The sequence below is a fragment of the Suncus etruscus genome, chromosome 8, assembly GCF_024139225.1.
Source record: "Suncus etruscus isolate mSunEtr1 chromosome 8, mSunEtr1.pri.cur, whole genome shotgun sequence".
NCBI classification, from domain to species: domain Eukaryota; kingdom Metazoa; phylum Chordata; class Mammalia; order Eulipotyphla; family Soricidae; genus Suncus; species Suncus etruscus.
In genome coordinates, this window is record NC_064855.1 from 7,410,078 (window position 1) to 7,482,166 (window position 72,089).

The following is a 72,089-nucleotide window of genomic DNA, read 5'->3' on the forward strand; positions in this document are numbered from 1 at the left end:
CAAATACCCTCCCCACTAATTTATCGACCGCTCCAGGTCTCAAATCTGTTTAAGAATAATAATGCTCTGGAGAAAAACTGCTTAACCTTATTTTCTTATTTAAGAAAATATTCTCAGGTAGTCTTATGCTAAGATGCAATGAGGGATATAAGTCAGAACTGAAGGAAACTGGGTGAGACATTATCTCTTAATTCCTCTCCTCTAGTCAAATGAAAGCAATAGGTCCAGACTTCGGTGTGTGTGTGTGTTTGTGTGTGTGTGTGTGTGTGTGTGTAGTGTTGCCTGTGTTTGTGTCCAAAATTCTTTGCCACATTGCAACAGGTAGGGCAGCATCCAAGTCACAAGTCTCTTATTCTTTTTTGTTGTGGAGAGGGGGGCGCACACTTAGCGGCACTTCAGGGGGTCACTTTACTCCTGACTGCGCTCAGAAATTACTCCTGGCAGGCTTTTGGGGAACCACATAGGATGCCTGAGTTTGAACCCGGGTCAACCAGGTACAAGGTAAACACCATCCCAGCTGCGCTATGGCTCGAGCCCCCACAAGTCTTCCTTTGGTGATAGGAGAACCCGGGGTATACTGAATCTAAAAGATGCTCTAACCAAGGGTCTCCTGGAGCGTTATATCTTGACAGTGCTGAAGTTCTGAAATGGCCAGAAACTTCTGCTCCTCACTGAGCCCACCCCAGCAAGCAGGAAAAACCATCCTTCATTCCTGAGCTCACCTGCTTCCTCCCAGCTAGAATTCAGCTCCCTGAGAGAGGGGTGTGTGTGTGTGTGTGTGTGTGTGTGTGTGTGTGTGTGTGTGTGTGTGTGTGTGTGTAGGGGTTGGGGGGGGTTGGGGGGTTGCAAAGTGCAAGAATCGCACCCCCATCCAAACCCCCAGAATGGGTCCCCGGGGCGTGGCCTGGGGCGGGGCTCTGGGGAGTCGAGTTGGGGGGGCCCTGCGGGCTTATCGCTCCGGGAGGGGAGAAGGAGAGAGGAGAGAGGGGAGGCTCTATAGTAGTATTTGCGTGGCTGTAGAATCCGGGGCGCGCGCGTTAGCAATCTCGGGGAGCGAGTTGGTCTGGGCACCGGCGCGGCAGCTGCGGCAATCAATGTCAGTCCCAGGCTCGGCCACCCAAGGGCCCATTAGCTCAAAGGTGCCCGGAGCTAGGGGTGGTGAGTGCAGTGCGGGGCAGCCTTGAGGACCCCCCAAATCTGGACGCGGAGAGAAAAGAAAGGTCGGTGGGCTACAGCGAGCGCTCCGCAGCGGACTCGTGAGTATCCATCCCTCCAACACTCGGACCCGGGACTGCAGCCAGCAAAGTGCAGCCACCGCCGCGGGGTGCCCACCTCGCCTCCCCTGGGACGGGCACCGCCTCCCGTCCGTCCCCGCCTGGAGGTGGAGACCGCGCTGCCCAGCCCCGGCCAGCCCAGCCTAGCTCTCTGCTGTCCGGCCAGCCCCGGCCAGCACCCGCCCTCCTCCCTCCCGTAGACCCAGGGGAGGAGAAAAAGGGGGAGTCGCGGCTGTCATGACCGAGCTCAAGGCCAAGGGGCCCCGCGCTGCCCACGTGGAGGGCGGCGCGCTGTCCCTGTCCTTGTCCCCAGCGGTCCCGGGGGTCCCTCCCGCCTTGGACCCAGGGCTGCTCTTTCCTCCCAAACCCACCGATCGCCCGGCAGGCGCTCCCCCAGACCTGGACGCCCCGAGACCCCCCGAGAAAGACAGCGGGCTGCTGGACAGCGTCCTGGACACGCTCTTGGCACCGTCGGGGCCCGCGCACGTTCCATCCCCGGCCGCCTCGGACCCTGCCACCGCCTCTCCTTGGTGCCTCTTTGGTCCGGAGCTGCCCGAAGACCCCCGGGGGTCCCCCACGCTCATGAACCGGCCGGATTTAAGCAAAGCGGGAGAGTGCCCCGGTCCTCCGGGCCAAGCGCACAAGGCGCGCCCGCTGGGGCAAGAACCGCAGCACTGGTCCAGATGCGCCCCGCAGCCTCCAGCTGTGTTGGTGACCGTGGACCACGATGAGGAGGACGTGGGAGACGACAACGACGACTCGGAGGCCGAGGAGGGTCCCCCGGGGCCGATGCGCAGTATAGAAGGCAGAGCCCGCGCGCTCGGGGACCCGCCCGGAGGAGGAGGAGGAGGAGGAGAAGGAGGAGCAGCGGCCACCCGGGAGGACCAGACGCGCTGCCCCGACGCGCCCGGGCGCTTCCCAAGGGACCTGGACTTCATCCATGTGCCGCTGCTGAAGCTACCCCAGGCCGTGTGGGCAGCCAGGACGCGGCAGCTGCTGGAAGGCGACGGGTTCGAGTCCAGGACCTCGCCGGGACCCTTCCCCGATTGCGCCTACCCGCCGGGCACCGCCGAACCCCGCGATCGGGACCGCGAGGATGCCTTTGCGCTCTACGGAGACCCGCAGCCTTCCTCGCTGAAGATCAAGGAGGAGGAAGAGGGGAGCGCCGAGGCGGCCAAGCGCTCCCCCAGGCCCTTCGTGCTGGCCGGACCCGCCGCCGTCTACGCGGCCGACTTCGCCTTGGCACCGCCGCGCGCGCCCGGGGAGGTGGCAGCCGCTATGCCCGGCACCCTGGCGGCCCCGTCGGGCTCGGCGCTCGAGTGTCTGCTGTACAAGGCCGAGGGCGCGCCTCCAGCGCCGGCGCCAGCACCTGCTCCAGCCGCAGTACCAATTCCAACTCCAGCTGCGGCTCCTCCCGGGCAGCTGCCCGCCTGCAAAGCCCCGGCTGGGGGTGCCTGCCTGGTGCCCACCGCCTCTGTGGCAGCCGCCGGCGCCCCGACCCCGGCGCTCTACCCGCCACTCGGCCTCAACGGGCTGCCGCCGCTCGGCTACCAGGCGGCTGTGCTCAAGGACGCGCTGCCGCCAACCGTCTACCCGCCCTATCTCAACTATATAAGGTAAATAAAGGAGGGCGCCTCTGCGAGGGGCACCCCGAGGGGTGCCCTGGACCCCCCTGGAGCGTTCCCTGGCTTGGGGTCTCCGGGAGGGAGCAAAGCGCAAAGGTCTCCAAAGTAACGGACTTGGGTGTGTGTGTGTGTGTGTGTGTGTGTGTGTGTGTGTGTGTGTGTGTGTGTGTGTGTGTCTTCCAGAGGTCCCCAATGGAGCGCATGGCTCCTGGGTCTCCGGAGTTCACTTTTTCCACAAGCCGGAATCGAACGCTCTTTCTTTTCTTGGGCGGGCTCCTAAGTGACTGATGCAGTTCATTTTAGAGGTCCCCAAGCCCCGCGTCCAGAGACAGCATCAAATATATATATATAAAATAAAAGGACATTTTTTAGGGGGAAGGTTTCTGCATTTGACCGTCAATTGCTCTCCGTTCTTCTTTGCGCCTTTGTAAGACCCCCCCCTCGAGCCCCGAGTGTACCCCGGTTAAGGTTCGCTGGTGTCCAGGATGCTTTGTTGTTCAGGTATCATCCACCCTCCATCCCGGGTGCTGCAGGGCTGAGAACCAGAAAAAATTAATGGCATCCTCTGCTTGGCTTTTCAGGTCGGATGCAGATGCCAGCCCGAGCCCCCAGTACAGCTTCGAGACATTGCCCCAGAAGATCTGTTTAATCTGCGGGGATGAAGCGTCCGGCTGTCATTATGGTGTCTTGACCTGTGGGAGCTGCAAGGTGTTTTTCAAGAGGGCCATGGAAGGTGGGTGCAGCTCCGGCCAGCTTGCTTTTCTTGGGGATCCTCATGTGCGTGTTTGGGGCATGGCCAGTTAGTTCCCTGCAACTTCAGGAGAGTGAATGTGGTTGGTCATGACATTGTTTGACCCAAACTTGACAGTTTAGATTCAAGTCTTGCTTGAAAGCGATGATACTAATTGGTTATTAATGATTTAAAAAAAAAAAAAAAAAGCATTGTTTCTAAGAACTATTTTATCGTTCTCTTACATAAAGTATTTGAAATGTCTGTCAAAAATATCCCCAGTGAAAATAATCAAAACCATACTGATTTACTTTCAGGTGATGCTTATATAGATAATACAGTTGCATGTTTTCAGCATGGCTTTGCCTTTTTCCTACAGGTGTGTTTATATAATGAATATTCCAAACAAAGTTTTTAAATTCCCCCTTTAATATGTTTTACTATGTGTGTAAGGAAGAACAGGAACAAATAACTTAAAACACATCACTGCCATATAATCAATTCCTAAGGAAATAGGTTGCTGTGAGGCTTTCATTTCTTAAATCAATTAAAATGCATATTTAATGATTCTTGGTTTGGCTGCATGATGTATTTCATAGAAAGATATTAAAATGTCTCTCCCTATCCCAAAGTCCAAGCCAAGCACCATTATATTTGAAGGAAAAACTGTATTTAAACATCATCTCGACATTTGAATTCTATTGTTTACTTTAGAATGAGCTGAAATGAGAGTTTATAGTTTTATTTGAGATACTGACAAAAAAAGTTTTATTTGGGATACTGCACTTCGGCAAGAAACCAAAAGCTCAGAGTTTGCTTTCCATTTTGAATTTTCTCATTTCAAGAGCCCTCCAGAAAAGGAGGAAGTAACAGGGAAATTTTACTTTAAGGAGACTATCAATGGAGTTTGACATATTGGCTATTTTGACTCAACTCCCCCTTTTTACAAATAAAATCTCAAAATATAAGTCAAAGTTTTTTCAGTGTACACTATTAGTTTATAGTTGAATTAGTCGATCTAGGTTAGAGAGTCTATAACTTAAGTACTTATTATCAGAAATGGTTTGTACTAGTAGACTTAGGATGATTCCTACTGAATTCTTGAGTTAAGATGAAGAATATGAGCTGAATATACCCTTGCTGTACCAAAATAGCTTTTACATCCTTTTTACTGGAAAACAATCTAAAACTATTTTTGAAATCTCCTAAATTTGCTTTTAGCAAGCATTTGTGGGAGGCTTCTAATTTATGTGTTCCTGGTAGTCTTAAGTAGAGCAATGAAGTGACTTTATTTGACATTTTTATCCTCAAAAATGTTAAGATAAATGTTGATATACCATTCATGAAATGAGCAAGATTTAAAAATTCAAAGCATTCATCTATCAATTATTATATACCTCATATATAGTCTTACATCAAAGATTTCTAAGCCTGACTTCAACTCTGCATTAGATATAAAATAAAGGGGGAAAGTAGCTACCTCTTGGGATTATTATAATCAGTGGATTGATGTGTGAATGGTATTTAATAAGAAAACCTATTTTGCCACCAGCTTCAGTTAGTGATGTTTTAATCTTTGAGAAACTTAAAACAGAATTGAAGAATTAATAGATATACATGAAAACATGGTGCCTGTAAAAAAGTCTTATTTAATTCCCCAATGAACAATTTTGTAAGTATATAAGATTTGTGTATTTGGTCAAGAGGCAGTAATATAAGGGGGATATGTGCATATGATACATGTATTCATAGAATAAATCAGCTACATATGATTACTCAAGAGCAGGCCAAATTAGAGATCTCTGGGTATTGAGGAAGGCTGTTAAGTTTATATATTCGAAAAAGAGTGAAGAGGTGGACCTTACATGGATAGATTAGAAGTTCAGATTGGAGAATTGGGAAGTTAAAAGTTGAGAAGATGGTATAACATTTAGATAAATTGGGAGAGAAACAATGATTTTTAAGATTAGAGAAGAAAAACATGATCCTGGAAGTTTTCAAGAGTGAGAAATATGAGTGGAAGGACTTTTGTTGGAAAGAGTAATAGTAAGTTTAAAGTCTGAGATAGAGTAGGGCTGTGGTTGCACTTATTTAAAGGTACATGTGGTTGCCCAAATGTCCAGAATTGAAGTAACTTTCTCTTAGTGAAGATCTCTGAGTGCTTTGGTAAGAGAATGTTCTATGCTGATGGATAAAGCTGTTTGTAGAGGTCAGTTATATCTGGGAAACTGGTGGTGCTACTGAGTTTGACCATGTCCATCCCCATTTTTTGCCTTCAAAAACTGCCCATTTCCAAGAGAATTGATGAGGCCTCCTCCAGAACCATCTATCTCTCTTTGCAGTTCTCTCATACACACAAATCACTGCTACACATATTCATTGACTATTGTTATGTCTTCTTGGACAACTGACTCTTGGATCTGGACTCATGGTCTCTTCTTATTCCTACTAACTGTTTTTTTTGCTTTGTATTCATCTCTTTGTACTGTACATTCAAATTTTCATTCAAACTTATGAATTATTTTTCTCTTTAGAGCCTTATTGATGGAGAAAACTTACCTAGTAATATTTTACACTATAATTTCTTTAATTAATATCTGAGCTCTTGAGAAGACACTTTAACAGTACCATCTGTTTTCCATGGAATCTATCTTAAGGCAGTCTTTGTGTGCACTTCACTGTATTTTACTTCTAAGGGCTAAAATGAATAATGTTATATTAAAAATAATAGATTAGATACTTTCTTTGCAGCCTGAAAGTTTTTATTTTATATTTAGTAAGGGTAGTCAGCTAGTTTTAAGCACAATTTTACATTACAACCCATTAAAAGAAACACTCAGTTTACTGGAAAAGAACTGGTTAGAAAGGGGGGGCTGGATGTCATCTGCTCATCATTTTGTTCTGTGGGTTCCTAAATTATTGATCTCCCTCTTGCACCTTCACCCCACTGTAAGTACCTGAGTATTCCACTATCCTGCAGAAACACTTAAGCCAGTGCTCACAGCCAGGGTTCCTGCTTCAGTACTCAAAGTGACATAGCAACACATGCTTCTTTTAGAAATTAAAACATTGGCAATAAGGCTTTAGATTCTTTTGTCATTACCTCTAATTTTTCAACTTTCACTGTCATTTTTCCAACTACCTCTTTCAGTTGTATGTGTGATGTGTTGTACTATTTGCTATTAGTTACTCTATAAATCCTGTCACATGGCATAATTTGTGTATCCTTCCCTATCTTAGTGTTGTACTCAACAATGACTTGAAATATTGTTTCTTTGTATGTATTTGCCTAGCTTGTTCTTTTTATTATTGCATATTTTTTAGTGAAAGAATTTTCTCAATAAGGTATTACTCTTGTACCATTACATGGGAAATTACTTTTTGCCCTTACCTCATTAGGTAATATATATGTATACATATACATACATACCTTTCTCCTTTTCTATAATATATTTAAGTGTTTGATACTATTGTTAATTACATTGATTTCTTTCCTCCATGCTGCTAATATAATTTGACACATTCATTTATTACTCTGGTCACTAGAACTGTATACAGCATACTTTTGGTGTGTGACTACAAAAATCAATATACTGTAAGCAGTTTCTGAAGTTGAGATACATAAAACCAAGAAGAAAAGAAAACAAGCAAAAAACAGTCATTCAAGTAGTGAACATAAAAATATAGTGATATGAGTTGTGCTAAGGCCATGGATGACACACTATGGAATTCATCTAGACAAAACCAGCAGCATTGACATTTGTTCTGCTAACATATCCTGAGGTTGTGTGAGCCTTATTCATTCTCCAAAACCAAGCACACCTGATTGTGGCCCAGGCATACTGCTAAGTGCTTTTTTAGTCACTGTAGGAAGCCTGAATAGGTGGAGGTGATATTTTCTGTGTTCTACAAATGTATATTTCAGAGAAATAAGAGACAGATAAAGAGGAGGGAAAGAGAAGAGAGAGGGGAGAAAGAGAAAATCTTCAAGAGTAGTCAAGATTTAAATCCAAGGCATTTGACACCGACTTGTGTATTTGGTGTGTTTCTGTGCTGTCTATCAGCTCACTTTGCATTTGAAAAAATAGCTCTATGAAATTTTTAGCAAAGAGTTGGTCTGTCCTATGGGAGCTACTTTTCCAGGTATGCTTCTCAGCTTTGCCCCATTTCTTCTTTAGCCTAGAACTCTGCTCTGCTGTTGTTTTATCTGGTTTATGCTTCCACCTAAGGTGTTATTTGAACAAAGAATGCAGCTCAAACTTAAAAAAAAAAAAAACTTCAAGCAGGCTTTCTTTCCTTTGCCAATGGTTTGGAAAAATGTCGCTGCTTTATGGCAAGAAACATTGAAGCCCCAGTGAAGTATTTAGGTTCTTCTTGGGTCAACTCAATAAAGTGTCTTTATTTACTGATACTTTTTAATGTATTTTTAGAGATAGGATGAACATCTGGTTAAGATTTTAAAGCCAACTGTTCAAGATTCTATTCTATTGTGAATTTCCCCCTTTACATTTTAATTCCTACTATATATTTCTATGTCTAATATTAAAAATTAACTTGGGTTTGCTGCTGTAGTTCTGATGTTATATCACATTTCATAACAAAGAGATGGTTTTTTTTTCTTGAAGTGTAGTAATCAACTATAATCATTATTTCTTCAGGAAAAATAATAGTTTCTGTTATTTACTCTCACACAAGCAAAGGAATTTGCATAATAGTTTGAATAAGCAAGTAGTGAGTATGGGACACAAACCCAAAAGAGTTCTGTGACTGTTTTTGCAGAGATAAAAATTAAAGTGTGGGAAGCAATAGGGATCAATGGTTAAGTGACTACTATATTCTTTGATCTTTAGGCTGCATTGACTCAGGTAACCTGCACAACAGTGCTCTGAGACATGAAAAGTTCTGCTTTTCTCTCTGCTCAGAGGAGGTTTTTTTCAGTTAGTGACAAGGAGAAGTCAGTTCTGCAGCTGGGGTCTCTTCTGTCACCTGGAGGAGGTCCTACAGCTGTGAGTGTAGCCCTTGATGGCACGGGGAGATGAGGAATGAACACACATGGCTTAGTATGTGAAGGGGGTGTGTGAGGAAAGCAAGAAGGGTCCCTGGAATCAAGCACCATATGCACTAGAGACTCTGCTATGTCTTATGTTCACAAGGAGATGAGGAAGGAAAATGCACTCATGGCTTAGTGCCCGATGAGAGTCTGTGAGCGGTCACCGAGCAGACCATAGAGTGGTCCCAGGAAGCCAGCACTGAGGACCTGTATGTACTAGAAAGCCTGCCAAAGGTTTATGTTCATGCCTTTGCTCATATGCCTAGAAACTAAGGAAATGAGCAGAGATCATCTCCTTAATGTCCTCAAAGCAACTAGAAGTGCTGAAAAAGATGATGCCCTTTGCCCTTTCGAGTTAGGAAAATTGGACTGAGAGATAGAGATTAAGTCCTTAAATGCCTTGCATGCAGCCCGGGGTTCAGTTCATGAACTCTACAAGGTCCTCCTAACACAGTCAGGAGTGTTCCCATGAACTGCATGCAGCTTGGAGTGACCCAATGACCACACAAAACGAGCTTGAAAATTTGACAAGTATGTATCATGCAAAATAATAATGATAATAATAATAATAATAATAGGCCTTACAGTTTTAAAAATTGCGGGGTGGAGGGAGTCTGGGGACACTGGTGGAGAGAAGCCAACTCTGGCAGTGGGGCTAGTGTTGGAACAGTGTTTGCCTGAAACTATTTGGAATGACTTTATTAATCACAACACCTTAATAAAAAATAGAAAAGAAAATGAAAGATAGGAGCACCTCTTTTTAGATAGATGAGTGATTGTGTGGTTTGGGGATAGCTGGGCTTATGTGAAAAAAAAGCTTCAGATGTTTAAATGCATTTGAGCAGTTTAAATGCTTCTGAATTTAAAAAATATCTCTTAAAATCTTGGAAAGAAAAGATGGATATTTATAACTAGGCAATGAATTATAAAACTTCCTAATTTTAACATGAAATCTAAAATTAAAAATCTCAGTTAGTAGTTGATACCAAATTTTTTCTCCTCTTTTTCTTAACCTTTTTATCTCCAACAGAATAGCATAATTTGAATCATTCAGCCTCATAAATTGAGGGGGGGGGAAAGAATGATACCAGGACCAGTCATATGAACATGTAGTGTAAATAAAAAATGACCAGACTGGAACACCAAACAGAATAGATACTCAACCTATAACAAGCTGTAAGGCAGAGACCATTTGCACTAGGATTCTGGGGGGTAAAGGAGGGAGATGTGGGAGACATGCTGGGAACAAGAGTGGAGGGAGGACAACATTGGTGGTGGGAATGCCCTTCATTCATTGTCACTATGTATTGTAAATAATTCTGTGTAATGAACTTCAGTCACAATAAAAAAATTAAAAAAAAATTACATACACTTCTAAAAAAATCTCAATTTGCTAGACATACATTTTAAATTTCGGACAAAAACCAAATAAATTAAATCATAGAAAGTCAAAAGCAGGATAGATTGGATACTATAATTTACATATAAGTTAAAGGAATATTATTAATATTCAAAATGTTATGAAACACCAAGAAAAAAGACGACCAATAAATGAAAACTGAGCAAAAATTATAAGGACAACTGAGAAAATCTGATTCATATAATTAGAACAAATTCTCCAAAAACCAATACTTAGCACTGATTAAAAATAGTGATAAGCATTCTAGTAATTAGCTTGATCTAAAAAAATAAATACCAAGAATAATGATCTTATAAGAATTGAAGACAGCTTGGTACTATCTGCTATAAGTATTTACATTGTACTTCTAGAAATTGGTTTCTAAAAAAATTTAGAAAAAGCCCAAACTATTTTAGATGAATATTTATTGTTACATTATTTGCAGTGTGGAGAAGTTGGATACAGTTCAAATATCTATTACTGAGAGACTGACAGGTTAAATTACCTATCTGTATGTTAAAATTATGTTACTTGAAAAACTGAGCTCTCTATATGTGTTATAAATTTAAGACAGTGTCTTAATTATGCAATTCTGTGACAAAATCAACTATCATTTTGAGCAAAAATACTGCCACCCTTTTGGTATTAGTATATATAGAAAACCATCTGCAAGAATCTGTATGCTGCCCTGCATCCTGCCAGGATGTGATACGGTGTCTTTGTTTCATGAGTTTGGAGTCCCTGAGCAGGCAGCTCTAACTCAGCAGCCTGGTCTATCATTTCCCTCCATCTGCTCAGTCAGGACTCACCACTACTCTCCTTGTACTGTGAAGTACTTACTGCATTTGACCCCCAGACAGCTTAGAAAGTTGAATAAGACCAACAAAGAATAACACTTGTGGCACCATCACCTCCTGAAAAAGGGGGAATAAAGTGATAATGTATGGTACCACTTTAGCAATAGTGCAAATCATAGTATCAAAAAACAAGAGAGCGAGAGCGAGAGCGAGAGCGAGAGAGAGAGAGAGAGAGAGAGAGAGAGAGAGAGAGAGAGAGAGAGTACAATGCCTGCCCTGAGGCAAGGCAGGAGAGGATGGTTGGGAGGGAAACTGGGGACACTTATGGCGAAATATGCACTGGTGAAAAGTGGTGTACATTCTATGACTGAAACTCAACCATGAACTATTTTGTAGCCAGGATACTTAAATAATTATATATATAATATATGTATATGTATGTAAAAGGCAGCAGAAAAAGCTGTATATAATATATATATAAAATATATATATAAAATATAAATTATATATATATATATATATATATATATATATATATATATATATATAAAAAAGGCAGCAGAAAAAGCTTGAGGTCTCTCTGCCTTGTGAAGTAATTGAGTTCAGCTTGACTAGATGGACCAAGAAAGAAGTGAGGTCTGGCTTCCTATTCACAGTTTCAGATGCAAAAAGACCTAAAACAAAAGTGCCCTATGGTCATTATGAACAATGCCCAGCCCTGCCTGACCTGACCTGGGCTTTCTGGTAGCCCAGCCTGACCTGAGCTCACAGTTTTTGGGCTTTGTGACTAGCCATACCCCTGACAGAACTATTCAATTCCTCATGATGAAGTTTTGCTCTAAAATCTAACCAGTTCCAAGTTCTGAAACTTAGCTGGCCAAAAGGGTTTTATCTAAGAATATCAGGCAGATGCTAAGAAGTTAATTTTAACCTGTGTTATAATGCAGCTTTCTAAAGACTGGCAAAGGAACAACAGTCCTGAAAAGTGTCAATAAGTATTTATACCTTTTTGATAGCTGTTCTTACTTTTCTCATTATCATGCTGAAGATGGTTTTAAGATAAGCCACAATACCTAATTTAACAGAGTTCTTAACAGAGTTTTCCATTTCTTCAGGGAGATAAGACAACTCCATAACTATTAACATAAGTGATAGAAACTGAATATTATTTGGCTTTTGAGGATTATGTTTAAATAGAAACACCAAAAGGTGTTTGTGAGAGAGGTAGAATTTTGATGAATTGCTGAGGAGAGATTCTTTATAAATGTATGATTTTCATAGAATGACTTGCAATAGTGAGTGTTGTAAAGGAGTAAGAAATGAGCAGAAATAGAGAGCAGGGTCAAGAATTCAAGAGTCCTTTGTAATTGCATATAATTATTTTTCCTTGAAACAATTGCCCGAAGGAAACATTCAAAAGTACCATGACACTGACCCTTGACTTCCAGAATTTACACACAAACAAAATGAGGTACCGCCACTCTAAATTAATACTAATCATGCTGAAATGGAAGGTGGGAATACTGTGTAGCATGTTTGGTAATTCTGCCACACTGGCATTCCACTGTGCTGCTTGACACTAAACTAAGAGGGAGGAGACAAGAAACCCTCAGCCCTTTGGGCACTGTGATGACATGCTCTAAGTTACCCCTGAACCAGGTCAGCAATGGAGAGTGATGGAGAGGTCTACTGTACCTGCTGAGGCAATGTCAGCCATGGAGAGCAATGTAAGCTCTACTGTACCTGCTGAGTAAGCCAATAGCTCAGCCATGTAGAGGCCAGAGGCAAGGAAGTGCTGGGAAGTCTGGGTATGGTCACTAATACTCAAGCCAGGATAGTTGCTGAGAAGCTCTGTGGGCAAATGCAAACTAGCTGGCTGGCAAGGAAAGTGCCACTCCAGAAATGGAGGGGTAGAGGTTGGAAGAGAAGGGGCTTATTGAGAACTCTCTGAGCCATAAATATGAGTGAATTATGACTTGACCAAGTTCTGGCCTGGAGAAGTCAGAAGCACTGAATTACTTGGCTGAGACAAGAAATTCTCCTAAGAGCACTATCCTCCATGCAAAATGCATTGGAAAGTGCCTAGGTGCCTTCAGAGAGAACATCTGTGAGGCTTAAGAGATATTAACACATTTCTAACTATAAATTTTACAGACTAGATATACTCAATGCAACAAAGGGATAATATTTTTTGTGCAAATTTGTGTTAAATTTGAGAACTGAGACTGTTCTGCCTTGCACTAGTTTGCTTATTCCTTCATAAACTCAAAGCCAAAATCAAGTATTTAGTATTTCTTGGCACCAGCATTCATATGAGACTCAGAAATGGGGCCAAAGTGATAGCACAACAGGTAGAAGGTTTGACTTGACGTGGCCAACCCAGGGCTTGATCCCTGGTGTCCCATATGGTCCCCTGAGCCTACTAGGATTAACTTCTGAGTGAAGAGCCAGGAGTAACCCCTGAGCACTTCTGGGTGTGGCCCCAAAACCAAAAAATTTTTTTTAAAAGGCCAGTCATGGGGCTGGAGCTGTGGCGCTAGAGGTAAGGCGTCTTCCTTGCAAGCCTAGCCTAGGATGGACTGTGGTTCCATCCCCCAGTGTCCCATATGGTCCTCCCAGCCAGGAGTGATTTCTGAGTGCATAGCCAGGAGTAACCCCTGAGCGTCAAACCATTGTGCCCCCCCCAAAAAACAAAAACAAAACAAAACAAAACAAAAGGCCAGTCATCAGTTTAAAGTAAAGAAGTATGAACACATTATTATAAGACAGAGTGATATTTATAGGAGCTGGAATTACAGACTTCCACCCACTTCCACCACCACAAGGATACAGAGACTGATGCAAGTAGGCTTCCCCTGAGCTTACACGAGGGTTGACAGCAGACTGCAGCTTCTATAGACCTGCAGACAAGCCCCAGATTAAGGATGATACCAATTAATGAAAGTACAAGTAATCACCAAAAAAATGGAAGAGCTGACATTTCTCTAGTCTCCAATCATAGCCTCTCAGCCTGATGTACAATTTTAGAAAGTGTGATCAGAGTTGTCAAGGAAATAAAGAAAAAGGGCAATTATCAAGACTTCTGAAATGTGAGATTTATGCACATTATCGCAAAAGATCGTTCTTAATCTAAAACTGTTTTGCAAGAGATAATTGGTTTATAACTAGATGAAGTCATTACTACCGATAAGACATTTCAAAACTAATTTTGGAAATGTGGCTCCTTCAGCATTTTCTCAATAATGTTAAAAGATCATGTGATACGCCCTTTGACCAATTTTTATTAATTAATTTATTAACAAATTTAGTGAATTTTATTTAATATGATGAAAAGATTATGAAGCTTTCCTCTAAGGATCTCCAACTTAAAAAATAGTAATAATAAACAACACATGTACACACATATTCTGTTGTTCTACCTTATCACAATAAATTACTGAAATAAAAACAACTTGGTAGCAAGATAAATGAACTAAGCAAACATCTTGCAATATACAGAGAAAACAATTGCTTAAAGTTAAAGATAGAAGTTTAGGATAAATGACAGCATGGAAAGTTTACTACACAGATGAAAGAACAGTTCCATGTGTGTTGGCTGTCCAAAGGTAATCACCCCCATATTTCAGTCCAGCAGGATATGGGTTTGCATTACCAGGAGACAGACCGGACTAGGGGGCAGGCCTGAAGGCCTGTGTGTAATCCAAGTTCATGTAACAACCCTAGCTGTGAGTTATCTACCAGACTTAAACCAGTAGAAATGTTTCTGTACCTGTCAGTCTAAACCAGGAAAAATTATTTTTTTACTAGTCTTGTCAGCTAGTGCAGTTTGCCTGCTTTTTCTCCATCCCAATGGACTTTTCACTTGATTTTTTTGAGAATAGAAGCTGGATGGAAAAAAGGAGCTTTTGAGAGGAAGATGTTCTGAGTTACTATTATCACTAGGTGCTCTAGAATGGGACTTCTGCTGGTTTCTAAACTGTGCTTTTGATGAATCAGTACAGTAAGCATATATAAAGAAAACAGTCTGAAGAGTAATGACCTTTCCCATAAATATAAAGAATATAGAAAAAAATGGAAAAAAATGCTGGTAGGATTATTACTCTTACAATATACAATTTCTCTTCAGGTTGGGCTAGAGAGAGCTCAGAAAGCTCAGTGCTTGCCTGGCATATATGACAATTGGGTTTGATCCCCAACACCACATGTTCACAGAGCACTGCCAGGAGGGCCCCAGGATCCCACCAGAAAGGCAAAATAAAGAACTAATTTTAGGTTAAGGTGACAGGTGCCATCTCATTGAAAATTTAGGCACTGCTTTTTATAGGCAAACTAGATAATGCAAATAGGTAAAAATCTTCAATGAGCCAAGATAGCCTCACTGTGATTGATTCCTAACAAAAAGCCTTTCAGAGTCAATATAATCTAGACGATGCTTTGAAAGAAGGTGAGGTGTGGCCACAAAACTTTGAAACCTCACAGTGATTTTCCCATGGTACATTGCTGAGAAGAGGTGTCCTCTTTAAAGCCAGACTGGCTCTCCTTTATTAAGGTAAAACCTGGCAACTTTCACTGCCATGTGTTCATTAGAAAATAGTTGGCAGAAGGGCACTTAATATATCCTTCAGGGTAGAGGCAATATTTCTGATATAAAAAAAAGGGAAGTAACTCACTTTTTTCAAAAATATCTGGAGAAAAATATTTGGAGAGCGTTTTGAGAAAGAGTTTTCTGCAGACAATTCCTTTGTTTTATTTTTCTATGTATGAGGACATTATTGATAAAGATGTACATACGGTCGTTGGAAAAAGATCTTACTAAAACTATTTACTGTCTGCTAGGGGTCACAGCGATAGCAAAGCATGTAGCACTTACCTGGTATGCAGTCAACCCAGATTTGATCCCCAGCATCTTATATGATCCCCTGAGCCTGCCAGGAGTGATTCCTGAGTGCAAAGCAGGAGAAAGCTCTGATCATCGCCAGGTGTGGTCCCCCCAAAATCCCAAAATAATAATTTTATTATTTTTTGTGCTAACTAAGCATCCCCTTCTCTACTAAAAGTCTTCCAAAGAGTTTTTTAGTTAGGTTTTGAATATAATAATAGTCACATTTATGGAAAATGTATTAGCAGAAACTTGGTTATAGGTCTTACATAAAGCTCAAAGAACTTAAACAGTTGCATAGGCCAATAAATAAATCTCTGGAGTGGAACTCAGACAACCTTTTTTCTTATTCATTATATTTTGTATATTATACAAATTAGATAATTTTATACACATTATTAATTATAAAGGATTTAGATTGGTTTCAGGAAGGGTAGAAATTTGCGAGGTCAGTTTCCAGGAAAGAGAAAGTTGGTGTAAGGGTCCCTGGGACTGAACCATGGAAGGTCACTTTAGGACTCTGCCCTAGGCACAGTCTGTGCCCTTTATAAAGGGGCTAATTCCTTCTCTCTCTCTCTCTCTCTCTCTCTCTCTCTCTCTCTCTCTCTCTCTCTATCTATCTATCTATCTATCTATCTTTCTCTCTCTGTCTCTCTCTGTCTCTCTCTCAGCTTCTCCCCAAGGCCCTGTGCTCTCTGGAACTAACAGCACTTGGATGCAGATGTTTTTCTCTTCCTTGGAACCACACTCCTATCTCCTTGTACACAGAGCCAGAGCAAAGTCCAGAAACTTTTCCCCTTCCCTTCTCAGTCATCTTTATTTGCCTCTGCTGCACCTCTCTCATCAGCATGAACTGTGCTATAATTTTTCCATCTTAAAATTAAATGATACCGGCCGGGTCTGGGGACCGGCCTAGGTTGGGCTTAAATCCCTGTCCTTTGGGCTTGGGAGGGTCTCTCTCCCTTCCTGGAGCTGGATTTTTAGCAGCACGGGCGGGCAGCTGGCAGACCTCCGTATGTGCCAGCGGCCTTTTGGCCTGGCCTAGGGTGGGGGGCCCGGACCTGGGTCACCCGAACCCCCTCTCCCCCTTTCCTCCGGATCTCCAGGTGGGTTCCTGGGAGGAGCTCATGGGGCACCCTGGGTTTTCCCCACTCCCAGGCCGGGTCTGGGGACCGGCCTAGGTTGGGCTTAAATCCCTGTCCTTCGGGCTTGGGAGGGTCTCTCTCCCTTCCTGGAGCTGGATTTTTAGCAGCACGGGCGGGCAGCTGGCAGACCTCCGTATGTGCCAGCGGCCTTTTGGCCTGGCCTAGGGTGGGGGGCCCGGACCTGGGTCACCCGAACCCCCTCTCCCCCTTTCCTCCGGATCTCCAGGTGGGTTTCTGGGAGGAGCTCATGGGGCACCCTGGGTTTTCCCCACTCCCAGGCCGGCTCCAGAGGTTGGATCAGGGGGTGGCGTTTGATCTGGGGGGTGGCAGATAATTTCTCAGCTATACTCAGGCTGTCACTGGCAATTTCATACCAGTCTACATTTTGAAACCGCGCGGGGGCTAGCCCCCCGCGCGATCATATGCTCCTCCCAACCATCAGTACCCCAGATTTACCCTTCTTAACTTCAGTAACACACAGCTTCAATCTCTGACCAAAGACATACAGTAGATCTTACAAATCCCAGAACTATTTAGAAGGACATAAATCGAACACATATTGAACACATATATCTTTTGAATATTTTATGATTATTTTCTTTAACTGCTGTAACTCTCTATATATTCTTCTACCATGATGTTTCTATCCACTTTTCATCTTGTCTTTTCTTTGTAAGCTGTTCAGTAAGGATTGTGGTGGAACTGTCCCTCAGTTTGATGCCTATGATTGAACTATGTCATGGAAATTGCTGGTCTTGTTCCTATTGCCTCCAGATGCACCAATAACGCTTCGTGGCATTGATCCTTGTTTGCATAGACACATTAAAATGGGAAAACACTATACATACAGATTAGTTATTATCTAATAAATCTCATTACAATGTACCTTACACCCTGAATATTGATATAATGACCTGGCATAGGCCCCAGTTGAATGGGCATTCTCCATTCACGCTGGAACCAGGCAAGCTATCTACGAAACATCCAAGGTCTTTTATAGCAACAGTTGGAAGCAGTCCTCTACCAGGAAAGACACTACCAAGGGTGTGACATCGACCTCCTAAAAAGACACTTCCGTTTACACTGAGAAGACGTGACAACAACAATGACCTGCGAGAAGACATGACAACAACGATGACCTGCTCTACAGGATATGGTTCTCTCTATTGCCCCTTAAGTGTGAGGTGAAACGAGAGGATGCTCTGCACCATCCTGACTGCAATATGGGATATGCAGACTCCAGGATCTTTAATACAGAAGAATGATACCAACAACAGAGACTATGTGAGGAATGGAGGTGTATTGCCACTACAGACTATGACTTGAATTGGACAAACTAGTTTGCCTGGAGCCTAGAGTCAGTCCTGTGCCAGGAAACTTCAGGGGTAGGGTCTCCATGTATTTAGACCATAATTTGTCTTTCCATGTCCCTTATGTTTTGGTGGGCCTATGCAAACAAATGCCACTTTAATACCGTTTTTTACTATGTTCTCTTGACTCCAATCCTTAAGAAAAACAACCCATTAAAACTTTTGAGGTTAACTTAAACTAGTAAGCATGTGCATGGAACTAGATAAATGTACTTTGCCCTCAATGTTTAAAGAGTTACATAAGTCTAATATCTTTAGATTATATGGTGTGCTGCTAAGAAACAATATGTACTACAACTGGGGATTTGAGGGACAAAGTAATTGTATTGTACATGGGTTCAGTTTTGTTTTTCTTAATGTTCTTTGGCTGAAAGTTCAAGGCTGGGATATCATCGATGGAACTACTGAGAATCCTGTTTATGGGTGATTGGGCTTCCACTGTAACTTTACCCTGTCCTCTTTCTTTGCATCTTTGTTGTCATAATTAAAATAATAAAATAATAATTAATAAAAAAAAAATTAAATGATACCAAAGTGCTTAGTTGATTGCATGCTTCATTCACAGCCGGCCAATTTCTCTGCTACTTTTGAAGCATTACAAACCATTCAAATGAGTTGTCTTTTCTTCTCCCTTCGACTTACTCTAGCCGTCTCCGCCTCTGCCATTTCCTACCCTGAGACCTGTCAAGATGCCCATAAAGTGGAATCTTAGGGTTAATTCTTAGACTCTCTTCAAGCCTTTGGCATCTGACCTCTGAACCTCTTCCTGAACACTCTCTTTGCTTGGCTTACAAAACTATACACCAATTGGATTTTCCTTGCTGACTTTATTTTTCTCTTTTTAAAAAATGTATTTTCTCAAGAGCTTATAATCTTGTATGATCTAAGGCCCCATACATGAGATTTTATTTGATTTTTATGCTTTCTCCCTCAGAGCTGAAATGCAGTGTGGTGCTGAGAGAACCACCCATATCTAACTGCTCTATGTACCTATATGAATTCTCTTTGTGCCCATAGAACCAACTACTGGGCCCATCTCTCCATTCAGCTTCTCTGACTAGTCTATCCAAAAGTTAATTCCTGAGGAGGTTGTCTAGAGAACCAGTTTCCTCCCAATCTGGTCTTGAAAACATTCTGTTGAGTTTCCCATGGGGAACTGTGTAAGAGGAAGGTTCCTGGGCCAGAGAGATAGTACATGTCTTGCATGCAGCTGACCTAAGTTTGATCCCCAACATCACCAAAGATCCCCCAAGCTCCACCAGGAGGGATTCTTGATCACATCTGGTTTGGTCCAACTCCCAATCCTCTCCCAAAAGATGAAGATTCTTTTTTTAAAAAAATCTTTATTTAAACACCTTGATTACAGACATGATTGTAGTTGTGTTTCAGTCATGTAAAGAACATTCCCCTTCACCAGTGCAACATTCCCACAACCAATGTCCCAAATCTCCCTCCTCCCCACCCCACCCACCGCCTGTACTCTAGACAGGCTTTCTACTTCCCTCATTCATTCACATTGCTATGATAGTTTTCAATGTAGTTATTTCTCTAACTGTACTCATCACTCTTTGTGGTGAGCTTCATGTTGTGAGCTGGACCTTCCAGCTCTCCTCTCTCTTGTCTCTGAGAATTATTGCAATAATGTCTTTTAATTTTCTTAAAACCCATGAGTGAGACTATTCTGCGTTTATCTCTCTCCCTCTGACTTATTTCACTCAGCATAATAGATTCCAAGTACATCCACTTATAGAAAACTTTCATGACTTCATTTCTTCTGAAGCCTGCATAATATTCCATTGTGTATATGTACTAGTTTCTTTAGCCATTTATCTGTTGAAAAGCATCTTGGTTGTTTCCAGAATCTAGCTATTGTAAATAGTGCTGCAGTGAATATAGGTGTGAGGAAGGGATTTTTGTGTTGTATTTTTGTGCTCCTAGGGTATATCCTTAGATGAAATTCTGACCTCACCATAGATAGGCTGGTAAAGGGCGCCCCAAATCCACATTTCATTTGAGTAATTGAGCTATTCATCTGCATAACAAAGCACTGCTATCCTGGGGAAACCAGCAGCTGTGTACCCTGTGGAGTGAGGCAGGTAGAGAGGGCTAACAGGTGGATTGAGTGGGTGGGCGGGGCATATTGGGTCAGGTAGAGTGGGCGGGGCTGCCTCCTGGTCCTAGTATTCCATTGTTCTGTCTAGTTGGCCAAGAATCGCCAAGAGTAGCCTTGGCCTCTCAACATGTCTTGGGTAAGGGAAAAGGTACATGCTTTAGGTGTGTGATCTCCTCTTCCCTGGGTTTCATCCTGGGCACCATTTAAAAAAAATAAAGTGACACATGAAAAAAGCAGACAAGATAAAAATGTAACTGGATCAGATAAGAAAATACTACTGTGTAATCAAAAAATGCAAACAGAGTTAAAAATCTATGTTGGGAGCCATAAAACACAGAAAATAAAATCAGCAACAACAGTGAGTTTATATTTAAGGAGTTACCTCACAATGAAGAAAGAAGGGCAAGTTAATGAAAATTTCAAGCTATGATTTAATGTTTTTACTATGGACTAGTCTGAGCCAAGCATTTCTTTTAATTTAGCTCATCTGTTCTGTCTAACCACCTTATATAGTATTTATCTTTCTTTCCATCTTATAGATGGAAAAACCAAGACTTCAACGACTCAATATTTTTTTCAAATTATAGCTAATGAGGGAACTGGAATTAGGGTTAAAGTCTGATTGTGAAGCATATAATCTTATCACTGTGTGGTTTGTGGTCAGATTTTATAATCAGAAAAAAAATAGAATTAAACCAACAATAACCATTATTTCTGAAGAATTAGCTAAATTTTAAGCAGAAGTGCCAATCACTTATGGAAAGAAAGCTCCTAGAATCTTGTCATCAGCACAGCACTATGCCAATGTCAGAGCCTTGAAAATAAGATGATCAGTATTGTTTGATTTAGTGAGTGCCTTAAGTTATTACCTATATGGGCCCGGAGAGAGCACAGCGGCGTTTGCCTTGCAAGCAGCCGATCCAGGACCAAAGGTGGTTGGTTCGAATCCCGGTGTCCCATATGGTCCCCCCGTGCCTGCCAGGAGCTTTTTCTGAGCAGACAGCCAGGAGTAACCCCTGAGCACCGCCGGGTGTGGCCCAAAAACCAAAAAAAAAAAAAAAGTTATTACCTATAAAATATTTCTTCTGTCAATGTGCTGCAACAGGATTTAGCACATTTTCTTTTTCAAGACAAACTTTGAATAATTATTGTGTAAAGAGGAAAATGAGGTCACAAAAATTTTCATGGCTTATTAAAGATCCTATTTATAAGTGACAGAAGCTTGAATAGGGGAGGTAAAATTTGCCAATAAATACAATTTTTTCTTAGTATATCAGAACAATTGAAACAAATTCCAAACAAATGTAGTAGAATAAAAGCTATATTTTGGCATATATTTAATACTTAAAAAGTTGTTCATAGAAGGAAAATGTATGAGTTAAAATGGGGGAAATGGTGACCAGATCTATATAATACAGTAGATAGAATATCTTACATGTGTCTTATCTGAGTTCATTCCCTGGACATAGCAATCCCTGGGCACAGAAACAGGAATAAGGGCCCAGAGAGATAGCACAGCGGCGTTTGCCTTGCAAGCAGCCAATCCAGGACCAAAGGTGATTGGTTCGAATCACGGTGTCCCATATGGTCCCCATGCCTGCCAGGAGCTATTTCTGAGCAGACAGCCAGGAGTGACCCCTGAGCAACGCCGGGTGTGCCCCCCCACCAAAAAAAAAAAAAAAAGAAACAGGAATAAGTACAGCTAGGTACAGCCAAAAACAAGAACCAACCAAAACAACAAAAGGAGTAGTGAGGGAATGGATTAATCACCAAGAAAAATTAGATTACCTTTTTGAAGCACTAAATTCTGGGATTAGCAAGAATGTTAAAGATTTTAGAATTTGCTCAAATGGAGTTTCATACACATTTACCTAAAACCTAGTAAAATTGGGGTCTGCTGCTTTCTCTCAACTCTGCTAAAAGTTCCCTTTTACTTTTTTCTTATCTTTCCATTTTCACAAGACAAGCTTTTAATAGCTATTGTGAAAACGGGCCCAATCTTTATTTTATTGTGTATATGTCTTCAGAATACATTATCTTCTAGAAAGCCAACAGAAAAGCTGAAAAAAAAAGATGGTCTGATTAAAGAAGCAAGAAGATATGAAGTAGTTACAGAATCAGTGGTCATGGGACTTGGACATGTTCATGACGCAAAGTATCTATAGATATTAAGACCACAGGAGTCAACACTATTATAAGCCTGGAGCCCAAACTACAATAATAAAACCTAAAATGGGTCTGTGAAGGAGGTAAGTTGGGCTAAGATGCTTGTGTGCATTCTGATGACCCTTGATTGGTCCATGGCACCAAATAGGATCTTTTGAGCCCCACCAGGAGTGATCCCTGAGACCACAGCCAGGAGTAAGTCTTGAACACAGCCAAATGTGTCCCCCTTCAAAAAAGAAAGTGTGTTTCCACAGAGAAAAGCTGGGGACATTGGAGGCAGGCTGCTGATACTGGTGGTGATTAGAGTTGGAACTTTGTCTATCCAAAGTTCTGTTAAATATTTATAGCTTTGTAACTCATGATGTCTAATTTTTAAGTATGATTAATAACTGCAATCAACTGTTTGGAAAAGTTGTAGATATTGCTTTCACCTTTAAAAATTTAAAAATAGGAGTCCAGAAGGATAGCATAGAGATAGGACATTTGCCCTGCATGCAGATAACCCAGGACAAGACCTGTTGATCTCCGACATCCCGTATGGTCGCCTGAGCCTGCCAGGAGTGATTTCTGAGTGCAATGCCAGGAGTAACCCTGGAGCATCGCTGAGTGTGACCAAGAATCAAATAAATAAATAAATAAATAAATAAATAAATAAATAAATAAGGAAAAAATGAACAAAAAATTTAAAAGTATCTCTTTAAGTCAAGAACAGTCTACATGACAACTGCAATAATAATATACAACTAAAATGTAACTTTAATTGCAATAAATGTTTTTATCAAATATATAGCCAGTATTTAGGTCACCTCAATCTTCTCCAATTTTCCTGTATAGATTGTTTCTTCAGCAATATCAATGCTTCTCATTGGTTTATTAAGCCTCATTTCTCTCTTTTATTCTAAAAGGGTCTCAAGGTTGAGGAACTATCGAAATTCCCAATGGGCTGGAACGTGAACTTTGCTTAGATCCCCAGATTCGATGCTTGGCATTGCATGGTTCTCTATGCACTGTGAGAAGTGACCCCTGAGCACCAGCCTGGGGCCACTTGGGCACCATCAGTTGTGGCTGCTCAAATATAGATAAATAAAATAAAATAAACCCACTTTCCTCCTTGTCTTTCTGAAAGAAGATACTTTTTATATTTTTATTTTTGAGAAACCTAGGCCATTGTTTTAGAGGAAGGCCCCTCATCTGAATGATTTCTATATGATTGAATATGTGTTGCACATTTTGACAGGAATCACTCATAACTCCTTAGAGCCTCTAATCTTGAAAATTATTCGGAATTCAGAGAGGTTTGTTGATGTGAATTCTATCAATCAAAGCATAGTCATATTACAAATTAAAAACAATAAATGCTTAAACATGTTATCTTACTTAAAAAAAATAGCAAGGCCATTAGGAGTTGATCTTCCAAGCCCAACATTTTTAATGACAAGAATGACAATATTTTTTTTTACATTTTTATCCGTCACTTTAATGTCTGCCTTAACACGATGCAGCTGTGTCTCATATCTTTGTCCACATTCAATCTGTTGCAATATGTTGTTTTGGTCGAAGTGTATAAAAAAAAATGTGGCGTCACCTAGACAGGCAGTTGGAAACTGGAGGCTGTGTTAGAACTGTTTTCTCAGGCTTGACAAGTGGTAGGCATTTCATTAAGATTGCCAAGGGATGAGTTTCTCCTTCTATTATCCCTCCTGATTTTATCACCTATAAATCTCTTTTATATTTTTCTCTTTCAAAAGGAATTTTGGTGATCTTAAAATACAATTTATACTGGAAATAATGAGCTGATGCCCTAACAACTCCCAGTAGTTTCCAGTGAGTGTTTTATTTCTCCTTTCATTTCTTCCATAAGGTTATGACTCATGCCTTTTTTATACAGTCACGGTGACTTTCATCACCCAAACTACATTCTTTTTGATGTTCATATCATCTTATCTATGGTCAGAGTGACTTGGACCTAGGTTCTTTCTAAACATCATCAACCTCTGTCACAACAAAGTATCCCAGGTTCCACTGGGACATTTCCTGTCCCCCATCTTGAGCCAGGCATTTCTTGACCCCTGGTTTCTTTTTGTTTAACTTAGGGGAGATGTGGCCTCCCAAGAAAGGCTCTATGAAGTCAAGGATCACTCCTGGCAGTACACAGCCCACCAACTCAATGCATGGGTCTGGTATTGTCATGCTCAGGCACCCCCAGGCCACAGCCATAGTACTTGAGAGGCTATGAGAGGAGCAGAAATGGAACTTGTCAGGGCCCTGTGCATGTCATCCATTTCCCTGGGCCCCTAATTCCTTTCAGTTGATGATATTGTGTGGGACCATCCCAATTCTGGTATCTATTGCTGCTCTGCCTTACTTCTGGCCATTTTCAGCAAACAGATATGGAAAACACTTCATTTTGGTAAGTGGGATGATCAAGAGAGAATCAGGATATGGTTGTACTTGACAAGGACATGGATATACACGGCAGGAACATGTAGGGTTGTACCAGGTAGTGATATGGTTGTACATGGCAGAGCACATACCTGGCAGGGGCATGGTTACACAGGGCAGGACCATAGGGCAGAGGAGTACCCAACAAGAATATATCTGGCATCACTGGCCTATTTTCTCTGTTTATTTAAAAGAATTCGCAGCTGGTTTTCTCCAGTTGGATACAAGGTCAGGACCTTGGGGCTAGTTCACCAGGAAGTTTTTGCCATTATCCTGTAATGTGGGTGATGGCTTTTCTCTCTGACCACTTCTGAATCCTCAACTTCTGGAAGTGGGCAGAAGACTCAATTTGTTTATAGGAGTTATTTTGGAAAATAAGAAATACCAAAGGTATTAATTAATGTTTACATATTTAGGTTAAAATCTATTTTTTAGTTTTGTTAATTTAAATAGATCAGGCTATCGCTTTCCTTATTAAATGAAATAAGGAGTGGTTGAAAACCCTTTATTGGCTCACTCTCAAGCCTGTGTTCCCTCTTAAATATATCTCTTTCTTGCCTGTCTCTATGTTTGTTTGTTTGATTGTGTTGGTTTTGGGGTCACAGCAAATAGTGCTCAGAGGTTACTCCTATATTCAGGAATCACTCACTCCTGGCATGTTGGAGGGGGCACATGGGTATGCCTGGGTTCAAACCCAATTCAGCCATGCCATGTATAAGGCAAGTGCCAAGTGCCCTCCCACTATGGATCACATCTTTCCCTGCTTATCTGTTTCTATGCTTGCCCTTTCCACTCAGGAGAAGCTTGTTTTCTCTTTTGAACAGGTATTTCTCTTTTTCTCTCTCCTCATACCTTTCTAAATAAAAGCTACCTTGTTTTTCTGTCTCTGTCTCTTACACACACACACACACACACCATTTTGTTGGGGGACAGGGAAATAGCAAAGGAATCAAGGGCATGCTCATTGCATGCATGGAACCTTTTTCTGGACCCCAGTACTACAAGGCTGAAGCATTGAATCAATAGCTTTGTTAGCTCAATATCTCCAGGAGTGACCCACAGGCCCCTTGAACACTGCTTTGAGGGCCTTTACTCAAAATCTTTATTATTAAGAACTCAAAGGTGTGAGGCTCATGTCTTTCTTGAGGAAACTTTAGGTTCAATCCCTGACACCTTATGGTCCCCTGAGTATTTTAGGATTGACCCACGAGCACTGAGTATGATTTACAACAATTAAAGAAGACCCTATGCTCCTCATTATTAATTATTAAATTCTTTTGCAGGGTTGAAGTTCTTTCCGTACAGATAAAGCAGAGCAGAGTATGAGCTGTGCCCAGAAAGTGAAAAATCAAATATTTCCCTCCTACTCATGACCTGACATTGTGAAATGCTCAGCATTTCATTATTATTTCATTATTATTCAATGATACTGATTGTATTCTATTTGGCAACGGTTTTTTTCATTTATGCTAAAATAATTTTCAAACATTTTACTATTTATCATCAATTTCTCATACCAGACTTCTTCCCTCATGTCCTCTATTGCAAATCATCTATTGTTGATGAAGCTGTATCTAAGAGCCTTTTAGGAAGAGGACGTCAGTTATGAAGTTTTGCCTTTATTCATATTTGAGAAGAGAATATCTTTTAATTGCTTTTAAAATTACTGTGCAAATTAATTGTTGTAGTAGTTTTGGGTCTCATCTGGGGCAAACAGGACTATATTTGATATTTGTAAGTGTGAGCATTAGAATTATAGTAGCTCTTACTGTTTGCTAAGTGTAAATTATTCTAACATAAACTCTTTGAATTCCTAGATGTAACCCTAGATATTTAATCTTACTTTCATTTTACTTGCCAAAAGTGATCCACCTAATAATTAATGAGCTTGGATTAAGATCTTAAGTAGAAGTACTCCATCATCCATATTTCTAGGTCTCAATGATATCACTCAGGTTAATTAAGCTATATATAAAGTTTAGCTTAAGCATGTTATTTGGCTTCTCCGTGCCTGAGTTAACTATAAAATTGGACAAATTTACCTCCCCAGGTCTCTGTGATGATTAATGAGTTAATTCACACAAATTGAAGACCTGAGTTAGAAGCAAGCAGTCTTGCTTCATTACCATTGCTCTTCCACAATTAAGATGGTATTTCAAGTTAGTGGGGAAAGAAATTCTCTAATAGTATTAGTGCATTTTCAAAAACAGTTAATAAATACTTGTTGAATAAATGAGTTTTGTCAAATAGGAAATATATATACGTATATTCACCTAACAAACAGTAACAAATAGATACTGTGTAATTCCTACATTTATAGATACCCAGTGAACATAGGAAAAGGAAACAGTTACTTGTAAGCAAAGTGTAGGTGAATTTATGTCTTGGATTTCCTTAATTTGTTACAAGATTCTCCTAATAAAGAAATTTGTAAAACTGGGGCCGGAGTGATAGCACAATAGGTAGAGCATTTTTCTTGCACACAGATGACCTGTGTTTGATTCCCAGTATCCCATAGTGTCCCTCAAGCCTTTTAGAAATTACTTTTGAGTGAAGAGCCAGGAATAACCCTTGCGCACTGACAGTTCCCCACAAAAAGAAAAAAATGTGAAACTATTTCAACATCTAATCTCTGTTTTATAAGATGGTTAAAAGGTCAGAGCTCAAGGTGAGCTTTTGGAGCCACAAGAAAACCATGAGGTCAACCAGTGGTCCTCAAACTATGGCCCGAGGGTCACATATTGTATTTGTATCTGTTTTGTTTCTTCATTGCAAAATAAGATCTATGCAGTGTGCATAAGAATTCATTCATAAGTTTTGTTTTTACTATAGTCAGACCCTCCAATGGTCTGAGGGACAGTGAACTGGCCCCCTGTTTAAAAAGTTTGAGGAGCCCTGGGTCAAACAGAAGTGTACAGTGTAGTACAGCATGGATGAGAGAGGAGCATGGTCAGAGATGGCAAAGAGAATTCAAAAGCAACTGCTAAAAAGAGAATGTGAGTCAGAGGGGATGTCCCCCCCCCCAATACAGCACGAGCCATGGGGACAGAGAAAATTACCGGTGACAGATTATATTCAGAGTCAAGAAGGAATCCACGGAACTTGAGGGAAATAAAGGAATCTCTGCTGGTATCTAATCATGTTGTAGAAATAGTGTATAAATCAAACTACAGTCTACTGAAGAATAATGAAAATTGGCTAAAGAGAGATTTCAGTGGGAGATGGCTTTTTCACCAACAAATAAAGGAATAGAGTTGGATAAGAATTAACTGAGACAAGAGTTTACTTTTTTCCCTTGCTGCTAGAATTTGGGGGGGATGGAAACATTTCAAGCAGGACAATGTTGCAGAGGGAGAGATGAAAGATTTCAAGGAAAAAGGGAAAATGGATGGGGAAAAACTTGAAAGCAGCAGGAGGAATGTCTTCAGAAAATGACTGAGAGAACATGGAAGAAGGAACTATTGCAAATAATTTTTAAAATAGATTTTATTTTCTGAAAAATGTGTGATGTTGGAGTAGAGAGTAAGAAAGCAATGGCGGGGCCGGAGAGATAGCATGGAGGTAAGGCGTTTGCCTTTCATGCAGGAGGTCATCAGTTCGAATCCCGGCGCCCCATATGGTCCTCTGTGCCTGCCAGGAGCAATTTCTGAGCGTGGAGCCAGAAACAACCCCTGAGCACTGCCGGGTGTGACCCAAAAACCACAAAAAAAAAAAAAAAAAAAAAGAAAGCAATGGCATCCTTTTGCACCATGTTTAAGTTTGTTCTTTATGGACTGGAAAATCTTGCTCGGTTTTTGGTTCTTTTTTATTGTGATAAATAACTGTAGGCTCTAGAAGCATGAATGATAGATAGATGGGTTAATAGGATTAAATTTCCCACAGGAAATGCAGTAGATAAGTTGCTTGCCTAGCAAGCAGCTGACCTGGGTTCAATCCCCAGTACTCCAGATGGTCTCCTAAGCCTTGCCAGAAGTGAACACTGTGTGAAGAAATGCCTGAGCACCACGGGATGTGGCCCCCGAATAAAAAAAATAATAATAAGCCAAAGCCAAATAGGAAAATATCATGTCATCCACTAAGAGAGGAAGTGTTATGAGTAGGAAAACCAGACTTCTGAACACTTGACACCTAGGGCTCCTAACCAAGATGCTAAGCTCTATTAGCCAAAAACATTAGCATGGAAGGGATCGAAGCAGAGGGTTTCCCCCTAGTATAAAGGAGATAGAGTGTTTCAGAGAAAACACCTTTCTCATTCTATAGTGTGGAACTGATTTTCTTGAAGGGTGAAATGTCAAAAAAGTCTTTTAGAACTTGATTGTCTTTTACTCATGAACATGCGAAATAGCCTTGTGCTGGCTAAGGTTCTGTCCTCAGAGAGCTGAGCGGGAACCTCATGCTGGTGCCTGAAGGAAGCCTGGAGCTGATGTCCGTCCTTGCTGACCTCAGATAGGCCCATGAGGCAGGCCCTAGGTAGGACTGGTACCAGCCAAGCAGTGCTGGAAGAGCCTCCGGCATTGCCTTGTTCACATGCTTGCCTGCTTCTCCACCTTTTCAGTTCATGTTGGGTAACTTTCCCAGGGCCCTTTCTACGTTGGAAATGACTCTTGTTTTCATTTTTTGTTCTGTAGGGCAGCATAACTATCTATGTGCTGGAAGAAACGATTGCATCGTTGATAAAATTCGCAGGAAAAATTGCCCAGCGTGTCGCCTCAGAAAATGCTGTCAGGCTGGCATGGTCCTTGGAGGTAATGGTCTGATTCTCATTGGTTCAGCATTTTTCTTTTTATTTAAACATTGTGATTGGTTAAGTAACTTTTAAAAGAAATGTTGAGCCCATGCTCAGTGGTGCTCAGGTTCCTAGCTGAGTGCTTGGAGCAAGGGAGAGGTTTGCTTCTGGCAGTGTCTGGGTAATCAAATTTGGAACCCGAATATGCAAAGCCCTTTCAACTTTCTCCCTAGTTCCAGTAATGAACTGGTTCTTAATTGGTTTTTAACCTTCCTGGGTAAGAATAACATTGTTTTCTGTCCTCTTTGTTGTTGCTTTACTTGCCTTCATTGATTACAGTTGTCTGAAGGAACAACTTCTGTGCTCTCTCTCTCTACCTCAGAGATCTGTCTCACATCAGGGGACATTCTCCAGGGTCTCTGTAGAGGTTCTAGGATGACTCTGGGCCTGTCCTTCAATGACTGGGCTGGAGTCTCCAACCTACAAGGGCAGGGGGAATGGTGAGTTCTTCCAGGGCAGCAATCTACTACCTCAGAGGCAGCATTGCGGTGTTTTCCAGCTATAAGCAGAATCTGTAAGCTGGTCTAAATGCTTTCATCTTCTGCACTGAATGACCAGGCTTTCCCTCCCTCCTTCCCTGCCTCCCACTCTTCACACAAGGCTCAGCAAAGCAGCAAACCCTGCCTGTTCTCAAGGAATTCCCCTTCTGGGGTGTCGAATAATGGTAGAGGCTGTGAGAACTGGGCTGCATGGGGAAGTTAATAGTGTCCTAGAGAAAGGATGCAATTCTGAACTTTAATGAATTAAATTCAAAGAATTGCTATAAAAATTAGTACTCTGGGGGCCGGGAAGGTGGCGCTGGAGGTAAGGTGTCTGCCTTACAAGCGCTAGCCAAGGAACGGACCGCTGTTCGATCCCCCGGCGTCCCATATGGTCCCCCCAAGCCAGGGGCGATTTCTGAGCACATAGCCAGGAGTAACCCCTGAGCGTCAAACGGGTGTGGCCCAAAAACCAAAAAAAAAAAAAAAATAGTACTCTGATTGCTATTTTCTTTTCACTTAGCTTCTACCAAATATCTTTGAACTCATTAGGTCATTGGGCTAGAGACCATTTTTTTTTCGAAATCACAAAGGAAGCATGGAGAACCCTTCCTTGTCCTTCCCATTGTTTGCTTCTTGTTCTCTTATTGAGAGTATTTTCTTCCTTGCTGTATATTGTTCATTTAATTGTATTCAATCCAAGCATCTTCTTCTCACATCAGATGGATATGGCTATATGCAGGTATCTCGTTTCGGAGTTCGATGAAGGTGGTATTTTCAGCACCTAAGTTCATGTTGAAACAGTATTCAGTAAATAGTCGAGACCTTACTTTGACATCATCTGAATCATAGATCTCTGTGTGCTCTTCAGCCTGAATCTATCTCTCCTTTCTAGGGCACAGCATATGCATCTGGAGGAAGAAAAGGGCAGTTAGTCAATTGTCTGACTTCATTTTGGGACATAAGGAAGTAGGGCACTTTTCAGTGTTCAGGGCTTATTCCTGACTCTACACTCACTCAGAGATTGCTCCTAATGGGTTCAGGGGACCTTAAGGGATGCCTGGGATCAAACCTAGGTCAGTCACATTTTAAGGCAAGTGCTCTATCCACTGTACTATCACTCTGCCCCCCCCCCAGTTTCTTAAATTGGGGGTCATAAAGTCATCTTGGGTCAGTTGCCTGTATGTTGGTCTCATGGAAATTCAGCAACACTCAAGATTTCAGAATATTCACCAATGTATAATCAATTAAAAATCAACTGCTGGGAGGAGGTAGGGGGGCATTGGTGGTGGGAATGTTGCACTGGTGAAGGGGGGGGGTGTTCTGTTTATGACTGAAACCTAACTACAATCATGCTTGTAATCATGGTGCTTAAATAAAGATTTTATTTAAAAAATCACTTTACTGTAAAAAAAAAAGTGTAGGAGATTTTTCTCTGCTTATTGTTAAATAGGTCCAATATTGAAAGAGAAGATTGATGATTTGTGGAAGAAAAAAATGGAAATTAAGGTTTTTCACACCAAAAATAATAAATTGCAGAGTTGCAAGCGGTAGAACTTCTGCCTATATGTGCTAACCTAGGACAGACCATGGTTTGATCACCCGTCTTTCCATATGGTTCCCCAAGCCAGGAGCAATTTCTGAGTATATAGCCCAAAAACAAACAAACAAAAATCAACTGCAAGATGAATCAGAGTTGGCAGTGTATGTATGCCCCTTTCTGGGATGAAAAGGGGTCCTAAGTAGGGGGGTGGTGTCTAGAAACCTTGGCCTTATGCAGCATATCCTTTTGCAAAAAGGTGCCAGAAGGGTGCTGCCTGTCGGGGTAGGCTGGGGGCCATGTCTGTACTGACTGTGGTGGTCTTGCTGATACTATGGAGAAGTGAGTGAAGATATCAACTGTAAAAGTGATGAGACCCCACTAGTGAAGATACTGGGGTTCACATGAGACTACAACTGGGGTTCATCTGAGGGTTCCAACCTGCAGGTTACTAAGAAACACAGTAAGGTGACTCTCCAGCAGAGCACTTGCCTTGCATGTGTGAGGCCCTGGGTATAATCCAAAAATTTTTATAAAAATGTTTTATTCACAATGACACCTGACACTTAAAGTTATGGATTCTTACCTTGGGGAATCATCAGATTCCCCTTCTATGACTTTAATTTTAATCAAAGGATTTCTGTAAAATATCTCAAATTATTTCCTATCACTATGTCATCTTCAGATATCATATTGTCATTCCCCAAATTTTTAATTCTGTAATATTAAATGACCTAAATAATTTACATGTAACTCTATGTCTTCTTTTATGAGAATAGTTTCAGGATTTTATTTTTAAGAATCCATGCGGTATTAAGTATTTCAGGCATCTACGAAGGAAAGTCTGATTCAATCTTAATGGTCTCCTGCGGCCAGCAGCACATAATGGTGCCTGTAATTATTTCGTCTGTGGATTTGCACAGAGGCTTTTTAAGGAGAGTTTGGCTCACTCTGAGATATCACAATTTTGATATTGTTCTGCCTAGCTGCCTGCAAAATTCTGAGGAGCCATTTCTCCAGATCCATAGGCAGAGAGCAGATAGATGGTAGAGTGAATTTGAAAAAAAAAATTAAAACTCAGCACTGGCACCTGATACTACTTCTGAAGGGTGGAGGGCGCAGGGCCTTTGGAGGAGAATCTTCACTCAGTAGTGGTTAGTCTTGAATTGCCAGAGGAGCTCTGCTAAAGTACCTGCACATGTCCCTTCCCACTTTACCCCTTCATACTTGTCAGTCCTTGAGATACCTCGTTCCTGATACCAAAACTGGATAAGAAGAAGCAGGAGAGAACATTGGAAGAGTGAAGCATGGAGGATCCAACTCTCATGGAGGAATATCAGAGCCTCACCACATTAATGTTTCAGTGAGCTCTGACATGCATTTCAGGCTGCTCTTCTCTGCCTTAGCAACTACTTTCCAATTACAAGGAGGATGTTTGCCTTGGTTGGTCTCTTAGTCGAATAGGATGCTTGGTTTTAATGAATCACTTCCCTAATTTTCTCTAGGTCACAGCGAACTTTTGCTTTTGTTCGTTTGCTGTTCAGTACAGACTTAGAAAGAGCGTTATACCCTGAAGGATAGTAATATATCTTCCAATTCAGGTGCTTTGCTTCTAAGTTCTCTTTATAAAATATCTTTATATAACGGCTCAAAAAAATCTGAAGGAAATACAGCTCTGTATCTTGCATTTGTTGTTAGAAAAAAAAAAACCCACCCAACTCTAAAGGTAATTACATTTCTCAAAATCAAGCAGTTTTCTATAAAGAAATGATTTAAATGCATTCATTTTGCTGGAAATTTTTTTTAAAGCTAGAGACTATTTTTATAGGGTTGCTTTTGTTTTGCTTTTGGTAGAGACGCTTATCCTCATATTTTTAAAGGTTGTGTTATAAAGTCAGCTTCTCCCTCACCTCCTCCTACACTAAGAGTCACCCTGACATTTCATGGCCAAGAGAATAATAGCTTTCTGGACTGTAGAGTATATTCTATGTGGTAAAGTAGATACTCTGTGGAGAAAAAAAATTTTTTTTTCCCTCCATTGGAACCCAGTTAATCTTCAACTCCATTTTTGAAGAACTCTAAAATTCTTAAAATTGGAACACTGAACAATACCTTTTTTGGAAGTTTTGATGCCCCATCAATGTCTTCATCCAGGCAATGTAACCCCATTCCCCTCTTGAATATGAGAGTTGCTGTAGAAGATGGTCAACACTTCTGGACTGTCCTTATGTCCCTATTTGGCCCTCCTGTCTTTGCATCAGCTTCCTAGGGACAGTCCGGCCACTGCTTCCTTAGTCTCCTGACAGTCCTTTGCAGACACAGGTCCGTGGGTACCCCTGCCCTGCTGTGGACTCCTCCTATTCACACTGGGTGAGCCCTGTCCTGCACAGGTCTTTGCTAACTGGTTGTTGTTTTGGGTGTGTGAGATGAAGGGGGTGTAGGAATTAGTTTTATAGCTGCAACAAGTCTAATTAGTGTCTCAAGATTCACTGTTTTCTAGATCTGGCAAAAAGCCAGGTTTCAGAGGTATAAATATTTTTCTCCATTTGTCATGTCTTTATGTTAATAATTGAGAAATTTAGGAGGAAGAGACACACCGAGAGAAATAGAATATAAGGGTTATTTGCCTTCCATCTCACCAACCTGTTTGAATCTCTGGCACCACATACTGACCCCTGGGCACCACCAGGAGTTACTCCTGAGCTAAAAGCCAGAAAGTTCAAAGTAATTGAGAAATTTAATCCTTTAAAAAATATCAACTCTAGGGTTGGATAGTTCAGAGGACTTCAACGTACATGTTTTACACCCCCAGGAAACTCTCCCACCAGTGAATCTGAAAAAAAAAAAAAAAAAAAACAAAAAAAACCCAAGTATCTCCTCAGATGTAGCCTAAAAACCAAAATCAAGAAGCTGTAGCATAGTCTTTAGCAAATGCTTTTTCATGTTTATGTTCTTTATTTCCCAGCTTCTGTTTTTCCTTTGAAGTACAGACACACTAAGTGTTTCTTGAGAGCCATCCTCACTGGTAATCCCTAAGGTGCCTTGTAGGAGAAAGTAAATTCAGCCCAGGTTCTAATCACCAGCCCCATATCTGGTCTCTTGAGCACCAGCAGGCGTGCCCTGAGCACAGAGCCAGGATGTGGCCCACCCCTTTCTCCATAGAAACCCCTAAGAAACCATGGAGATGACTCCGTGATGGAGCACATGCCTGGTGCCTGTCAAGTCCCAGGTCCTGTCCCAGTGGCACCACATGTCAACTTCACAAGTACTGTCAAGTGTGGCCCATCAAATTTTTCTTCAAGTTGAAATATTACTTAGAGGTTAGAAAGAATTTTTCAAAACATCTGTGGATCCCATTGGGGTGGCCTCATCCAGTGGTCCCTGACACTACAAGATCTCAGTAGCACCACAACTTCTTGGGTTCTGGCATGGAACCATAGAGCCAGGCTGGCTGAGGATTTCTGGGAGCAGTCACTAGGACCCCCTGAGCAGCATTTGGGAGTCCACTTTCCCCAAAATACCTGTGTAGGAGAGTCTAACATTTAAAGGAGAGTAACAATGTGGAAAAGAAAGAGTCTGAACAATCAGGCTTGTTTCTCCTTCCCCTCTGAGGGCTGCAGAACCTCAGCCCCCCCACACACACACACCCTGTTGTCTGTACACTTGTCTTTCCTTTGAAGTTCACACAATGACTTATTAAGAGGGTCAACGGTGTGACACAGTCTAAGCATTTAGCACAGTGCCTCACTTATACAATGGTTTACTGATCAATGGCTTCGAATATCTTGCTTGTCTCAAAGCCATTTGTACAAACATTATTATTGGCAAGATAAAGGTTTAACTCTGATGCAAAGTATATCCCCGTTTTTAATTATTTTTAAGAAAGCGTTGAAAAATTCATACAGTAACTTGGAATCAAAATTAATTTCTAGAATCTTGGTTAATGGAGCTATTTAGTTAATGTACTAATTGTAAATGTTATCACATATATCATATATCTATGTTCTAATCTCTTATTTTCCCCTGGAAGTATTATCTGAAAAAAAAGTGTGTATATTTTCACACAGTAAAAAGTTTTCTAAGTGTTTACAAATATTTCTCAGATGACGTTTTTTGTTTCCTTTAGTGGAAATGTCCTATTTGTTTTTCTGTTTTTAGAAGTGCTCTACAAATTATAAACTGTTCAGGAGAAAGCCCCAGAAGCATGCTGAGATCACAGAAAATTTGATCATTTGATCTTTCTTTTTTTGGTTTTTGGGTCACACCCGGCAGCGCTCGGGGGTTACTCCTGGCTTTATGCTCAGAAATCGCTCCTGGCAGGCTCAGGGGACCATATGGGATGTCCGGATTCGAACCACTGTCCTTCTGCATGAAAGGCAAACGCCTTACCTCCATGCTATCTCTCCAACCCCATCATTTGATTTTTTCAAAAGCTAAAAAGGATCATTTGTGCCTTGGGATGGGACAAAGTGGAGAGAGGTAGAAAAGTAAATTGAGTTACTCTAGAGTTTGGATCCCAATGGCTTTGTCTTTTCTTGTATCTTCCAATTTGTCCTATTTCATTTTGTAATTTATTTCAAATCTTTGATTTGAATTGGATCTTTGATTTCTTGAGACTTAAATGCCACTTAATCTTTGAAATACAGTGAGAGGATCGTTTAAATCCATCTTCTATGGTAATTTTTCCTCTAACTTGTATGCCCCTGATTGTTGCTTTTATGGTCTCCTTTCATCATCTCTGCATATATTTTTGCTAGTTCACCATCCATACTCTGTGTCATACATTCATGCCTCTCTCTGTCATGGTCTATACACTGACTTATCTATTGGAAGCTGAATCTCCTGACTCTCCTGTTTTGAATACCCCCTTATAATTTGGGTTAAAAGTCTTGAAATACCAGTTCTTTGGTTTGGTACAGAATAAAAGGAAATGGTGGTTGGGATCATAAACATAGCTATGGAGCAAAGGTGTTGACCATTGAAATTTGAAAATACAGGTGAACCCCTGCGTTGAACTGTGAAACATACTCTACTCCCTTGCCTTAGTGCATGTCTTTTACTAGAGCTAAATTCTGAGTAGACTGGGGTCAGCCACATGCAAAGAAAGTTCTGTGACTCCTGTACTATCTCTTCTGCCCTATTCGCTTTGTTTTATTTCCTCATAGCTCTTATAAAGTACAAGTATAACATTGGTTTTTAACTTAACTTAATCTTTGTCTTTCATAGAAAAATTATATTAACATATTAGAAACAAGTATTATTCAGTGGTTCTTCCAACACATTTGATATATTTTCTATTTGTGCACATCTTATGATTTTTTCTTTTCTGACTTTATTGATTTCTCCCCCCCATTCAGTCTTCTTTGTTCATTTCTTTGTTTGTTTGTTTGTTTGTTTTCGTTTGGGAGGCCACACCCATTTGATGCTCAGGGGTTACTTCTGGCTAAGCACTCAGAAATTGTCTCTGGCTTGGGGGGACCATATGGGATGCCGGGGGATCGAACCGCGGTCCTTCCTTGGCTAGCGCTTGCAAGGCAGACACCTTACCTCTAGCGCCATCTTGCCAGCCCCTTCTTGGTTTATTTCTAATTTTGACTCTAATTTTCTATTTTTTCCTCCAATACTTACATCCCCCTCCTGAGAAATGACTTTGAAATTTTCTTCCTCTTCTATTTATTCTGTCAGAGTAAGCAACATGGTGGTATGGAGTGGGACTATTGTAAGCCCTTGTTTAAAAACTAGTAAACAGGGACAAGTCAAATAGTCCCTCCCTATGGACAGAGCTTTGAAATGGCAGAGTGCATTCCCAGAATGGTCCAGCTGTGTTTCTTCCCCCTGCCAATATGCCACATTTTTGTAAGCTGTACATGGAAGGGAGAGTTATTAGATTTCTCAAGATTTCTTTAACAAGACCCAAGTACTAGCTATTATAAGATGCGGCAGATAGCTCTGCCAGGATTACAACAATTTAGCACTTTAGAAAACCATCTCCTAATACTTTTTTCCTTTTTTAAATTCTTGAACATCATTCTAGTGGGCAAAGTTCTCCTTTGATATGCCCGGCTTGATTATCTCTGAAAGCATCATCAAACCGCAGAAGTAGAGAAACAGCGGCTATTAGAAGGGGTAGGAGCTAGTCCAGTGGGAGCACCAAATTCATCCTCTGGAGATATTATTGAAGGTTTCCCTGCTAATTCAAGTAATTTTCATATTTCTTAAATTCTCCTAAGATATCACACACAGTTTATTAATAGCATGTACTAGTATTTAGTACCATTTTATTATTTATGTAAGTCCTGTCCCTCCACCCTTATCCCCCAAATATAAATGCCATAACAGTAGATAATGTCTATTACTGTTCACTGCTGACATTTTTGAAAATTAGACCATAAAAATTAGACATAAAATCACTTAATAAGATTTTGAAAGTTAAAAAAAAAGATGTTGTGCAGTATCTCTGCTTAGTATTTATTAGCTTTCTAGTTACTCACAGCAATAAATTACTCTTCATCTTAATGGTATTTATTTAAAAAGGCTGACCTGCAAGTAAAATTAGATAAAATGGGTACCTAAGAGATATATTAATTCATTTTTTTTTGTTTGGGGGCCACACCTGGCAGTGTTCAGGGGCTACTCCTGGCAGGCTAGGGGGAGCATATGGGATGTCAGGAATCAAACCTGGGTTGGCTGCATGCAAGGCAAATCCCCTACCCTTTGTGCTATCAGTCTAGCCCAACTTTTTTTTTTAATCACTTTTCAACTTTCTTTTTCTTGGGACACATGTATGGACATGTTTATTTTTTTAAGTTGTACTTTATATAATCAACACATAGGGAAAATCTCTTGGAATTTATTTTAGGTAAAAGACTTTCTAAAGGCTGGTTAAAGTGCATGATATTCACTTTTATTTTTCAAAGAGATTCCAAAATTCCATAATATAATGAAATTCTAATCAAAACCAGCATCAAAAAGGCAATTAAAATGTACTTGAAGGAGAATCATCCTGGAGTATTTACTGGGTTGGAAAAGATGGGAGTCCTATTTTTTGTTAACAGTAGTATTTTAAGATTGGAAACAACCATATGCTTTTTCCCACAACTCTTGCTTAAGCTGCCTGCCCTAAATTCCACAAATGAGCATGTCCTCCCTGTCTGAAATTTCAGGGAAATTGTCTTTGGGGGTGGAAGCCATTACACTCCATCCTCCAGACAACCTGAGCTTCATCACTCTGGCCTTGGGTCTCCCATCTTCTCTTCATCATCCAGATTTACGAGTGGAATTTGCCATAACTACCCTCCCAGGTTGAGAGGTTAAAGGTTCTGCTTTCTGTCAGTGAGTAAATTTTCCATAAGCATTGCTTCCTTTTAGGCTCCTTAACTTCCTGGACAATCCTATAAGCAGTTCTCAATCTTTACTGTTTCCTGGGCCAGCTCCTTGGTGCATCATAGCACAGATGTAAGTTCCTTCTTTCTGTGGCAGGGTCCCCACTTAGGAGCAAATGCTTCCAGAGACCTGGCAGGTGAGTGCAGTGCGAAGCATGAGGAGATTTCAGAAATCTGACCTATGATCTGCTACCAGTCTGTGGTTAGAACAGGGACCCAGTGGAGCATCACACCTGTTCCAAAAACAACAGCTACAACTCAGCTGCTACATAGTGCTGCTGCCCAGTTAATCCAGGCATGTTAATCCTAGAAAACACTGTGAGAGTCAAAGAAACCTTCCTGTAGGGCATGTTGGACAACAGAACCAGCTGATTGTATTCTCTGCTTATCTGATTAGGAGTTAGCCTGCCTCCCTTCTCCTTCCCCGTGCCCCTCTCACACCCCCATCCTCCACTCCACCCTACCCCATCCCCACTAAACACCATGGCTTTCACACTCTTCTTTCTTTTTTCTTCCGCCCTCCCTCCCTCCCTTCTTCTCTCTCTCTCTCGTTCTTTCTTTCTTTCTTTCTTTCTTTCTTTCTTTCTTTCTTTCTTTCTTTCTTTCTTTCTTTCTTTCTTTCTTTCTTTCTTTCTTTCTTTCTTTCTTTCTTTCTTTCTTTCTTTCTTTCTTCTTTCTCTTTCTTTCTTCTTTCTTTTCTTTTTCTTTCTTTCTTCTTTCTTTCTTTCTTTCTTTCTTTCTTTCTTTCTTTCTTTCTTTCTTTCTTTCTTTTTCTTTTCTTTTCTTTTCTTTTCTTTTCTTTCTTCCTTCTTTTTGGTTTTGTTTTGTTTTGGGGGCCACACACAGCAGTACCCAGGGTTTATTCCTGGCTTTGAGCTCAGGAGGTAATCTTAATGGACTCAGGGGACCATATGAAATGTCAGGGGTTGAACCCAGGTCTGTCATATGCATGGAAAAGTGAACCCCCACTCTACAATTGCTCCATGTTTCAATTGCTTCACACTCTTTTTTTTTATTTTTATTGTGGCCAAAGTGAATTACAAATCTTTCAAAATAATATTTAAGGTACATAGTGACTATGATTGAGGGGCATTCCCACCACCAGTGTTGTCCTCCCTCCATCCCTGTTCCTGGCATGCAAGAACCCCCAGAATGCTAGTGCAACTGGTCTCCATTTGCACAGCTTGTTGTAGATTAGGTATAGATTCTGTTGTCTTTGACTTTTGGCACTCTTAACAAATCCTTGCTTGTTACAGAGCAGATGGGTGTTGAAATCTACCCCCAGGCTTTCGTAAACTATCAGACATATCCCCAATATACTGATCTTCTCCCAGCATGCCATGGGGGAAGACGTTTTTTTTTCCTTTCACCCTTGAACATTTTTTTCTTTATACATTGGATACAAGTAATCAAAAAAGAACTTTAGAAATTGTAATTAACAAATATGGTCTTGCCAAGGAATTTTTTTTATTAAAAAATGTGATCAACAGAATCCTTCATTCTGATTCATTCAAATTCATGAATTTCAGGGTCAGGGCCCTTCCCACCGGCAATGTCAACCTCCCTCCACCAAAGGACTCACAGTTCATCCTATACCACCACCCTGTGTCCCTTGGCTTGCCAATATAACAGGCCCCTTTAAGTTTAGATTGTTAAAGTTTAGATCCCTTAATTCTATTACCATTGACTTTGGCTTGGATATTTAGTTCTGTCCTTATTTATTTCCCTGTCATTGCATCCAAGACCACCTTGCCAAGGAATTCTTAAGTTTGGGTCCTTAGGTCTCATAATCATGTATGTATTGAATTCAAGAGATCTATGAACTTGCTTAAATTGTAAACAAGAATTTGTGAAGTTTGCTTATGTTTATCAATGTATTTAAATGCTCCTTTTTTTTTTTTTTTTTTTTTTTGGTTTTTGGGCCATCCCTGGTGATGCTCAGGGGTTACCCCTGGCTAAGTGCTTAGAAATCGCTCCTGGCTTGGGGGACCATATGTGATGCCGGGGGATCAAACCTACAATTCTTCCTAGGTTAGGGAAGGCAAGGCAAATGCCCTACCACCTGCAGCATTGCTTTGGCTCTTTTAAATAAAATTTTGTTTTTGTTTTTGTACCACACCCAGAAATACTTAGGACTTATTCTTGACTCCACACTCAAGAGTCACCCCTGCTGGGCTTAGGGACCACACAGGGAACTGGTGACCAAATAGGCTGGCTGCATGCAAAGCAAACACCCTACCCACTGACTGTCACTCCAGCTCTTCACAGACTCTTCAAAAGAGAAAACCCAAAAGAAGTCAACATTTCCTAAGGACTGTTGCAAATAATGTCATAGTTGGAGAGACATTCACATCAGACTAGTCACCTCTAAAAGCCATTTTAGCCCCCAATAAAGCCCTTTGTATTTTCCTTCTTGTTCCTACAAAACTACACACACACACACACACACACACACACACACTAGCCCACTGACTGCTAGTGTGGGTAGGATTCTCATTCAACTCTGAAACTTAACCTTTTACTGAATACTCATGTTATTGGGTTGAGACGCAAAGCTATAATGTATAAATTTATTTATTTTTTGCTTGTCTTGTTTTTTGGACCACACTCATTTGACTCAGAGGTTACTCCTGGCTATATTCTCAGAAATCGCCCCTGGCTTAGGAAGACCATATGAGACACCGGGGATCAAACAGTGGTCTGTCCTAGGCTAGCGCTTGCAAGGCAGACACCTTACATCTAGTGCCATCTCTCCGGCCCTATAATGTATAATTCTGAGGCTTACTGAAAAAAAAAAACAAAAAAACCTTATTTGGAAAATATAGTTGACATGTATTAAGATGAACATCCTTTCCTTGCCACAGGTCGGAAGTTTAAGAAGTTCAATAAAGTCCGAGTCATGAGGGCCCTGGATGCTGTGACACTCCCACAGTCAGGGGCAATGCCCAGTGACAGCCAGACCTTAAGCCAGAGAATGAGCTTCTCTCCGTCTCAAGACATTCACCTGATCCCCTCGCTTATCAACCTACTGATGAGCATTGAGCCAGAAGTCATCTACGCTGGCCATGACAACTCCAAGCCCGACACCTCCAGTTCTCTGCTGACAAGTCTTAACCAGCTCGGCGAAAGGCAGCTCCTTTCTGTGGTCAAGTGGTCAAAGTCGCTGCCAGGTAATACAAATTTTTACATAATAGCCCAGGACAAAACTTTGGCTACATCTTTTGGTCATTGTAGAACATTAAATGAACGAATAATGTGTATGCACGAGGTGTGAGTGCACTCAAGGGGGAGAGACAGCGTTTAGGCAGTTTAGACAGTTATCAAGGATCTTCTATCTTTTTGTCTAGAATCCAACTTTGTGCTCTGGAGATATTGAAGAAGCAAAGGGAGGTACTGGGTTTTTTTGGGAGTCAAGAGTTAACATACATGTTGGAGGCCGGAGAAATAGCACAATGGGAAGGGCATTTGCCTTGCACACTACTGACCTGGGTACACTCTCTGGCACCACATATGGTTCCTCTGAACCCACCAGTTATAATTCCCGATTACGGAGCCAAGAGTAGCCCAAAATATTTTGGGTCCAGAAAGATAGTTCAGTATGTAAGGTACTTGCTTTGCACATTGCTGTCCTGGGTTCAGTCCATGGCACCCCATAGGGTCCCCCCAAGCACCTCCAGAAGAGATTCCTAAATGTCGAATCAGAAGAAAGCACACTGAGTGTGACCTCAAATAAAGGACATAAAACTGACATGCATGAAACAGGTAAGGAGTCATAAAAATAAATGTGTCCAACCATATGGGCTTTTGTATCTCGGAGAAAGGGACCTTCTAAGGCATGTCCGATTCACGCTAAACTCTCACTTAATTGGCAAAATAAAACCTTAGTTGGTTTTTTAACACAAAACTGATGTATCTAGGCCTAAACCAGATCTAGAATCCAGGAGACAGAAATCAGTGAAAATCTGAAACCAGTGAAGAAACTGATTCCCACACAAATGAATCCATCATTTGGACATAGGGAAATGGGCCTCCAGTTATTCTTTTCCCTCACTTATACCCCAAATGTTGGAACAGTGAGAAGCTGAGTGATATCATCATGCAAGGACTTTAGACACTTGGTTCACTCTTTTGCTCTTCTAGAAGCTCCACAGAAGCCAGCAGTGGAAAGAATCTCAGGTCCTCACTTGGCATCACAGAGTTAGAACACACGGGCACTACGGGCTCTAATTGCTTTGGAGGTGCTACTCTGATAATTAGAATAAGAACATTTTTAAAATTATGTTCTCTCCACACCAGCCATAATCACATCTTCCTTCACATCAATTTATTTTCCGAATGCCTGATCAAGAATTAAACATATTATGTCATTTTGGTCTCCAACTAAATTCAAAAACCCTTTTTAAATAAGAATTTCTTTCCCAATTTTCCTTAATATATTTCTCAGTTATTATTCTACTTGAAAGGTTTGAAATACAATAAATGGATTGTTACAGAAAATTCAACATTTCATGAAACAGCAAGAAAGATAGATTCCTGTTTGTTGGATCTTCTTTAAAAAAATAAAAGCTAAGTAAAGTTAATAAGATTCACTATTCTAATAGAGATAAAGTAATTTTATGAAAAACTAAAAATGTCCAGGTTTTATTAGCTTCGTTCTTTCTAAAAGAAAAGATATTATATCTTGTATGAGCACTTTTTCCTCATCCAAAAAGTTCTATATGTTTAAATAGACTTGAAAGTGATTGAAAATGATTACTGTCAACTTACAAAGTTTAGAATAACTGCCTGTCGTGTAGAAAAATAGTATATTCATTTGGATGAAAGCTAAGTGAATGTTTTTAGGCTGAGACACTATTATGTGTCAAAGATTTTTGATACACACACCTACCCACAACCTTCAAAAGAATTAAGATATTTTTGCATTAAGTTGACTGACAACTTTTGACTGTTGCAAAATTGTGTAACTCATGTATAAATAAAAAAAATAATGCTTGAGTGTACCCACTGCTTCCAAATTAATGGTACCTCACTGATAGAAGTTTTGTGGCCACTGATCTTTCAATCTGTCAACATGCTGAAAGTAATTGAATAATGAAAAGTCAGAAGACCAGCGTCATTGTATTTACCTCTGCTGAAGGGTCTGTAGAAAGTCCTGTTTGTGAGTCAAATACCATTAGCTACTCATGACCTACTTCCTTCTTTCCTTTCTTTCCTTTCTTCCCTCCTTCATTCCTTCCCCTTCCCCTCCCTCCCTTTATTCTTTCTTTTTCTCCTTCCTTCCTTCTTTCCTTCCTTCCTTTGTTTCTTCCTTTCTTTTTTCTTTCTTTCTTTCCTTCACTTCCCTTTCCTCCCTCCCTCCCTTCTTTTCCTATTTACAATTTCACAATGCTTTCAATGATAGGGTTTTATGGATACAACACTCCAAAACCACTCTCCCCCCACCAAGTACTCATTTTTCTCAGGGTTGCCCCTAATCTTTGCCCCAAATGCGTCCTCACCTTCAGTTCGGTTGGACCTTGTTGCTAAAGAAATCTTAGTTCCATAGACTAATTCTTAGATTCTATTGCTTTTGGCCTTTTTCTATTCCCCTTCTATACTTCTTTGAATGCCATATATGAGATTATTCTGTATGTTTCCATTCTGATTTCACTCCAGTTTCATCTATATAACTTCAAATTGCATGATTTTATCTTTTCTAAAGCTAAGTAGTATTCTAAGATGTGTAGATATACTGTAACTTTTCTATCCCCACATCTGTTCCTAGACACTTGGGTTATTTCCAGACTGTGCCTGCAGTACGCATAGGAGCAGAGCTGTTTGACTAGAGTTTTAGAGCCCTTGGAGCAGACACACATAAATTAAATCACTGAGCTATACGGGGCTCAGTTCTTAGCTTTTTTGAGGAGTATCCATGTTGTTTTCCAAAAAGGTTGAACCAGTCAACATTAAATAGAGTTTTTATTCATTAGTTCACATAATAAATTGTCTGTTGCATAACTGTATTGTGAAAGATCTAACAAATAAAAGGGAATTTTTGGAATAAAAGTAAAAATAAATGGCTTATCATATATTTTGGTTTGAGTTTGGTTTGGAGACCACAACTAAGGGTGTTCCAGAGTCATTTCTGGCCTTGCTCTGGCACTAGGCATTGCAAGGATAGAATCTGGACCTTCCATATGCAGTGTCTTTGTTTCAACTCTTGGAGTCATTGGTTTGGTCCATTAAAAATTTATTTTATCTATCCACTTATATGTTGTTTTTCCATTTAACAAAAGATGGACTTTTGTTCAATGAGGCTTCCTAATAGGCTAGGAGGTCAATTCATTTACTTACGGCAAGGAAAGACACTTCTAGAAAACCAGGTTGGCCAATCAGGCTATTCTTTGACAATGGGAAAATATATTGGGGAAGTCAGATTAAGATTAGATGGGGAGAGATAAACTCTAACAAAAGTGCCTGCATGCATGAGGGCCTCAAAGCAATTATCTGCAGGTCCCTGGAATAAATTTGTTACCTCGTCAGCACTTCCTCATTTTTTTCTTTTTTTTTTTTCATCTATTATATTGGGCCTGTTAAATGATCTCTTGGGGAGCTGGAAAAATGTCTTTGCCCATGAGAACATTATTTTACAAATACTCTTTTTTTTTTTTTTTTTTTGGTTTTTGGGCCACACCCTGTGAGGCTCAGGGGTTACTCCTGGCTATGCGCTCAGAAGTTGCTCCTGGCTTCTTGGGGGACCATATGGGACGCCGGGGGATCGAACCGCGGTCCGTCCTAGGTTAGCGCAGGCAAGGCAGGCACCTTACCTCCAGCGCCACCGCCCGGCCCCTATTTTACAAATACTCTTAGGATAGATCACATCTAACATTACATCTAGCTATTCATCTATTTACATTGACTTTTAGCTGTAACTTTGATGGATAATATTTTCTTTGTGGGATTTGGAGTCATATCCAGCAGTGATCAGGGCTTACTCCTGGCTTTGTACTCATGGAAGCTGGAGAGAATCATTTTCGTGTAAGAATTCTAATCCGGGTTGATTGCATGCAAGCACCTTACCCACTCTACTCCCTTCCTCCCTTCCTCCCTTCCTCCCTCCCTCCCTCCCGCCTGCCTGCCTCCCTCCCTCCCTCCCTCTCTCTCTTTCTCTCTCTCTCTGGCACCTGAAAAATATTATATTTTTGGACCTTGGAGCAATATAATATTTGCAAAACATTTTTTAATGAACACAATATCTGCCCTCTGTCAGAGAGTTCTCAGTTTAAAAGCTCGAGAAAGGCATCCAACAACCAGAATGGTACAAGAATATGACATAGAACATAGATCAAAGAAAAGAAGCATAGAAGAGCAATTTTTACTTCAGGATTTGAGAAATTTTCGAAGACAAGGTGTCCGTACACCATGCAGGAGATCTTCCTTATAAGAGAACCCAGACTGGAAATATGGGCTTAGGACCAGGTCCTTTCTCTGGCACCTCCTGGTCTCCTGAGCACTGCAAGATATACCCTGGTAACCTTCTGGAACCTCTGAGGTACCTGCTAGCAAGAAGAAGAGAAAACATCTTTATAGACAGAATAGAGGGATTGGCTGTGTGAAGTAAGGAGAGCATGAGATAGATATAGCGACGAATGCATTCAACAAGCACAAAAATCATTCTCAACCTTTTCAAAGTGAAGGTCACTTATAACATAAAAATGCCCCAGAAACAACCATCTTTTAAGGCAACTGTAATCATTGACGATTCTCCTTTGCAGAAGAGCATCCCAGCATTTACCTTGAGATTCAAGACCTTTCTCTGATCTGACCTTAGATGGTACCATTACTTCCCTTTCCTTCTCACACAGCTCTGGGGTTCAGTTCCAACAGTACTCTTTGCTTTGTTTTCTGCCTTCTTTTGCCACATTCTTTCTCCTCCCAAGTCTCTCTTCTTTTATCCACATCTCCCCTCATTGGTTTTTAGTAAATGTTCAGGATCCCAGAAAACATCTCCTTCTCCAGAAAGATCCTCCCAAGCCTTCCCAGACTGGATCCAAAGTCCCCAGTACCTTCCCATTTGATTTATAGTGATCTTATTTGTTTATGATGACCTTACATTTGTCGGCAGTTATGTTCCCTCACTGAGTCATAATTAATACTGCACTTTTCTGTTGGTCTTTCCTGATTGTTGCTGTTAAAGGTAGAAGCAGCTTTCTGGACTTTATGTCTCAAGCATAACATTTCATCTTAAAGAGATTGAAGGAATATTTCTAAAAGTGTGAGTTATGGAATCAATGTGGGGAGATCCCTGCTTCCTCGGGTCATTAACCAACAAGCATTTTTTCATAAGAAATATCCCAAAGTATGTGACCCTTTTTCTGCTGAAACTGCCTGTCACTCCTCAAAGATCATTTCTGTGTTAGGAAGAGCTGAGCTGATGGATTTGTTCTTGTCTTTATAGAAACTCAGTCTATATCTTTTCTCAGAACTTTGAAAGGAAGAGTGGAGACTTAAAAGTCCATAGAGTGGAAATGCCCCTGATTCAATGTCACTATGTCCCTAAAATACTACTGTGAAAGATTTTTAATCCACTTTTGTCAAAATAAAAATTATTCATAAAAATTTTTGATTTAAGGAACCCACAGACTATAGAAGATATGAGGGATAATTGGTAGATTGCTGACCAGTCACAAAAATATGTGTGTACCCTGTTCCCAGAAACCAGCGAATGTAAACTTTTTTGGAAAGAAGTATTTACAGATGCAATAAAGTGAAGGATGTTGCCATGACGAAATCTTTCTGAATTCACTACCCCACTTGGCTCTAATGCACAGGTGTGGCCCTATAAATATAAGATATAGGAAGAGGACAGAAGAGAAGGAGGCGATGTGGCCATGAAGGCAGAAACTGGTGTCACGTCCATGATTCCAGAGGCCAGAAATGGAGTCAAAGATAGGCCCTTTCCTACACTTTGTAGGAGCACAGTCCTACTGGATTTCAAACCCAACTCTGACCTTCAAACTGTGAAAGAATAAAAATAATAATTTAAAACCAAAAAAAAAGTCCATAGAGGTCAAGTATTACAATGCAAAGTATTAGCATTACAATTCCTTCCTTCCTCCTTCCTTCCTTCCTTCCTTCCTTCCTTCCTTCCTTCCTTCCTTCCTTCTTTTCTTCCTCCCTCCCTCCCTTCCTTCCTTCCCTCCATCCTATCTCCCTCCCTCCCTTCCTCCCTCCCTTCCTTCCTCCCTTTCTTCCTCCCTCCCTCCCTCTTTTCTTTCTTTCTTTCTTTTTCTTTCTTCTTTCTTTCTTTCTTTTTCTTTCTTTCTTTCTTTCTTTCTTTCTTTCTTTCTTTCTTTCTTTCTTTCTTTCTTTCTTTCTTTCTTTCTTTCTTCTTTCTCTTTCTTTTTCTCTCCTTCCTTCCTCCTTCCTTCCTTCCTTCTTTCCTTCCTTCCTCTCTCCCTCCCTCCCTTCCTCCCTCCCTCCCTCCCTCCCTCCCTTCCTTCCTTCCTTCCTCCCTCTCTCTCTCTTTCTTTCTTTCTCTCTCTCTCTTTCTTTCTTTCTTTCTTCTTTCTTTCTTTCTTTCTCTTTCTTTCTTTCTTTTTCTTTCTCTCTCTCCTTCCTTCCTTCCTTCCTTCCTTCCTTCCTTCCTTCTCTCCTTCCTTCCTTCCTTCCTTCCTTCCTTCCTTCCTTCCTTCCTTCCTTCCTTCCTTCCTTCCTTCCTTCCTTCCTTCCTTCCTTCCTTCCTTCCTTCCTTCCTTCCTTCCTTCCTTCCTTCCTTCCTTGTGTTAGGTTTGGTTTTGTTAGAAATTATCAGCTCAAGTCACATAAAAAAATAAGGTATTTTTCTTTACTACTTATTAAACACAATGAAGGGACATCCATCACTTCTCTCTGTGAAGGTTTCATTTTGATCATCATCTCAAATGTACTGAGTTTATTTGATCATTATCATCACTATGAATTTGATCTCGGTGTTCCCGTCTTTGTTTCACGATAAAGCAATAAATAATATTATAGTTAATAGGAGGAAATAAAAGGTTCTTTCGTATCACGCAGGATCAAGTCCATTTAACACTGTACATTATCAGAGATAAGGGGAATACGTAAAGCTATTTCTGGCTTATATGTCATTTTGCTAAATTGAAAGCGTATACTTTCTGCTACAATAATTGGTGATTTCCTAATTTGTTGTTCTTTCAACAATGTTTGCATTTGTATTATCATTAAAATGCCTATTTCTGGTTCCTAATCATTCTAGAATGCAAAACCCACACCCTTCAAAATAGAGAAACTAAAAGACAAAGGATAGGGCACAGTAAACTTAAATGTTATGAAGGATCTCTTGTTTATTTTTAACATACACATATAAATGAACTATTAATAAATATAAAATAATCTTATATGCTGATAGATCACTATAAATCAAAGTCATACTCTGATCCTTCCATTTTTCATATAGACTTATGAAGTCTATAATTTGTTATATATTTATTTTTTATTTAGTAACGTTTAACCACATATATAGTCTAGACAGGATACTTCATATTTAAATTTTGTTTGTTTGTTTAGTTGATTTTTGGGCTACACCTGGCGGCACTCAGAGGTTACTCCTGGTTCTGTGCTCAGAGATCACTCCTGGCAGGCTCAGGGGACCATATGGTATGCCGGGAATCGAACCTGGGTCTGTCCTGGGTTGGCCCTGTGCAAGGCAACTGCCCTACCACTGTGCTATCACTCTGACCCCTTCATATTTAAATTTTATTGCTAGTAGTAACACATACTTTTGAGTACTATGTAATTAATTCCTGAGGACAGGTCCAGGAGTAACCCTTGAGCATTGCTCGGTCTACCCAAAAACCAACCAACTAAACAAACAAAATAAAATTCCATGTAAAGTTACCCAAGACTTACTAATTAGGAACTAGAGGACAAGGTTGGAAAATAGGCAGATTCTAGGGCATTTCTGGAGGGCCAAAAACAATCACTACAAATCTCACTTTCTGGGCATTATCACCATCTAGAACCCAGCTTAACCACACGGCATGACAACTTTCTTTTAGAGAGTAGATACTCTGGAAAAATATGCAGTAATCTGTTGCCTCAGTCAGCTTTTCAGGTTGCTCTCCAGCAGTGGGGAGGCCGAGTAGGTGGATTGGGGTCTGCAGTGCTGGGGAGATACTTGAGCATACAAGGCATTTAAGCTTTCTCCCTATCCTCCATAATTTTTAAATAAACAAAGGCTAAATGTAGTATATGCAATCATATTTCGAATAAGTATAACTTGATATATAATAAAAACTAGATATGTGTTTTTTAAAAGAAGGTAAAAAGATTGGAGAGATAGTACTGTGGACAGGGCACTTGCCTTGCATGCAGCCAGCATCCTATATGGTCTCCCAAGACCACCAGGTCTGGTTTCTTAAGGCAGAGCCAGGAGTGACCTCTGAGCATAGCCAGCTGTGGCCCAGAACAAAAACTATAATATAAATAAGCCAACAAATAAAGAAGAGGAAAACTGAGAAAAGAAAAGGAAGAGAAGGAAGAGGAAAGTCTCACCATATCTTTGTCTTTGCTTGTGATATTTTTAATTTTTGATACAAATGATTTTCAAATTTATATTTCCATAATTCTGTAACTTCTAATTCGCACATATAACTGCTCTCCCTGTAGTTCAGAGTTCATGTCCAGAACTTCACCATTATATATATTTTTTAAAATGTTCTCAGTAAGGCTGCTATTATTACCCATAATTCAAGTACAAGTACAGGGAGACCTATTAGACTTCTACTTTCTATCTAGCACTTTCCAGATATAGTTTTACTCTTTCAATATTCTTTTGGTATGTTTCTTCCTCTTTATATCTCCCGGTTGGCTTCTTTCAGACTGTCATCCTCTCTCACCCGGACTGTCACAATAAGACCCATTGTCTCTAATTGCTGATTAATTCCCTTATTTATCAGCATCAAAGATACATCCATCCTGCACACAACCAAGTCTGTGACCCTCTCGTTGCTCCCTGATACACTCAGAACCACCCAATGGAACTTCAACCAGCCTTTCAAACTCCATTACTGGCTTCCTTCCACTAAGTTTATCTCTCCTATTGTTAGGAGTTTCTTAGAAGAGCCAGAGTTGTAATGCATTCATTGTTACTCCAACATCTATACACAATTCCTGGCACACAGGTGGTACTCAATAAATGAGTTGCATGAGTGAGTGATGGGTATTAATTCAAATAGTGAAGTCTATAATTGCTAAATCATAATGACTCGTTTCAATGATTTCCAAGGTTGTTGCTCCTTTTTTATTTTTTATTTTTGGCTTTATTATTTATAAAATTTACTAATGATTCCTGATTTTTAGTGTAAAATATTTTGAGAGTAAAAAACATTAGCTTCATTAGAACCTATTTTTAAATTCCTATTTATATTCAACATTTCTTAACACAAGTGATTTTTTTTTTTTTGCCATCATGTTTTAAAATTTTTTCTAGGTTTTCGAAACTTGCATATTGATGACCAGATAACTCTTATTCAGTATTCGTGGATGAGCTTAATGGTGTTTGGTCTTGGCTGGAGATCTTACAAGCATGTCAGTGGGAAGATGCTCTATTTTGCACCTGATCTGATATTAAATGAGTAAGTAGCAACTTGATTTTTGTTTATATTAGTATCAAAAGTATATAGGTAGGGTTATCTTGAAAGTTGCAACTTCCAGTCATGATCATATACTTACTATCCTAAATCACAGAATTTTTCTGAAGAGTTATTCTAAGATACAGCTTGATTTGACAACATTAACAAAATGTTGTTACTATTTAGTAATTTGATATTTTGCAATTTTTCTTTGTTTCTATATATAGTCATTGTCTCAGATCCACCTTTTAAAAAACTTCAACTACATATTCATAAATAGACTTGAAGATAAAAGTAAATATTTAGTTTGTCAAATTAAAATTGCATCACTTGGTATTAAAACACAAATTGAAGTTAATTAGAAATATTTTTTCTAATGGACCAGAGAGAGTATATAGGAGGCAAGATTTTACATGTGTCTGACCCCAGTTCCAATCTGCAGTACCGAATATGGTCTCCCAAGAACCATCAAGAGTGAATCCTGAGCACAAAGACAGCAGCGAACCCAAGTACTACTTTCTGTGACCCCAAACAAGCAAAACATGATAATACAGCGGGTACGGCTCTTGCCTCGCATGTTGCCAACCTGGGTTCGATCCCCCACATGTTCCCCCAAGTCCTTCCAGGAGTGACCCCGGAGTACAAAGCCAGGAGAAAGTCCTGAGCACTCCTGGGTGTGACTTCCCCCAAAAAATGTAAAAAGAAATATTTTTCTTGAAAGTCTTATCTTACCTTAAGAAGTAAAATTACTATCTCTTCCTGAAGGAAAACCGGTAATTTATTTTAAAAAAAAATTGAAAGACAAATATTTTAATTTGCCCGGTTTAATGCTTTTCTATATAGAATCTTAAACTAAATAAAAATCTTTCCATGGAATTGTTTGTATTATTATGATAATACTGACAGATTATATAATGATGGCATACATTTATTTGTCTTTCTAGCTTAAACATAACTTGATTATATTTTATCTATAATCCCTTAAAATTTGTGTGGAAACATTCTCAGGAAACTGAGGCTCTGAAAAGTCTGGCAATTAACCCACAAGCCTGAGTGGCAGAACTAATCTTTGCTCTTCTGAGTCAAAACCTAGTTTTCTTCTGGCTCTTCCTTCTAATTGCATTTGACTAATGCAGATACTACAAAACAGCATACGAAAAAGTACGGTACCTTAAATAAATTTTGTCAACCTTTAGATTTTATTTAACCTTGTGAATTATTTATTTATTTATTTTTAGTTTTATGGGCCACACCTGGCAGCACTCAGGGGTTACTCCTGGCTCTTTGCTCAGAAATCACTTCTGCCAGATTCAGGGAACAGATGGCATACCAGGGATTGAACTCCGGTCAGTCCTGGTTGGCTGTGTGCAAGGCAAATGCCTTACTGCTGTGCTATTGCGCTGGCCCCAGACTTTGTAAATTTGTTAATGTTCTTTTCTGTCTGACTGTTTGTTTCAGCTCAATGCAATCATTCTACAGGAGCTAAATACCGTGCATTATTTTATACTGTTCAGTTTTATTCATTGAGCAGTTGTTCCCTTGATTTACACATTTTTATTTTTTTGTTTGTTTGGTTGATTTTGGGCCACACCTGGAGATGCTCAGGGATTACTCCTGGCTCAGCACTCAGAAATCGCTCCCAGCAGATTTGGGGAACCATATGGGATGCCAGGAATTGAACCCGGATCTGTCCTGGGTCAGCTGTGCGCAAGGCAAATGCCCTACTGCTGTATTATCTCTTTAGCCCTAATTTTACTTGTTTTTTTTTAAATTAAAAAATGTGATCAGTAAATATATTTCCTAGAGCCGTCATCAACACCATATTCTCTCTCTCTCTCTTTTTTTTTTTTTTTTGGTTTTTGGACCACACTTGGCGGTGCTCAGGGGTTACTCCTGGCTGTCTGCTCAGAAATAGCTCCTGGCAGGCAAGGGGGACCATATGGGACACCGGGATTCAAACCAACCACAACACCACATTCTCAACTCCTGCTATTTTGTTCTACTTTTTTGGATTAAGTTCTAAAATGTGATTTGAAGAATAAATATTAATCTTGGTCAGGTTGTTTTTAATATAGTTTTATCTTTTAAGGGTTTTTTTTGCCCTTAAAATAGTATATAAATAAATCAATATAAAATGTTTTTTTTTTGAAAGGTCATTTTTGAAAAGTCATTTTTGAAAAGTCATTTTTGATAGGAAGATTATTACTCAGTCTCATATTCTCTCATGAAAACTTATTTAATCTGGTTAAGACATCATGTGTTTCCCTTGTTGCCTTTTCTTTCTTTCATGTGTATGTGTTATCCAAGACAACGGATGAAGGAATCGTCATTCTATTCATTATGCCTTACCATGTGGCAGATCCCACAGGAGTTTGTCAAACTCCAAGTCAGCCATGAAGAGTTTCTCTGTATGAAAGTCTTGCTGCTGCTTAATACAAGTGAGTGAGTACAAGAAACATAATCCAAGACACTCTAAATCCATGAGGAAAACCTCTAATAACAATGATCTCATCAGATGATTGTCTATCATGTATCAGTGTAAGTGCAAAGGAGAAAAACCTGAAACATGCTCAAGCATAAATTATTTCTAAAAGTTTTATGTCATATTTAAAAGAGCTTAGTGATTCTGAAAATTCTGGTATTTAACCATGATTAAACATGTCCAATCAGGTATCATAGACAATACTGTATGTAGATACGCAAGCTGCTTCACTCCATCCCTACCCCACAAAGAATTTACACTCTAGAATTCAGAAGTTTGTTCATCACTCTTCTATTTAAGTCCAGATAGACAACCACAAGAGGAGTGAGATGATCTAGTGGTAATGTATCCATCACTATTGGCATAGGACAGTAAGATCGCCAGAAAGCCCTTTACCCACACCTTAGAAGCCTACATGGAAGAGCAGAGTGAGAAAGGGCTAGAGGTGAGGCCTTACATCACCAACACTTGGACCATCAGGGAGTCCAAGGCAGGCTCCACCCTTTCTGGCATAGAAAGATAGGCCATGGCCTTCTCATACTTCTTGTAGACAAAGAATATTCATGCCTCAGTGGAGGTTTACGTGTGCAAGAGTATTTAAAACAAATTTAATTTCTATTTTTTTCCATGCACACACAGGCTCAATCCTTACATGTGTGAGTTGATCCCCTTTTCATTCAGGTTTTAAAGAACTATAGAAACCTTAAAGAGATGGTGGGACAAGGGTCTTAGGAGATCTATCTAGTGGCACCACCATGAATAGTAGAGGTGGCTGAGGGCTCAGTGCGGTAAGGACACAACTAGAAGAATGGCAGAAGAACAAAGCATTTAATAAGAGTATTTCCTGCATAAAATCTGAGCTAAGTCAGGACCAGTTTAGTTTTTACAAATCTAACCTCTATCCCCATTGGGAGACCTGTTTGGAACAGGAATCTTCAAGCTTCATTTGTTGCAAAGCATAAAGTGGACCAAAGATGCTGGCCTGTACAGACAGTCAACTGAAATAAGCTTAATATTTCCACATTTAGTGCCTCTCCCTGTTCTCTTGATAATAACTGATATAGTAGTTAGGCCAGAGATAGTTATCTTTTTTTTAATAATATTTTTATTTAAGCACCATGATTACAAACATGATTGTAGTTGGGTCTCAGTTATATAAAAGGACACCTCCCTTCACCAATGCAACATTCCCACCACCAATGCCCCCATCTCCTTCCTTCCACACCCTCTACCTGTATTCGAGACAGGCATTCTACTTCTCTTACTCATTAACATTGTCATGATAGTGGTTAGTGTAGTGTTTGAGAAATAGTTTCATTCATCTCTGGGTTTTAAGAAAAATAAAAGACATTATTGTAATAATGTCCAGAGACAATAGAGATGAGGGCTGGAAGGACCAGCTCACAATATGAAGCTCATCACAAAGAATGGTGATTGCAGAGATAGTTTTCAATCTCCCAAATGAGTTGAAATTGAGAGCCTAATTCCAGGATAATGAATAAGGCTCCATTATGCTGGGGAACCAAATAACCTAAGTCTTAGTAGCTTAACAAACTATTCTTAAGGATGGGTTCTTTTCTCTCTGGGTTCATTGCAGGTTTACAAGGAACCTCTGCTCATTCTAATTACCCTGCTGTGTAGAGAGTTGAGGGCTCGATATAAAAACGGGCTTCCACAGTCGCTAAAGTAAGGAAGGAAGCAACAAACGTGGTTGCCACATGTTTTTACATACTGTAGAAAGCAATATCACTTTCCACCTGCAACTTTAAGAAGAGGGAGAAACAAATATTAATATGGGCCAAAGGACTTTATCTAAGAGCTAAAATATGACAGCTAGCAAAAATAGATGAAAACAATTAAAAACAATATCATATTTTTGAGTGGTGAAGAGAGCTTTAGCTTTCTTACCTTCTCTTTCTATTCTCAAATAAAATTTCTACTAAATTTCACCAAAAAATAAAAGAGGGGATTAAATAATCTATCTAAAATATTATCGAACTGCCTTCCCCTAATTTGCTACTAAGACTTTTACAAAATTCCTAAAACTCACAACATGTGGAATCAACCAGAACATGAAAGGAAATCATCTGATCCTATTATACTGAGTCATTAAGGAAATGGAAGGCAAGATAAGGAACTCAATAAAGAGAGTCAGAAATAATTCAAAGCTGGTTCATAGATCTGAAATGTTCAGAGGTGAGAAATTTATGGAGGAACAACTTCATATATATCCTAGCAGCATAGACTAAGATCCTAACGGAGTATCATATATTTGAACCTGTTGTTGGTAGCGCACATGAAAGTATGACAGGCAGAACAGGATTAGGCCTGATTTGTTCCTAGAGGTAGGGTGATCTTGGATTTGTTTTCTCCTCCTCAATGCTAGATGATTAGGGTAAAGGCTTGGGGCTACTAGCTTACAACTCTGGAAAACTCAGTGAAAATATATACTTCAATAATTAAAGAAAAAATATATTATATTTAGGAGCAAGGAGGAATGGAGATTGGGAATTTTATAAAGAGTTGTAAAAATTTACAAAGGTTATATATGAAATGACTGGAAATTTGGACCATAGTATCCATAAAATATATATAGTGAATAGTGTATCTATACAGTATATAGTGAATACCACTATTAGGTCTTCTTTTAGGTAACAATTGCACATTTCCAAAATTACCCTTACAAGTCCAGGAATAAGAAATACTAGAGATTAATACGAAGACTAAAATTTGAAGAAGAGTATAAATAGTTGTTAAAAAGAAAAAGAGAAAGTGGCCACCAGCAGACATGTAGCTTATAAATGAAATCAAAGCAAATATTTTATGTAAGTTTGATGAATGATAGATGCACTTTAGTTGTGCTTATGGTGCAAGAGAGAGAAGCCAGGGCTCTTGCACGCAAGGCACAAACAAACCTTGCCAGAGTAGGTACGATTTTGAGCAGGATTAAATCATCTGGCAGTTGCTACTGTAGGTAGGCTCAAATGTTCTTTAACTTAGTTGCTTTTATTTTATTGTTCCTGAAAACTAGGCATTTATATATTCTAGTATAACACTATCCTCCTCCTATTTAAGATATTTATTTCTGGGCCAGAGCAATAGCACAGCAGGTAAGGTGTTTGCCTTGCATGTGGCTGACCCAGGTTTGATCTCCAATCTCTGGCCTTCCATCTGGTCTTCTGAGCCTGCCAACAGTCTTTTCTGAGCACCGAGCCAGGGTTGTCCCCAACCCACAACATATTTATTTCTTAGTTATTTAGCAAAAAACACCACACAAATGTTTATCTAAGCCTTATGTTATTTTCAAAAAATGTAATTGTCACTGTGTCTTCTTACAGTTCCTCTGGAAGGTCTCAGGAGTCAGAACCAGTTCGAGGAGATGAGATCAAGTTACATTAGGGAACTCATCAAGGCGATAGGTTTGCGGCAAAAGGGAGTTGTCTCTAGCTCACAGCGTTTCTATCAACTTACAAAGCTTCTGGATAGCTTGCATGATGTAAGCATTTTGCCCATTAATTTGCTTTGTTTCTTAATATACCACGAGTGAGATCATTGATATTTGTCTTTCTCCCCGTGACTAATGTCACCTAAGTTGACCCCATCTTGCTCCAGCCAAGCAAAAGTCAAGATTTTATCTTTTCTCATAGCCAATCAGTATGCCATTGTCTATATATAAAACAATTTTGTTTCTTTTTTTAAAAAAAGTTCCTTATCATGTCCAGAGAGATAGTTCTGTAGAAAAGCAGCTAGTGACCTGGGGACTGTCCCCTAACTCCATATATGGTCCCCTGAGTCCTGTCATAAGTAATCTCTGAGCACAGAGCCAGGAATAAGCCAAGAGCACAGCCAGGTATAGCCCAACCCCCTCCCCAGAATTGTATTATTTTTCTTTAAATTATAGTTTTAGGCAATATGGTTACAAAGTGTTTACATTTATATATTGATAAACAATAGTCTGGCAAACCAGAACTATTAAAATGTACACCACAACTTCTTTATCAGTTCATCTACGCATTTGGATTTTTACGACAATTTTGCTACTGCAAATGTGTGAACGTAGTGCTCCAAGAACTTAGACGTGCATCCAACTCCTTGAATGAATGTTTTTGTGTCTCGGGGCAGATATTAAGCATTGGAATAGCTGGGCCAGGTACAATAGTTCTCTTATTAATTTTTTTTGAGAAATCTCCACGCCATCTTCCATAAAGGTGGGACCAGTTTACATCCCCACCAGTAGTGGATGAGGATGTCTTTTTCTCCTTCTTTCCACCAACACTGGCTATGTCTGATCTTTTTTATATCAGCTATTCTCACTGGCTTAAGAAGTGACTCCATCGCTTGCATTTTCTTTTCCTTGAAAATGAGGGGTGCTGAAAGTTTTTTCAGATGCTGATCGCTTCTTTAGGAAGTGGCTGTTTTATCCCCATTCTTTGATGGGGTTATTCATTTTATTGTTGATCTTTGTGAGACTTTACATATCATTGGTAGTTTCCCTTTGCAGATGTATAAAGTATTAAGTATTTGTTCCCATTCAGTGAGATGTCTTTAAATTTTAGCCTTACTTTTATTTTGTTTTTGTTTTTTGTTTTGGGGGCCACATCTGGGTGTCCTACAAAGTAAAATTCCCTGAGTACAGAGCCAGGAGTAAACCCTGAGCATAGCCAAGTGTGGCCCTAAAATCCGAAAATTAAAAAAATTAAATTAAGTCCTAGAAGAAAAAAAAGTGTAGTCCAGCAGAAAGCAATATTTATCATGTAAGAAATAGATATTTATTTAGCAAAAAAGTTAATAAATAAAATGGGGGGAATAATGCCATATAGAGAATGGGGAAAAATGTATGTATAGCTGAGAAAGTGTTGTGTCGTATGAGAGATAAAACCTTGATTTTTCTGTAATAAAAACTCAACATAATATTTGAAAAACCTACTTTATTAAAAAATTGGATCATTTTAAAAAGAGGTTACAATGTTAAAAATAGTGTCTAGGACTGAATAAGGTTAGGAAAAAGATACATTTTCTTGTTTCCTTCTGTTTTATTAACTTTTTTAACTTTTGTTTTTGCAATGTGATTTGACTTTTACAGTTATATGTATCAACTATTTTGATAGAAAAATGTTAGATTAAGGGACTGGAGAATAGTACAACAGATAAATCACTTACCTTGCACAAAGCTTACATGAATTTGACCCTCCATGTACATGTGATCATGAGCACAGCCTGGAGTAATCCCTAAACACCATGTTGTCCCAAAACCAAACAAATCAATAAATCATAGTCCACTATGTGAAATGATGTATTTTTTAAAGATAGAGTAAAATGAATTGCATTCAGTTTCCATACTGACATAAAAAGGAGTTAAAAGGTAGTCATGTGAAAAAAAGATGAATGTATAGACTATCAAATAACTGGATTTTTAAATATATATATATGCCTGTGTATATATTGTGATTGTACTTATGTCTTGGTATGTCATATACAGAAATCTCTCTATATGAGAGAGAAAACGACCTTGAAAGAAGTATGCCCATATGCTCACATTGGTTATCCTATTGAGTTATGAATCACTTTTATTTCTTTGTTGGAAGTTACCAAGCTACTCAGTGCTACTACTCCCTTTCACACACACACACACACACACACACACACACACACACACACACACACACACACACACACACACACAAATAATTCAGTTCCCCCTAGAAATCTACCATTTTAAAATGAACAAACAGGGCCTCTACCATTTGCTCCAAAAGTTAGTAGACTACTGCCCTCCTTCCAGATTCCCTGGGGTCAGTTAGTATCACCCACTTTGGGAAATGCTGCTTCCAATCATCAGAACATTTCTTTATGAGAATGTAACCCTTATATAATATCCTAGAAGGTGGAAGAAGTTACTTCCATTTTGGTAATGAGAAACTATCTTCATAGGTATTTATATTGTTAGAAAAAATAAGGCAACAAGCTTAAGTAGTACATGATTTATTGTTTATCTCACTTGCTACATCAACAGCTCGTCAAACAACTTCATCTGTACTGCTTGAACACATTTATCCAGTCCCGGTCCTTGAGTGTTGAATTTCCAGAAATGATGTCGGAAGTTATTGCTGCACAGTTACCCAAGATTTTGGCAGGAATGGTGAAGCCGCTTCTCTTTCACAAAAAGTGAATGTCATTTTGCATTTTTAAAAATATTCAATTTTATGGTCTGATGTTTCTGCGTTTTTGTTTAGGTCCGGATTCTGAGGTCTTAAGTGTTTGTGATGTTCTTCTCAAAGCCTTACATTTATAACATCATACTGTGTAAATTTCTGAGAAAAATTGTGAGGTTTTATTTTCCTTTATAAGGCATAATTAGAACTTTTGAGGTGTTTTGTGTACCCATATTTTTCTTTAGGTTGTTTACAAGTTCAAAAAAAAAGTATTAACTTTGATCAGTAAAATATTGCCCATATTATTTCATGCAATTAGGTGAAGGTTTTTAACTTTTACATCTAACATATCTCTTCAGAGGAAAGTGCTCTGATGTGTAAAAATAAAGAGCTATTATCTATGTTCATTCTAGGTACCTCCCTTTGCCTATTTGATTGTATTAATGTGATGAAAACTTTGAGTGGTGTGTAAAATTTATCTACATCAATGTATATACTTTGCTGTGAAGGCGTTTAAAACTCCATCAGATTTTCATTAAGGTTTTTTGAAGAAAATGTCTATAGAGAAAATGTGTTTAAAATTTCTCATATAAACTGATGATTTTTCAGAATAGGGGAAACCTTATAGTGACTGCTCCCCAGTTTGGAAACTGATCTGTGTAAGTAAATGAGTAAATAAAGCCACATCATCCCAACAGCGGCATGATGGGCTTTGTTTTTCCCTAGTGACCATTTTTGGGAGTTGTCCTCTCATGAGACATGTGAATCAAAATAGGGAGTCAGAAGACTGTGACCTAATCCACTTTCTACCACATGAAGCTTGTGCAGGAGTCACACACCTCCCTCATTCTCTGTTTGCTCCCATTTGACACGAGTGGGATTATATATTCCTGCCATCTGTTTTGGGCCAGAATTTCTCATAACATTTTTCCAAACCAAAAAAAGAAGGAGGAGGAAATAATAAAAGAGATGAAGGGAAAGGACAAGAAAGAGGGATTGGGGAAAAGGACACAAATATTATTTTCTTTCATCCCTTAGTGGACTTAATAGATGAATCACAGGTTTAAAATGTGTTGAGTGCCTCTGATCCATTTCTAAGAGTGAGGTAGCAGGAAGTATTCAATGCTGGTTTAAAAGAATACATCCAGTTATAGTAACTAGAAAAATCCATGATTCACATTGTTATATGAACTGAAGACAATCCATTATATATGACAAGAAAATCGTTTTTTAAAATGAGTCACAAGATATCCATTCTTTAAAAAAAGATATACACATTTAACAGGAAGAACCAAGTTTATACCTATAGCAGATAATCCAACAGAAAATAAATTATCTTTCTTAGAAAATATAATTTATGACAATCTATAGAAAATATATTTAGATATATTATAAAAGCTCAAATTATTTTTGAAATTTCTTTAAAATGGAGTATTACCTTACAAACAAAACCTAGCACATTATGCAAATTACTAGTTTTTAAGAAAATCAAAGTAACCTTGCTAACAATATAGAAAACACAGAAGTCTTATTTCTTCGTGCATGATTTTGGTTTATGGGCCACATCCAGTGGTGCTCAGGGATTACTCCGCATCAGTCCTTAAGGGACCATGCTGATGGGGAGAGGTGGGATGTTCACTCAGGTTTTCCAAATGCGAAGAATGCACTTCCCTAGAACTATGTGTTTTCAGAATTTGATTATTTCTATATTTTCTTATTTGTTTTATTTTGGAGCCCTACATGGAAGACTTCAGAGCTACTCTCTGCTTCTTCCTGGGTGTGTGGGAGGGTGAGTAGGGGAGGAGAGGAGTTTCACTCCAGTAGTGCTCCAGGGACCCTGCCATGCAGAGCATGTTCTCCAGCCATTTCCCAGCACCCCATTCCCTTCAACGGAGAGATATTTCCTGAAGAATACTAACAGAATAATCTGAATAAGCATTAAAACAAAATAAAATAAGTAGTTTCATCAGTTTAAAAATGGACATGATGACATAACTGTTTCTTATAAATAACATCTTCAATCCTCCCCCACCAAAGGATTAGCTATGGAGTATCGGAAATCAATGAATTCTCATCAGGGATTAAAATAATATCCAATCAAGGGTCTTATCTTGAGTTTATTAGTTCTAAATATATTAAATAAAAGAAACAGTTTGTATCAGTAAGTCTAACCCAAGTGCTCCAAATAGTCTTAGCAGCCTCTTTCTTAAGATGTTCATATTTCTTTTTTCTGTGAATACATGTTTTAATATACTGTCAGCTAGTCTCTATATACATTTAGCTTTGTTCTCTTAAAGTGGCACAGGCCAAAGTTACCCTCTAATTTCTCACTTGAGAATGTTTGCAGACTTACAGTGACCAAGTGATACTTAAAAAAAGTTGCACACTGGACTCTCCCCCAGGAGCTTTTAAATAATAAAAGGACTCCATCCTCTGAAACAGTTTTTTACTTGGTGTCTCTGTGGCCACCAAGTAGCTACAAAATTAGGGGGGTGTCCAACCTGAGACTTAGGAAGCACATCAAAAGGAGAAGGGGGTATGGGAAGGAACAAGTTGGAAGGATCCACGTGGGGTTGACAAAAAGTTGAACCTAGCTCCAAAGCTGTGTCACTGAGCAGGTTCAAGGCCATGTTCTAAGTGCCTGTTCCTCTAACTGTCTCTCTCCACCACTGTACTTTCGATATGCTGTTTTTTACCATTAGTTTTCTGCCTGCATTTAACCTATTCATAGCAATCCCACTCAGATGTCAGCTTCAGGAATTCTGTAACCACTTCCTTACATCTTTCAGACAGTGATTTTTTTTTCCTAACTGTATTTTTTTCCCTTTATTATTGAAATCACAGCAGTACTCTGGTGTACACATTTGACTCTCCTACAAGTCTACAAGCTTTGTTGCAAGAGAAAAATAATGTTGCTTGCTAAGGAATTGATTGACATTTACCTTCTCTTTTCTTTCTGGTATCTCTGTGGGTTTCTGTCAACAAAAAATTTATAATTTACTGGGTGAAATTGTATTTGCTTCCTAATAAAAATTTCACAAATATCATTGTTTCTTATGTGTAAGTAGCCCTAACATGTTTTGTATAATAAAACTCACCAATTTCCCTCGTTTCTGATTTCATGCAACAAATATGTATGGACTAGCTACCAGAACAAGGAAATGGGCTTTTAAGATCAGAATTTAGAGCTGAAGAGAGATTCTAACTCGAGAGTTATATTTTAATAATAGATGTATGCTACAGTGCCTGACAAATAGCAGGAATGCAAATACTTGTTGAGTGTACAAGTAAAAACACAACTTGCTCTTGCTAGATGCAAAGTCTTATTTATATATAACTATTGAGACAAATGCAAATGAAGATATTACTTTAAAATAAATATGAAATGATTACTAATTTGTCTCAGTGATTCCTTTGACTCAAATGTATCACGTATACTTGCTGACTGAAAAAAGACTTTTTTGCTCTCATAAATGTTATTTTTATAAAATAATCTTGCATTTTTCCCATGTACAGAAACCTACTATGATGTGAGTGGTCCCTGAAAATGAATTATGTGATATAAATTAGAATCAGATATGGTAAAAAGAAAGTCATTAGTTTTCACACTCCAGTAAGGATCCAAAAAACAGTGGATGCTGTGATCATTAAATTTTATTTCATCTTATTTGGGTGTATTTGGTGACACATGTGGCAGAATACAGGATCTTCTCCCAACCTTGTTCTCAGTGATCATGCCCAATGGTGCTAGAAATTGATTTCTAATCTATTCTGCCACATTCAATGCAAGTGCCTTTCCTCCAGGACTGTATCTTTCTTCTGAACCCATTATGTGATCATATTATTCTAGTCTTGTTATTTTGAATTAATACAATCATTACACAGCTCCTTTCATAATGTATGCTTAATTCCCAACATACTTTTTTAATTTTCCAGGTTTTATTTCATATGGGAGAACAAAATTTGGTGATTCAAGGGCTAGCTTTTGTCATTATGGTGATTATTTTGCAGCTTCTGAAGAATGTTTTATATTCTTCATGTTGATATTGATTTTAAGATATAAAAATATCTTAAAAACCAGGATTTATCACAACAGGATATGATTTAAAAAAAAGAGAGAAAGAAATCGTTTTTTAAAAAAGAATGTGACTTTACCAAGTGGAAAATATGTAGCCTCTAAATCTTCCATAAATTCTTGTCTACTAGATCCTCATTCCTATGTCATCATTATAAGTTTTATAGCTGATCATGTTTTTTCTGGTAACTCTAAAAGGAAATTAAATAGTGAGAAGATAATTCTATCAGAAGGACTTGAACTTGCTGAAATAGATTAAGCTGTCAAAAATATTTTTTATAAAGACTTGAGAAATCATTTGAATTTGAAGCAACTAGATATCCAATTTAGATGACAATTTTATGTGTGCTTTAATTAAAAACCTGGCACTTTTTAATTCTACAACAATATTATTTTTTATATTTTGCATTCACATGGTTTACTGCTACATATAATATACACATATTAGAGGCAGTATGTTTTCTGCAAAAACTCTGCCCTTCCAATAGCATGTCAGCCTGAGATTTGTGAATTAGACTCAGCTGCCATGATCCAATGACTGGGTCTATAGAATGAACTAAGATAAGGCTGTGTCTCATTCCTCTGCCACATACACAGGCTCAATGACCTTAAACAAGTCATTTACTCTTTTTAATTAAATCTGCTGTTTCCCAAAATTATTTGTAATTACTAGAACTGAAAACAAAGTATGCAGATACTCAGAAATAAGTGCTAGTTATATTTTCATTAAGCTGTAGCTTCAATTTTCTCACATTAATTTTTTTTTTTTGGTTTTTGGGTCACACCTGGCAGCACTCAGGGGTTATTCCTGGCTCGACACTCAGAAATCACTCCTGGCAGAGACAGGGGACCATATGGGATGCCGGGATTTGAACCACCGTCCTTCTGCATGCAAGGCAAATGCCTTACCTCCTTGCTATCTCTCCGGTCCCCTCACATTAATTTTATATCAACATAAATATAGTTATATTTTCTCAGTGATACTGTTTTTGAACTAACATGTAATACATCTATCGAATGTATACATATGAAGTATGTGCTATCAAATGCATGCTAATGCATGGCCCTACCAGAAATCTATACTCTCCAATTCATGCTCAAATTATTCTGTTTTGCTAACAATTCCATAAAAAGAAACAATGGTTCTAGAAATAGTGATGAACTCTATGCTCTCTAATTCATGCTCAGTTTATTCCCTTTTGGGTACTATTTCCACAAAAATTAAATAATGGTCTTGAAAAAATAATGGACAACCCCTGCCTCTCAAAGAACAACCCCATTCTTCGCGATGGGGGAGCATTTGGGCTATCCCAGATCTTCTCAGGGGCTGCTTGTGTGCTGTTTGGTTTGTGCAGTTCTAGAATTGAACCCAGGCCTTCAGGTTGCAAAGGAAACACAATCTCTGCGCTTTCTCCCCTCACAACATCTCTGTTCTTTGGGACAGTTTAATATAAAATGCCCACTAGAGAGCTTCATGTTTGCCCTTGATCTGATCCCTCTCTTTCCTTTCATAAGATGGTGATACAATTCCTAGTTTGGGGGACCAGAGAGAAATAATGCAGCAGGTAAGGTGCTTGGTTTGTACATTGCCGACCTAGAGTTCAATCCCCAGCATTCCATATGGTCCTCTTAGCACCACCAGGAATGAATCCTGAGTTCAGAACCAGAACAAACAAGCTCTGAGCATCACCAGATGTGACCCAAACTCCCTTTCCTAAACAACATAGACAACAAAAAGAAAAAAAAAAATCTAGTTTTTGCTGAAAACACCAAAAGAAACATTGTCTTATTTACACATAATATTTTAGGATAGAGTATAAATCCTTTCAAATATATGTTCAGGTCTCCAAAGCATTCTCTCCATGGATTCAAAACTCAAAATTTTTTCCAAGTTGAAAGTATCTCACTCTTTTACTCAAAAACTCAACCAGAATGTTCTCACTGACAAAATTACCTAGACAAGCAAACAATGTAAGGAAAGGTTAACTCTCTTTCCCCCAAGGAATGACTTTTAAATCACCATTGGATATAGGGGATTTCCACAAAGCTTCAATTTTAGGAAAAAATGCAGAGAAGCTAGCCAAAAATTTCTAAGTCCTAACTTGCTTAATTCACATGACTTGAATCATGTAATGAGTTTAAGTGAAAAGCGTATCACTTGAGCCACTGTTTTCCCTCTTAGAATTTGGAGAAAAAAAGACTTTCTCTCTCTCTCTCTCTCTCTCTCTCTCTCTCTCTCTCTCTCTCTCTCTCTCTCTCTCTCTCTCTCTCTCTCTCTCTCTCTCTCTCTCTGTCTCTGTCTCTCTCTGTCTCTCTCTCTCTCTGTCTCTCTCTCTGTCTCTCTCTCTGTCTCTCTCTCTCTCTCACACACACACACACACACACATCTACAATCTAAGGAATATATTCTCTTCTCTGGTCCTTTCAAACCCATGATCAGACTAAAAAGCAGTAAAACAACGTGACTCTTGTCCCATAGTCCAAAGTCAGTCCAAAGCAGACTCGTTTCCATCCAGATAACCACATTATGAACTAAGCCTAGTCCACTAGATTGGAGACGGATAACCTGACCTCCTTACTGAAACCTGAAACCTGACAGAGCTCAGAGCATCTAGACCTCTAGAATTAGGCCTGGAACAACTAAAAATAGGAGCCTCAGAATAAGTAGATTTCCTTTAACAATTGCTGCTCATCACCTTTGAGGGCACTATGGATAAGTAAGAAAGTGGTCATTCATAGTTGCAATGACTTAGTACAGACTTATCAGTGTGTCCTAAATCCAGAGTGATGAAAACAAGAAGGGCTCTGTCCCCTCCCAAGCCCAATTCAGGCCACTTGCCCAGATTCATCCTCAGCCCCCAGCTGTGCAGTTGGAGAGGCGACTGCTGGATCCGGACCAGAGTCAACCTCGTTTCCAATTTACTGCCTCTTGTTGCTTTATGTCATGCTGACCTGACAGTTAAACACACATTTGTTTGCTTTTTTTTCACTTGTGGAGCAAGGAGGAAACCATTACTTTTAAGCTTTAACTGACAAACCCTTTCAGAGAAATGAGAATGGAGCAGCTAAGATAGAGAGAGCACCCTCTCTGTGGCTTTCAAGAAAATGGTCAGTACTGACAACTGTCACCATCAGTATTTAGATTCTCCTCTCATTCTTGCTCAGTTGTTTTGCAATGAATAGAAATGGAAATAGCATATTTGAAGGGAATAATTGAAGGGTGTTTGCAAATGGTTGTCAGGATATATCCTATAGTTTATTTTCAGAAATTTTTGAAAGTGCTCTGATGTGTGATCAAATTCTGATGGTTCTAATTTAAAAAATAAAATTGTTCTACATGAAAACCATTTAAATACGTTTCCTCTGGTCAAATGTAAAAATTGGCATCTATTTTTCTTTTGTTTATTTTGGGGGGGGCCACACCCAATAACACTCAGGATTTACTTCGGCTATATGCTCAGAAATCGCTCCTGGCTTGGGGAACCATATGGGACGCTGAGGGATTGAACCTCAATTCGTCCTAAGTCAGCTGCGTGCAAGGCAAACGCACCACCGCTCCAACCCCATGACATCTATTTATATATAAAAATATTATTTATAGAAAAATACTATCAAAACTTTTTGCAGCTCAAGTGCATTCTTACTACTGTCCAGAGAAAGCATAGAATCTGAAGTCTCCTCCACCCTCCGGACACATCCATACTGTCCCTAATAAGAAAAAGAGGAAGTAGCACTGTGGAGGAAACTCTTACTGTGCAATTGGCCAACCCTGGTTTGGTCCCCACCACCACACGATGGTGAGTCCTGCCAGGGGTGGTCCCTGAGCTCACAGCCAGGAGTAAGCCCTGAACACAGCCAGGTATGGGACAAAAGTGAAAACAAAACATAGCACTAACTTCTAAGTCTTCATTTAGCTTTTAGATGCTTGAGTCTTGGGCTACACAAACTCCAATGGCCCCTGGACTGCCATAAAAGGGGTCTGTCCCTTTTAAGGGCTGAGAAATATGTTAAGAGGAACCCCTTGTAACTGTGATTTAGGGAAAGTTGCCTGCAGGGTATATAAGGCCCCAACTTGAGTGCAGGTTTGGCCGCTTTTCCGGACCTGGTTACTTCTCCAGACAGCTTCCTTAGAAGTTTGCTGCCAGACTACTGGAAAAGCTTTTGGTCGAACTCACTATTCCAAAGTTGAAAGTTACCCTTTCAACTCTGAAACTAAATGCTTATTCATAATTTGCATGAACACACAGTAGTCAGCCCTTAGCTTTCTATTCAAGACAAGAAAAGTAGATCTTACACGTGTGCGCACACACACAGGTTTTGTTTTCATTTTTTTTTCAAAGTCAAAGGTCTGACTTTAGGCACCATTTTGCTCTTCAACAATTAAGAAGTATTTGCTGTGTCTGTGACCATCACTCTTGCACTGCATTAGAGTTTCCACTATCTCTGAAGGTAGAGTTGGGTGAAAACAGAGAAGCACATCACAGCACTGGATGGTGAGAACTGTTTGAACAAAGTGCCAGGAACCATGGGCGCCTTTACCTAAAATTCATAGTGGGCAGAGTCATCCTAGAAGGTCTAAAAAACTAGATCAAAAAGTGGTGAGAATTTGGCTGAGCATGAATCAGACGTGTAAGACCAGAGAGACAAGAGCTTTCTCAATAGGAGACACTGCCAAAGCACAGAGTTGGGGAGAAAGAGAGAGCGAGTGTGAGGTGAGGTCGATGAGGAGGAAAGAAGCAAATCACGCGCAGGCCTTGGGATCTCCACAACGTGCTGATTCATTTGGGGCCTGATTCTGATGAAAGCAATAGGACAGCTTGGCTGGGTTGGACTAGGGTCAAACTCACTTTTCGAGTTCATTCTCATACACCCACTTTGGAAGAGAATAATGAAAAAGGCTTTATAAATTTATCTGCATTTTTTTTTAGAAAGTACTACACCAGTTGCTTATGTCTGATACCAATTTTCAGGCAACAGAGGACAGAAGCAAGGCTATAAAGTGATGCGGGGGTTCTAAAAAAACAATGGTAGGTTTACGTTCCATATAATGTTTAGAGAATGTCATCTTTGCTTTAAAACTAAAGGTGGGTTTTGGAGGAAGTAGGTTATAATTTCCTGGAAAAACCTGAGTAGGCTGGAGATTTGAAATGACTCATCTTCAGCTGTTTTCTGTAAAGTAACTTACCAACAATTATCATTATACTCTAGCTGACAACAATCAATTTATTGCTATATATCCTCTTTACTAGTGAATTGGAATCCTCAGAACTTTTCATACAGGAGCTAGAGTGATAAATAGCACAGCAGGTAGGGTGTTTGACTTGAATTTGACTTGCTGACCTGAATTTGATCCCTGGTATCCCTTATGCCCCACCTCCACCCCCACAACCTGCAGAAGTAATTCCTGAATGTAGAGACAGCTAACCTCCTGAACGCCACTGGGTGTGGCCCCAAAACCAAAATAGATAAATAAAATTTTAAAAGCTTTCATAAGCAATATCTGCATGCCACAATAAAATCATCAAAACATCTAACCTTACCAGTCACTTTAAATAATAATCAACATTTCCTTGTATACCACTAGTATATGTGACCCAAGTGGATATTGGTAGAGATGGTTTGGCATTATGTTGACCATATTTTTGATGTGTATGCTTTTTACGTGAGCAAGGAGTGATTCTCAAACAACTGAATTGAATAAGCTATGCATGATGACTCAGTACATTCAATTTATATCTAGTAGATTCAATAATGTATTGATTGGGGGGCCAGAGGGGAGGGCTTTTGCCTTGCACACAGTGGACCCAGGCTTGATCCCTAGCGTCCTATATGACTTCCCTCACCCCCACCAGTATTAATTTCTGAGTGCAGAGCCAGGAGTAAATTTTGAACATGGCTAGGTATGGCCTAAAAACAGCAACAAAAATGTTGGTTACTCACAGAATCAAAGTAAAAAATGTGATTACTTATAAATACTAAGACTGTCAGTTTTCATATGAAAATATAATGCGCTTTGCATTGTAATGAATACATCAGGATAGTTTTTGTTTTTGTTTTTTGTTTGTTTGTTTGTTTTTGGGCCACACCCAGCAGTGCTCAGGAGTTACTCCTGGCTGTCTGCTCAGAAATAGCTCCTGGCAGGCACGGGGGACCATATGGGACACCGGGATTCGAACCAACCATTTTTGGTCCTGGATTGGCTGCTTGCAAGGCAAACACTGCTGTGCTATCTCTCCGGGCCCCACATCAGAATAGTTTTAAAAACCATTATATGCATTAATTTCATTATCAGAAATATAATTTATCAAGAATAGTGGCAATATTATGTCTCTTTAACAACTGAAGTAAGTGCCTAGAATGTATGAATCATCCTGCTATGCCTTTGGTGGTGACACAGAGACTAAAGGTTGCTTGGTCTAAGTTTCACATGATAAAAGACTTAAGTCAGTAATTCATTCCACTGATAAATCTGTTTCTGACACCCCTGCCACTTTGCCATTGTTTGGTGGCGTAGTTTCAAATTAGGGAGCACTATGGCTATTTGGGGCCTCCTGTGGGTTCATAATTTTAATCCTCTGTTCAATGTGTGTAAATAACATAATTGGAATTTTGAATCTCCTTTTAATCATGAAAACCATAGCTGGCAAGGCTAAGAGGGACCAATTTTATGCCAAGGATGAAGTTTAGAACCTCTAAAGGACATGATCTATCCATCCATCCCCCAATTTGCAGTGAGTGTTTTCAAAATGGTAATTCTTCCATTTCTTTGTGTCATTTTCCATTTCTTCTTTCAATAATATTATCATTTTCAGTGTACAGGTCCATTTTCTTTTTGGTTAAATTTATCTTTAGGCTATTTTTTTCTTGATGTGATGGTAAATTGGGGTTTTCCTTAATTTATTTGATAGCTCATTGTTCAATTTATGTAAGAAAGCAACATATATTTTGAATATTGCTTTGACTTTATTAATTTATTATTTCTGATTTTTTCATTGTTGTTTTGTTTTTTGACACACAGCAGTGCACAGGGCTTACTTGTGGCTCTGCTCTCAGGCATATTCCTGGTGTGCTCAGGGGACCATAAGTAGTACTATTGATTAAACCCAATTCAGCTTGGTGCAAGACAAACGCCTACCTGCTGTTCTTTGGTTCCAGCCCCCATTTATTATTTCTAAATTTTCCCTTTTTTCTGGAGCCTTTGGGGAATTCTATGTATAAAGTGATGACAGTTTTACTTTCTTCTTTCCAAGCTGGATATCTTTATTCTTTTTCTTGCCTCATTGCTCTGGATAGGACTTCTGCTGCTGTAGTGAATAAAGGTGATGTGACTAGTTTGCTGAGCTAGAGAAAAATACAGTTTTCCATCAAGTGTGATGTCTGTGTGGGTTTGCTGTATATGATCGACATGACATAAAAGCATATTCCTTCTATATCTAGTTTATTGAGTTTTATTGTAAATTAATTTTGGAGCTTGCAACTTTTTTATATCAAACTGGGATACATAGATGGTAGTAATATATAATTGTGCACTACCATATGGGATGCCAAAATCCGAACCACCATCCTTCTACATGCAAGGCAAATGCCCT

General features: G+C 39.6%; 1 protein-coding gene across 1 annotated transcript; it reads left to right on the plus strand.

The window, feature by feature from the left end:
• The first annotated feature begins 1,511 nt into the window (after nucleotides 1–1,511).
• Nucleotides 1,512–60,717, plus strand: PGR (progesterone receptor). Its single transcript, XM_049778356.1, has 9 exons — nucleotides 1,512–2,645; nucleotides 2,697–2,890; nucleotides 3,481–3,632; nucleotides 29,619–29,735; nucleotides 42,042–42,347; nucleotides 51,650–51,794; nucleotides 54,099–54,229; nucleotides 57,612–57,769; nucleotides 60,287–60,717. Exons 1-9 carry the CDS (start codon nucleotides 1,512–1,514, stop codon nucleotides 60,440–60,442), a joined length of 2,493 nt encoding a protein of 830 aa, XP_049634313.1. The 3' UTR covers nucleotides 60,443–60,717.
• Nucleotides 60,718–72,089: the final 11,372 nt, after the last annotated feature.

Bases quoted from the DNA above. Each gene is read 5' to 3' on its own strand.
- PGR (XM_049778356.1), top strand. From the start codon at position 1,512: ATGACCGAGCTCAAGGCCAAGGGGCCCCGCGCTGCCCACGTGGAGGGC. The intron at 54,230-57,611 runs GTGAGTGAGTAC...GTCTTCTTACAG, and splicing joins CTTGCTGCTGCTTAATACAA to TTCCTCTGGAAGGTCTCAGG. The intron at 57,770-60,286 runs GTAAGCATTTTG...CTACATCAACAG, and splicing joins TTCTGGATAGCTTGCATGAT to CTCGTCAAACAACTTCATCT.